This window comes from Poecilia reticulata, chromosome 6 (genome assembly GCF_904066995.2).
Source record: "Poecilia reticulata chromosome 6, P_reticulata-male-v2, whole genome shotgun sequence".
Lineage (NCBI taxonomy): Eukaryota > Metazoa > Chordata > Actinopteri > Cyprinodontiformes > Poeciliidae > Poecilia > Poecilia reticulata.
Genome location: NC_088835.1, coordinates 27,886,480 through 27,958,276, shown reverse-complemented (window position 1 = coordinate 27,958,276; position 71,797 = coordinate 27,886,480). Strand labels below are relative to the sequence as shown.

At 38.9% G+C, this 71,797-nt stretch overlaps 3 protein-coding genes across 10 annotated transcripts in view; 1 reads left to right on the top strand and 2 right to left on the bottom strand.

Annotated features, from left to right (window-relative positions):
- Positions 1-1,814, bottom strand: part of rbl2 (retinoblastoma-like 2 (p130)) — an 18,460-nt gene extending 16,646 nt beyond the window's left edge. Inside the window, exons 1-3 of one of the 2 annotated variants that reach the window (XM_008412622.3) lie at positions 1,437-1,814; positions 190-320; positions 1-113 (exon numbers count right to left, since the gene is read on the bottom strand). The exon at positions 1-113 is cut by the window's left edge and continues 88 nt beyond it. In XM_008412622.3, coding sequence (XP_008410844.2) covers positions 1-113; positions 190-320; positions 1,437-1,574 — 382 coding nt within the window. In that variant the 5' untranslated portion in view covers positions 1,575-1,814. The remainder of the gene's footprint in view (positions 114-189; positions 321-1,436) is intronic. The other variant, XM_008412624.3, reaches the window with a different exon arrangement.
- A 12,627-nt stretch (positions 1,815-14,441) lies between these two features.
- Positions 14,442-20,094, bottom strand: irx5b (iroquois homeobox 5b). The gene is made up of 3 exons (XM_008412638.3): positions 19,665-20,094; positions 18,397-18,802; positions 14,442-15,113 (listed from the first exon to the last, which is right to left on the bottom strand). The coding sequence occupies exons 1-3, from the start codon at positions 19,863-19,865 to the stop codon at positions 14,575-14,577; spliced, it is 1,146 nt and encodes a 381-aa protein (XP_008410860.1). The 5' UTR covers positions 19,866-20,094; the 3' UTR covers positions 14,442-14,574.
- Positions 20,095-21,277: 1,183 nt separating this feature from the next.
- On the top strand, positions 21,278-65,442 carry LOC103466788 (uncharacterized). 7 transcript variants are annotated; one of them, XR_014087965.1, is made up of 10 exons: positions 21,278-21,618; positions 25,277-25,592; positions 29,458-29,576; positions 34,306-34,488; positions 43,545-43,589; positions 46,647-46,769; positions 56,498-56,590; positions 60,990-61,062; positions 61,357-61,699; positions 63,860-64,543. XR_014087965.1 is itself a non-coding variant. In XM_017305438.2 (10 exons), the coding sequence occupies exons 2-10, from the start codon at positions 25,289-25,291 to the stop codon at positions 65,112-65,114; spliced, it is 1,185 nt and encodes a 394-aa protein (XP_017160927.1). In that variant the 5' UTR covers positions 21,305-21,618; positions 25,277-25,288; the 3' UTR covers positions 65,115-65,442. The 7 variants fall into 7 exon arrangements, 5 of the variants coding, with proteins under 5 accessions (XP_081464425.1, XP_017160927.1, XP_008410853.1 ...); XR_014087966.1 differs by having other exon boundaries at positions 21,282-21,618; positions 56,498-56,584; XM_017305438.2 differs by lacking the exons at positions 61,357-61,699; positions 63,860-64,543 and adding exons at positions 64,550-64,645; positions 64,966-65,442 and having other exon boundaries at positions 21,305-21,618.
- Positions 65,443-71,797: the final 6,355 nt, after the last annotated feature.

The following is a 71,797-nucleotide window of genomic DNA, read 5'->3' as shown; positions in this document are numbered from 1 at the left end:
TGACGGCCGACACGGTGAAGTTGCGCTCCAACTTGTCCGTGCTCTGACGGAAATCCTGCGGCAGGTTGGCCATGTCCTGCCACTTCTTCATCTTACTGAAGAACTCGATCAGACTGGAGGAGAATCATTTGTCAGACCCGAGCGGCTGCGGTTTGACTCAGACACAAAACTCAAGCAAACAAAACCAACCTCATTTCTGAGCAGCGGAGGATCCTGGTCAGAGAGACGTAGTTCCCCTCAGCGGTGCCTTTCCCCACCGTCGGCACTGAAGACCTGCAGGCCACGTACAGAGCGCAGGCCAACCAGTGCAGCTCGCTGCCCTGCATCCAGAGAACGTTTATTGATTAACCGATTATCACCAATATGAAAAGAAGCTTCTGCAGCTGGGAAGTGACACTGTCCACACTCAGGAACTCAACTGGTCCGGTTTCTGCTCAAAACTGATTTTAGAAGATGGCTTTGGGTTTTCCTGCGGTTTTTGGCACCCAATTCACATTACACAGGTTTTATACAATACATAGTGAATGGCTAAAAAAATTATAAATAAAATCTCTCAAACAAAACTAGGTGAGAGCATACCAACAGGGAAGATCTCTATAGTTACATGAATAATCAAAATATATAATTTGTATATGTGTTTTTTTATTATTATTTGTAATAAAAATTATATTCAGAGGATTCATCACTGTTGTAAATATCATTTTCAAAGAAAATTTGAGGTCATTTTATTGTTTGTAATTTATTGTGATACATTCTTATCATTCTAAAAATGTTGAATTTATCGCTGTAGTGATAAATTCTCTGTTTTGTTATTTGTGTTGTTGTGCAGCACTTTGGTTCAGTTTTATACCTGTTTTAAAGTGCTATATAAATAAATTTGACATTGACATTGACATTAATGATGTTTAAAGCACCCCAAAAACTGTCTGTATTGTTGGGTTTGTTAGTTCTACTAGTTTCTGAACTGCTTGTTCAAAAAGAATAACAACAAATATCAATACGTTTGAAAATATGATTAAATGCAGATCGTGTGTGCAGATGAATGATACAAAACCCTTTAATGACTGGTGTCCTAAAGAAGCGTGCTACACATAGGAACATTTATCCACTATTGCCATCCATTAACAATGGCACTACAAAATATTGTGATAAAACGTTCACACCATATCGTCCACACCTACACTGTGTACATGTAAATGATTTTTTCGTAAATATAAGCATTATTAAGAAAAAATATATTAGTATATATAAAACATTTAAACGTGTAGAACACAAACTTCAGAGCTTTTCAGGTTTGGAAAACTCAGATTTTAGTAAACTTGTCACTGGTTTCCTGCCACTCACAATATGGCGGACCTGGTGACAGCCCCTGCAGCCTGGTGCTAGTGATCTGCGGGCCGAAAAAATGTTCACCTGCTGTATCTGAGAGTGCTTACCTCCAGAGTAAAGTTCCTGCTCATGCTCTCGTAGCTCCTCCATGCCTCGGTACTCGCCTCTTCGTCCATGTTAAGGGCTCGGCACAGATCATCGAACCTGGTTCGGGCTTTCTGCATTAAGTCTTCTTCGTCGCTCATTTTTAAAGCTCTACGGACAAACTGAACGTTTTTTGCGCAGAGAGACAGTGCGGAGTGCAGACCGAGGCGCTGTTTGTGGAGCTGTTTGCCTTAATAAATGCGTTATTACGGAGCTCCGCGGCTTCACGGTGTGGCTATTTAAATGTCCTCTTACACAAACAGAAGCCCAAACGCTGCCGGCGTACCCGACTGCCGCACATAGAGGGAAACGTCACATCTGTGCGTATGTCAGTTGAAGAATAGCGTGAACAGCGTATCTCACCCCAGCCCACTAAAATTACGTAAAAAAGCCGACTACTACTACTTCCGGTTGTTTTTGTTGTCTCTTTCTGCTGTTTTTCCGGAAGTCCGTTAAAAAGTGTTGATTTTTTGTTCTTGAAGCATGAACTCATCAATTATTTGACTATTAGTGGTTTATTAACGATCAAATGGCAGCGCTGGCTTCAACTCTGATTACGGGTGAGGTTCAACACTAAAATACCCACTTTAGTTCATAAACTAAAACACCAGAAAAAGAAGGAAACTAAACATCGGTTATTCCCGTTATTCAATGTTTGACTAAAACTCTCGGATTAATTTTTAGTTACAATGTTTAGATTGACACAATTCTGGTTTCACAGTCGTACTTTCTCTCTTTTACCTTGAAAGACAAAATAAGGCGGAAAAACAGCATAATATGGGCTATTTTGTAAGCCGAACAAGAGTTGGTTTGTGGAAGTGATCCAGCATACTAACAGGTTTTTAAACTGAAAAACTGCTGAAAGTGAATAAAACAATTATACCGTAATGGCTGAACTATTAATGTCTTGGTTAAAATGAATGATCAAGCCTATAGAGCTTATTCAATATTACATGACTCTGTGTTTCTGTTTTTAATTATGTAAAGTACTTTGAAATGCCTTGCTGCTGAAATATGCTATACAAATAAAAATTTAATTGATTGATTGATATAGAGTACACAGTTTTATAAATGTTTATAATAGTATCAACACAACAATTGCATACATTCCTCATACATTCCATACAGAACAGATTACCTCTGATCATCAGTTGAAGTGACCTTAGATGTAAATAAAGCAATTTAGTCTTTAACTGTTTTTTAAAGGTGGAGGTGAATTTGAACCTTTTTAAGCTCTTGTCAAGCTTGTTCCAAATATGTAACCCCCTCCAAACAAAACTTCGACTAGTGATTTTCATAGATGATGTTAAGTATGCCGTGGACCACTGATTGGAACAGCTCAGTCAGTCTATCATTAGGTTTGTTTACAATTTGAAACATTATGACTCAGCTTTAATTATCTTCTTTTGAAGGTTTTTATGTTTTTTTTAGATAGCTAAGGTAAGTGTTGCACCATATTACAGAAATTAATGTGCGACTCAATGAGAGTTGTATGTGTTGTTAAAAGTGTGGATAACAATGCTTAATTTAAAAAACAGGCCAACATATTTAGATAATATGAAGTTTAAAATTTAAGGACTCATCTATAAGAACCAACAGGAACTTTGCACAACTTATTCTCATTAATTTCTCATTTTTAATTTAGAGATTAATATAATCAAATGTTGATTATATAAACAGAATAAAAATTGTTTAGCTGATGTTAAGAGATACCTTGTTACAGTTGAACAAGGTATTTATTTTATGTAATTCAGCATTTACTATTTCCTCCAGTTCCGAAGAATTTGTCTGTGGAAAAAACTGGTTTGTATCAGCAGCAAAAATAACTTTAAGAAATATTTTTAAAAGAGTTTAGAAAGTCATTAATACATTATGAAAAGTAATGGTCCCAAGATTGTTATTGTTAAGAGAACATTTCTTGTTATGAGATAACTTTCTGTCTTCCTGAGTCAGGAAATGATTCGGAATCTGAGCAGATACCTTATTTTAAAAAAAGATTAATTAATTTAAACTGCTTTCTGTGCCAAAAGAGACAAGTGCTTTGTAATAGAAATGTCTGAATGTTAAATATGAACCTAACTGAGATAATTCAGCAGGTTTTGGTTGTTTCGGTGGTGTTTTCTTCTCGGTGATGCAGAATCCAGCCTGCAGCTGGAAGGATGCTGCCCTTTAAAGGTGGAGCTTTAACCTGCAGAGGCGTCTACAGCGGTGAGGCTCCCTGGCCTGCAGGGGGCGTCGCTCCATGCACAGTTGGCAGCTAAAGCCCTGGATCCAGTTAATATGTGGGTGATGAACAGTTTTCAGGGGAACACAGCTCATATGCAGATCTTCTCAAAGAGGCCACATATGAAGATACACTATCAGCACCAACAAACTGCATCATTCAAAATTGAAACTCAGCAGATTCACTTAAAGATGAACAGTTTGCTTCCTAGAACAAGTTAGGATAGATTTATGGTCAATACAAAACACGTTCTTTACATTTTTTGCACAAAGTCATTCTTAGAAAATGAAATTGTGCCTATTTTGAGCTCCTTTTAGAATTAGCTATTTTAGGACCTCTTGTCACTTTAAATGCAAACAAACTGCTGCTGGCCACGGCCCCCCAACTCAACGTTTACACTGGCATATGAAAAACAATGTACAATTATACAGCCATGCACCTTTGAAAAGCAAAAGTGGAACCTCCTGCACTACCAACAAGAATCCAGCAAGTGGTTTCTGGATGGTAGGTCAACAACAAAGCACTTGTCTTTTCCAGCAGCCATTGTACGGCACAGACAACAGCAAAACCAGTTAACCAAACAAGCTTGAGCTCTGGTGGGGTTGCTAGGTAACAGGCTGGGCTTCCCTGATTTGTGACATGCAGATGGTTTTTAAAATGGCTCATTTTCCAGACACCAAAAACCATTAACCTATTGCCAAAAATGATAGCTGGGTGTTTCTATTAAGCGCTTGGGCTATTTTTAGAAGCATTGAACCCAAGTGGAAGTATAAAAACATGCAAACACACAATATAAAATTTGTGTGTGAACCAGTTTTCCACAGCATGGATTGTGTATCTGTACCTGAATGGATGTGGGATGATGTGCAGATATGATCACAAAGCATAACAACCCACAGAGCTGCTTCCTGCTGTTCAGTGTTCAGCAGTAAGTCACCATCTGTCAGCTGCCTGCAGGATGATCCGCCTTCATTCGCACCTTCAGGCTGACACCAGACAGTCGTTCTGAACCGGGAAACCAGAAAACGACTGAATTCTCTTTAGTTCCCATCGATCACTGCATGGGTTCACAAATCATTAAATGTATGAAGATCTCAGAGATTCTTCTGCATTGTTGCAGAAGAAAACTCTCTGAAGATGACATGAGATCAGATGTTGCACATATTGTCGGCCCTAAATTGCTTCCTAATCTTTTAAGAAAATGTGATCATTTTTAACTGACAAGTTTTATTTTTGCAAAAAATATTTCCTCCCTTTTCTAGTTGCTTCACTTTCATAAAATATTTCTGCCTGTGTCCTGATAATTATTAAAATTAAAACAAGAAGTTTGGAAAGTATATGTTCCAAATTGCTTAAAAAACAACAAACAATTCCTTCATTTTTTTTTTTTGCAATTTTTTGAAGATTAGGTATTTTCTCACATTTTTACAAATTGGTGTGTTTTGAAAAACATTCAAACATGTTTGACCACTTGTAAAAGAGCCTGAAAATAATAATAATAAAGAAACAAAACAAAGAAACAGTTTGAGCCAAATCAACAGTATTTTGGACTAAACTAAACTAAACTAAACTAAACTAAACTAAACTAAACTAAACTAAACTAAACTAAACTAAACTAAACTAAACTAAACTAAACTAATACTTAGGAAGTATTGAAAATAATAATAAAAAATCAGAATCTGTGATATAAATGTAGATGAAACTATATGTTTTGATGTTGAGATAGTTCAGAAATGAACAATCAGACAATCATATTCTTTGATATTGGTGTGGTGGATATTAAAAAACATTCTCCATGCTACAGAGCAAATACAAATCGAGGATGAAATAATTTCAGTGTTTAAAAAGCAGCAACGGGACATAGTTTTTTTTATATTGTTTTTATTAAATAATGACATAACAGCAACAAAAATTTAAATTTAGGAACATTAACCAGTTCATCTTTGGTAGTAATATCTAGTAAATATGTTGAAATTTGAAGTTTAATTGTAATTTTAGAGCCATTGCTGTATTATTTATTCATTCTGTCACACATGAAAGTCAAATAAGAGAAGTTTGAAGATTAACAGTGTTTGTAACTTAGCCACCAGCAGGGGGCGATCAAAGCAAAGCAGAAATCAAACCTGGCCTCCTTATTTAAATGTAAATATGAGATTAAAAAAGTTATATTCATCATCGGCTGTTATTTTCTTAAACTCAAGAATAAAAATGGTTTTGCTGTATTTACAGTTCCAGTTGGCTTGTTAGAAGAACATAGTTTTAAGTGTTTTGTTAGAGAAATATGATCAGCTTTTCTTTCTGCTACTCAGTAACTTTAACATGAAAAGAGAAAAAGGAGAATTTTATGCCATTGTTGGACATTATTAGCAATGAACGGAAAGAGACAGAATACAAATTTATCTCTTTCTTTGTTTTCATGTCAAAGAAAAACCTTCAGATCTGTAGTATTCACTCTGGATTTCAGCTCCAACTAATTCATATCGGTTGTGAAAAACAGGAATTTTTGATCTCCAAATCAGTTTATTTTGAAAATAATTCTAGTTTTTGCTTTTAAATTACTAAACAATCAAGGGCATTCCTACCTACCTGACCTCATCTTGTCCTGGTAAAAACAGAAGGTCCAGATCAAACTGATTCCCAGGTCTAAACTTAAAATCTCAAGGTGACAGCGTCTTCTCTGCTGAAGGTCCACAGATTCTGGAAGTGGTTTGTCTCTAAATATTAGATCTGCACAAACACTGGAACATTTTATATCTCTGGTGAAGATACATGACCCTGTTAGCACATGTCGACCGAAACATTTTTGTTTTTATTGTTTTGTTTTTCAATTGTCAATTACATTTTATTCCTTTCATGATCATAAATTTTATTTTTGTTGCATCTTAGTTTGTGAAGCACTTTGTGCACCATGAATTATTGGAAAAGTATGATATAAATAAACTTAAGCTTTACCAGAACTAGCAAATAAATTAACTAGAAGAACGTAAACAACAAAAAGGCCTGTAATGTTTCCTGTTGTGGTGAAGTCTACTGATTAATAAATGGTTTGCAAACAAATAATGAGTTTAGTTGATTTCTAAAGCAAAAATGATTTCACTATTTTGTATACTTGATTATAAACACTCAAGATGTCTCCTATAATAAACTTCAAAACTTAAATAGGCTTCCTACATGAGAGACTGCAAATTAAAATATTAATCTTTTAATAATTATTGATTTATAAATAATTGTAAAAGTGACACATTCATATATAGACACACAATTAAAGGAAAAAATAAAAATATAGCAGTGGCATATTTGTACATTTCTTTGGTGCAATGTGAAAGAACATTTTCACACAAAACTTCAAAAATTCACATTACTGCATGGCTTCTGACTTCAATTTCCATATTTATTTACATTCAGAGGCTCTGATCTGCGACCAGACTGCTGTGAACAGAGGGTCAAACAGTGGGGATGGGAAGCAGAGCAGACTGGTTTGCAGCAGTCACTGGGGACACTGGTGTATTTTTAGGGCCAGCATGTTGCAAGAAGCCGCCCGCTGGTCGGCGCGCCTGTCCAGCTGCCGGAGGAGCCGCATGGCGGGAGGGTTGAGTGGCATCACCACCAGACGTCTGTCGGTCCTGGGGGTTAGACGGCCCACGGCTGGGCCCCTTGCTGGCTCGCCAAGATGTTCGCTGTCGTCTGACGGCATTTAGGTCGCTGTAAACACGCAGCTGGAAGCAAGAAGAGGTAGGGAGGCAACATGGGGAGAGTCCCTCAGCCACTGAGGGAGAGTTAGACAAAGTTTGAGCCGCTTACACGAGTCCGCTGACGGGAAGTTGTCAAGTTTTATCAGCTGTAGTTGTCATGCCAGGCCACTATATGGCGCTGTGGTTTTAGAATGTCATTGAACACGCATGCGCTCTTGACCCCTAGTGTCCACCATACAAGCTTCCACTCAACAAAGTAGGTGCTGCTACGTAAGATTAGCACTACGTCATATTTTTATGACATATTTAATATTTAATAAAACATATTTTTACTCAAGAAAAGGTAAAAATTAGCCCTCCAAGAAATGACTCGAGTAAAAAAGTATTTGGTAAAAAGTCTACTCAAGTACTGAAATTACCAATCATTTAATATTTAAAAATTACAGGATCAGACAGACCAAAATTTAAAGGTAAGTGGAAATGTTGATATTTTAAGGACAAAAATGACAATAATTCATATAAATAACAAAAAAATAATAAATTTGTGAATTCTATTTTTTTTCCAAATCAGTTTCTTTCAATATAAAACTTATGAAACTTTAACAAAAACTGCAGGTGTGTCTGTATCTGGTAAATTTTTGATTACAACATGCTTGTTCTTCATTTGGTGTACGGTAGTCACTCACAGAGGGTAGAGCATACAGAAATTTTACTAAAGTAAGAATAGCGATACTTCATAATAAACTGACTCAATTAAAAGTAAGTACAGCAGAGTAAAAATACTCCTACTTAAGTAAATATAGCTGATTAAATGTAACTATTTACTACCCAACTCTGATAAATAGTAACCCATCTCTCATGAAAGAATTGCTCATGTTCGAATTAAATAGTCAATATTCAATATATATTGAGTATTCACTGATCTACGTTTCCGAACCGCGCAGCATTCTGGGAGATGTAGTCTTAAATTCTTTAACCTATCAAGTGGTTGGTGGAATCAACTAACTCACTCGCTCTTTGGTTACCTAGCAACAGCCCATTGAGTAACTTGCGCAGCAGCAGTTTTGCTGTCGTGCCTCTTAAGAATAAAAAACTGTATGGAGTAAAAACTTTGGATAAAGAGGAAAGGTCCTGCCACCAGTTTGGCAGTATTTCAGATATTTAAAAAAAAGAAAAGTTAATCAGTAATTATTGATATTGACTGATATGAAACGCTTATATTGTGTTAAGTTCTTCAGCTAACATTTTATAGCCCTATATATTTACATAATCTTATAACAGATGTTTATTATCAAGAATTATTAGTGTTCTTTTTACAATAATATCTGTGGCTGACTGTGAAGTTTTATTTACCTGGACTGAGGGAGAAAGGGAGAAAATGTCTCTGGATTGTAAAAACGCGCTTTAAAAGCCAAGCAGTCTGAAACAGTCTGGCTCTCGCTGTTTGTTGGTTGAGGAAGGGGGTATCCATGCCTATTTGTTTACATCTTGCTGTCAAAGTTGTAAGAAAAAACTGATAAAAAATTCAGCGTTTGTATTTTTTCTGAAGACAAAAGGCTGCGGATTCACTCTCAAACTTTACACTATGATAGACAGCACCTTGTTAAATATGTTTTCCATTCGCCAGGAAATTCTGGATCCTGTCAGTGAATGAAATCTAAAATAACAGACAAAATCTGATCAGAGGTTAAAATGTGAGTGGATCTCATCCACCTTGAAAAAGTAAATTAAAACTAAACTGTTTTATGGCAATCAGTCAAGTATTTATTCCACCTGCTCCAAGTTGAGCAGATTTATTTTCTGCGAAGCTTGTTTTGTTTGTGTTACTGAACAAATCATTTAACATGTATACCAGAGGAGATTTTCGCAAACGCAGCTCGACTGCTAAAGCTGCGTTCAAAGCTCCCGGGAGGATCTTCTCGACCTTCACGCCTCGGTTTGGTTTTATCGGATCGATACCTTCAGTTTCCTCTGATCAGTGTCTGCGTTGCTCATGGATTATTTACTGATGTTGGTCTTACCTGCAGCCAGTCAATAATTCAGACTGCAAACTTCAGTCCTGCTGAGGATTCCTGAATTATTATTGTTATTTACTGTAAAACTAAATACAGTAAATAACATCTTCTAGCATATTTAATGCTAGAAGATTAAATATGAAAACTTTGATTTGTAAAGCTGCATGAATCCAGAAGTGACACATGGGCTATAGAAAACAAATTGATTTCACAATTTGTTTGAAACCATTAAACATTAGATTAAAATTTGATTTGATCAATTTAACATCTGGACAATAACTGACTGAAAACAAGTGAATATCAAATTAGTTCAGGATTAGGTTTCTGCTGAGAATCTAGAAGTTTTTGAAATTAAGAACTTGTTGAGAATCAGGAACCTGTTCAGAGTCAGTAATATGGTCGACAACTCTCAGGAAAGAGTTCAAATTATGAAATATTTTCAGAATCAAGACTGAGTTTAAAACCAGAAATCAAGAATCTGAATTTAGATTCAGAGCCTGGTCTACATTGCAGGCAGTAAGTCGGGCTCGTTTCCGGTGAGAGTTGGACTCCGCCAAGGCTGCCCTTTGTCACCGATTCTGTTCATTACTATTATGGACAGAATTTCTAGGCGCAGCCGAGGTGTTGAGGGGATCCGTTTTGGTGGCCTTAGGATCGCATCTCTGCTTTTTGCGGATGATGTGGTCCTGTTGACTTCATCAGATCATGATCTGCAGCTCTCGCTGGAACGGTTCTTAGCCGAGTGTGAAGCGGCCGGGATGAGGCTCAGTGCCTCCAAATCCAAGGCCATGGTCTTGAGCCGGAAAAGGGTAGAGTGCCTTCTCTGGGTCAGGGGGGTCGTCCTGCCTCAAGTGGAGGAGTTTAAGTATTTGGGGATCTTGTTCACGAATGAGGGAAGAAGGGAGCAGGAGATCGACAGGCGGATTGGGGCAGCATCTGCCGTGAAGCGGGCGCTGTACCGGCCCGTCATGGTGAAGAGAGAGCTGAGCCAAAAAGCGAAGCTCTCAATTTACCGGTCGATCTACGTTCCCACCCTCATCTATGGTCATGAGCTTTGGGTCATGACCGAAAGAACGAGATCACGGATACAAGCGGCCGAAATGGGTTTCGGCCGCTTGTATCCGGCCGAAACCCGCAGGGCCGAAACCCGCAGGGTGGCTGGGCTCTCCCTTAGAGATAGGGTGAGAAGCTCGGTCATCCGGGAGGGACTCAGAGTAGAGCTGCTGCTCCTCCACGTCGAGAGGAGCCAGTTGAGGCTCGGGCATCTGGTCAGGATGCCTCCTGGACGCCTCCCTGGTGAGGTGTTCCGGGCACGTCCCACCGGGAGGAGGCCTCGGGGAAGACCCAGGACACGCTGGAGGGACTATGTCTCTCGGCTGGCCTGGGAACGCCTTGGGATTCCCCTGGAGGAGCTGGAAGAAGTGGCTGGGGAGAGGGAAGTCTGGGCCTCCTTTCTGAAGCTGCTGCCCCCGCGACCCGACCCCGGATAAGCGGAAGAAAATGGATGGATGGATGGATGGATGGATGGATGGATGGATGGATGGATGGATGGATGGATGGATGGATGGATGGATGGATGGATGGATGGATGGATGGATGGATGGATGGATGGATGGAATTTAGATTCAAGAATCTTTTGAGAATATCAAATTTGTTCAGTCAAATCAAGGAACTTGTTGAGAATCAGGAATCTATTCAGAATCTAGAAATTTGTCAGAACCAGGAACCTCTTCAGGGTTAAGACAAAAGGCCAAAAACACACAATATTACTGAGTATTTTTGTTCAATTTTTCATTCAAATACCTCAGTACACTTGAAATTAGACAAAACTAACAAGTAACATTTGAGCAAGATGTAGTCCCTTGTTTTAAGGCAATAATTTTGTAATATTGATGTAAAAGTTTTAGTTCCACTGATTATAACATGAGAAAAGTATCTTGTTATAAGTGAAATAATCTGTCAGTGGAACCAGAACTTTTTTTAAATCAATATTAAGGAACAACTGACTTAAAACAAGCTCCTATATCTTTCTGAAATGGTCCTTGTAAGTTAGTTTTGTCTTTTTTTCAAGTGTAATGAGATATTTTCACTAGAAACTAGACCAAAAATACTTGGTAAAATTTTGTGTTTTTGCAGTGTTTCTGGAATCTGTCCAGAATCTGATTAGAGTGATTGATCTGTTCATTCAGTCTTTTCAGAATCAAGAATCAGAGCTCAGCATCAATCTAGATCAGATTAAATCTAGATTAAAATTGGACCAAAAATTATAGGAAAATCTGTATCAAGGGAAGGAAAATTTGAGAAATCATGGTTTTATTTTAAATTACGGCCCATTTGGAGTTTACTGAACAGAGCTGCACAGTTAGACCTGCAGACATTTGTTAAACATCCGGTAACAGTTGAAGGTTACACTGCAAAAACAAAATCTTACTAAGTAAGATTTAGCACACCTGAAATAGGACAAAACTAACTTAAAAGTAACTTTTTAGCAAGATATAGAAACTTGTTTTAAGTAAATAAATAATATTGATGAAAAATACTTGTTCCATTGGCAGATAAATAAATTTATAACCATGGAAAAATGTCTTATTATAAGTGAAATAATCTGTCAACAGAACTAGTATTTTTTTTCATCAATATTAAGGAATTATTTACTTCTACATATTGCTAAAAGGTTACTTTTGTTAGTCTTATTTCAAGTGAACTAAGACATTTGCACTAGAAACTAGACGCAAAATTACTTGGTAAGATTTTCTGTTTTTGCAGTGAACTTATGCAAACACAGCAGCTCAATACAAACTCAAATTTGGATGGATGGATTTTTAGTCGTCAGCCGATGTCGCTGAGTGTGAACTGGCATTGAGTAACCCTCTCACTCGCTGTGAGCAACACCTTTCACCACACACAGAGACACCTTGGTGTTTCACATTTAAAACCGCTCTGCGCTAAGCCACAGCAATTTAACAATTTTCCATCCAGCGTGAAGCAAATGTTATTTTCCAGAAAACTGAAGTAGATAATTTTTTTCTTTGAGGTTTAAAACTCTTAAAAGGAAAAATTCAGTAAAAACCAATACATATTTAGTTTTGTGCTTTGTTTTGGGTCCAGTTGTGTGGTTTTAAATGTACACTCTGTTAGGAAAATTAAATTAGATTTTTTATTTCTTCTCATCCTCCATGAGTGAAATAGCTGCTCAATTTGTTAAAACATTATTGATTTTCTGTGTTTTTAAATTAAGTTTATATATTTGGAATAATATTCAGACTATAAAATCATCATCTGTCAGACAGAAAACTGAACTTTACTTTAAAACTTTAATGCAGCAGGGTCTCTCACCTTTGCTCGACTCTAGCAGATTAGCTGAAATGTCACATAAAAGATTCAGTTTTGAAGATTTTTTTTCTATTTTATCTATTAAGCTTTTATTTGGTTTTTGAAGACTTTGGAAAATCTGAATTTTTTTTTTACCAATACTTTGATTTCCATAATTCAGAGTGATGTCAGCGCGCCCAGAGCCGCCATCTTGTTTGACAATCGTGTTTTACAGCTTCTCTTTATTTGGACTTTGAATTCGGGTTAACTCCACCACAAAGTAGCAGGACCAGAGTAAGATTATTTTTAAATTATGAGAATGAAGTCAGAATATTAGGAGAATGAAGTAGTAATTTTACGAGAACTCCGGCACAAAAATGCCAAAAAATCAAAATGAGTAATGTTGAGCATCTTGTAAAGTTATACTTTAGTATCGATTTTACAAAAAAGAAAATACTTCATCTTTTAACAGATTAATCAGCAAAAGTCCTGCTACTGGTACCATCAAAATATTATCAATGTGACAGGACTTTGAAACGACTTCCACATTAGCTTTAAATAACTTTAGAGAAACACTTTTCTCATTAAAGCGACTTTTCTTCTTCTAATTTTCAGACTTTTTTATTTTTGCGTCTTTAATCTGCTATTATGACAATATTATAGTCATTAAACAATTTTTACAAATTTTGTTGCCTGATTGTAATACTCCATTGTACAAGTCACAGAAGGGATGACTGAAATAAAACTAACCTTTTGAGAATATTTTCCTGCATTTGTATCGTTTTAATTTTGCCAATACTTCTTTAATATTGATGAAAAAGTTCTAGTTCCACTGGCATATTATTTTACTTATAACATGGGAAAATATCTTGTTACAAGGGGAATAATCTGCCAGTGGAACTAGTACTACTTAATCAATATTAAGGAATTATTGGCTTAAAATAAGCTCCTTTATCTTGCTAAAAAGTTAGTTGTAAGTTAGTTTTGTCTTATTTCAAGTGTATTAAGATATTTGCCAAGAGTCTAGACACAAAGTACTTGGTGAGATTTTCTGTTTTTTAATTGTATTGTCTAGCCATACTTTATATTTAGTAATATTTATCTGTCTTTTATTTTTTAGTATTTCAGAAAACACAAACTCCAATAATGTCGCATTAGTAACCCACAGCACTGACGCGTCGTTTTGGCACTTTTGAAACTGATCTTCGCTTTAAAGAAGCAGCTTAATAAACCCGACTGATAAAAAAAAATTTTGATCTTCTGCGCACTGCAAAATCACTAAATATTTTCAAATATTTTTGGTTTAGTTTCTTGTGTAAATACCTCACTAAACATGAAACAAGACAAAAGTCGTGTACAAGTAATATTCAGCAAGCTAAAAGAGATTATTTTAAGTAAATAATGCTTTAATATTGATTAAAAAGTTCTAGTTCCACTGGCAGATTATTCAACTTATAACATGGGAAAATATCTTGTTACAAGTAGAATAATCTGCAAGAGGAGCTAGAACTTTTTCAGCAATATTAAGGAATTATTAACTTTAAAAACTTCAATATTTTGCTGAAAAGCTATTTGTAAGTTAGTTTTGTCTTATTTTAAGTGCGCTGGTTTCTATTTGCACTATAAACCAGATCAAAAAATATTTGATGTGGTTTTGTGTTTTTCTGTTTTTGCAGTGCGGCCGGAGGAACCTTCTGCCAACAAACGCAGGCGCTCACTTTCATCTTAATAAAACTATTTTTTAATCAATGACATATCATGTTGGGTGCAGAAACGCACTACAAAGATTACATCTGATCAACATAGAAAAGCTGTAGAACTGTCTCGGGGTCAAAGTTCAGCAGGATTCTCTGAGCAGCTACACGTTCGTCATGCCTCTCTTTAGCTCCTGCAGCTCTGTCTGGCTCTGTCTGCGCAGTCGGCAGTCCCTGGCTGCGGCATCGGCCCGCTGCAGCATCTTCTGCTGTAATCCGTTAATGTGTGAGCAGGGGCCTCCCTGCAGGGGCCCCAGCGGCCTGAAGCTGGAGTATCCAGGGATGAACGGGGAGGCGTAGTACAGGTGCCTCGGCAGGGCGGGGCCGTGGCTCAGAGAGCTCCGCCCCCTGCTCTGCGGCGAGTCGCTACTTCCTGTGTTTTTGTCCACAGACGTTGCGATTTCAGCCAGGGACCACAGTTTGGGCTTCGGGGCCGGGTTCGGCCCCTGGGTGGCGCCGCAAGAATCCAAGGAGCTCGGTGATGACGTACGCTCGGATCCAGAGGCTCTGAGGGCCTCCAGGGGCCCGGTGTGAGGAGCGGCCGCAACATGGGGCAACCTCTGGTCCAAAGGGGCCCGGTCGGTGCCAGGGTCCTCCCGGAATGCCAACCGGCTGGAATCTGAGGCGGAGGGGTGATGGATGCCTGTGGAGAGAAGAGAAGTGGATTAGAACAAGAGAACAAGAAAAAATAAAACAAACAAAACAGAATCAATGAGAAACAGAAAAATCTGGGTCTGAACCAGAACCAGGGAGAGAAACAATTAATCGACTTATTAACAAATGCTGTATGGATATCTTACAGGAGACTTTAGATAGTAAACATCTTAACAATGCATTAATTTAATAGATATAATTTGCAAAGAGCAGAAATTCTGACATGAGACGTGTAAATATGTATAAAATGTGACATATTTGGATGAGACAATTATGCCTATGATTGAATAAGTTTGCCTTTTTTGTTACTTTTTTTCTGTGATATTTTACTTTCTCTAAGTATATAATGATTTAATTTCATTTCAAAGTTAGTTCCAATGAATGAACTAATAACGTCCGCTTAGGCCTTCTTTTAGTGTCGTAGTTTGGCCGCCGTCCTGCAGAGGGCGCCGCTGGTTATTAAGCGGAGCCGTTGATACAGAAACAAAAATGGCGGCGGTTTCTCAGAACGGGAAAGAGAAACGATACAAACAAGAGTCCGGTTTGTTATGGAAAATGCAACTTATGAGGTTCTGCTAACACCCGACAAACTCCTTAAGTTTTACTTTAGTATCGCTCTTTCAGCCGAGCTGCATGACGATGCAAACCAAAAATTATTGATGTGCTACAAAGGCGATGATGTGATGGGGGAAAAAAAGCGAAAACCGAAAATGTGATTGATAATGAAAAAGAAACCATGATGTCAGTAAGCACTTCTGAGTTAAAGCACTTCACAGAGTTTTAGCTTTCTTTTGAGAGCAACCACAAATCGTACTTTGAATATCTCTCTCTTCTTTCAGGATTGATTGTCTTCTTTTATTTTTTTTAAATCAGCAACCTAAGAGGTTCCTGTTTTGTTTATAAATATGTCTCAGTGTAATAATTTGAGAAAACCACAATTATCTACTTATTCAATCAGTATTTAAGACAGCTGACAAAAAAGCTCAAATTTAATGTTGTTTTCTTTTTAATTCAGCATATTATGAAAACGTAGTCCTTAAGACTGATGTGAGAAAACTCAAGTTTTTTAAGAAAATGGCAACTTATCAGTCATGATCAGATTAATCAACTTCAGATAAACTCAATCAATAACTTGCATCCTGATCAGAACAGAACAGTCCAAGCTGTAACAAAACAAACTGGGCCCAAACTGACAAGTTTGTACAGTAACTAATTAGAGCAGGTCCGCACTAAGCAAAGTGGGTCAGTCGGTATCGGTGATACCAATACCGATATGATTCTTTTTTATTGACAAATCATCAAACTTATGATCTTCAGATGATTTTGTGGTTTTTCCTTTGAATTATTTTGTTAGAACTTGAATGAAGTTTACATGTATCTACAAAATATTTCAATAACATATTAATATGATACACAAAATAATAGGACAGAACAATTTTGTGTGGGATTTTTCAGAACTAAAGTGCAAAAAATTATTTTTTTATTTGAGAGCATATCAAAACAACTTTTTTGAGAAACTGCAGTACAAACGTTAGGATAAATTAAATAGAAATTCAATATGACATATTTTGAAGCTGAAGTATTAATCTCGCCACGCCAATTATCGATTCGATACTGATATGGTATCAATATTCTGGATTGATCTGCTCACCTCTAAGGAATAGAATAAAATGGTCCAGAACAATAAATGGGGATATTTTTTACTAATTTTAATACAGACCTAGACAAAAAAAACTAAATAAATCGGAAAACAGAATCCCGGTTGTCTGTTGGTCAGAACCAATCAATCTGTACACTTTTGAAAATTCTGAATATTTTTTTACTTTTGTAGATAAAGAAATTAATCAGAAATTTCTGCAGCAGAAAATTAAAAACCAACAAATAACACAAGATGAACTCAGGAAGTTAAAATCAGAAATTGTGATGATCAGATTTTTGGTTCCAGTCACGTTTAAATGACAGGAAAATCAGATTCTCCTCCAGGATTCAGTCTGATTGAAAATTAAACCTCAGAGCAGATTCACCTCATCTATTTATCTGAACCTGCAGGATTTTCTATGAACAGAGCAGATCGGAAAAATATGGGAATAAGAGATTATCTGTTAATTATCCTAATGTCAAAGTTTCTTTTGGCAGACTGAATAAAAAATCCTCTTAAAATATTAAAAATGATCAAGCTGTCAGATTTTAAAGACAAAAATGATTTAAACTCAGACAAATCTGATTATTTTAGTTTTTTTCTATTTATCTACACATTTTTTCCAGATTTTCTGGAAAATGCAGCACCTAATCTGTAGAAAATCAGATTTTTATACTGTTGGATATTTTGAGGAAATAAAAGCTTCAGATGAAATAAACGGTTCCTTCTCGTCGTCTCTGGGAATCTGCATCTGTTTTTGCATATGCAGCCTCCAGCTCCATCCTCTGCTTTCTCTCTTCCAGGTCTGAAAATCCTCCACCGTCCAATTCATCTTCATCTGTGCTTCGGTATCAATTTATTTAGTTATCGATTAAGCAATTATTCTGGCAATTAATCGCATACAAATAACTGCCACGTTCTGTATATTTTTTTATCTAAGCCTTTTTATGCAATTTTAGAAATACATTAAAAGATGCAAGTAAATAATACCCTTTTTAAATAAGGGGAAAAAAACAAAATTTTATTGCTTAAAGTCCAATAACATTGCTTCAGTGGATGCCAGATCTTTTGCATCAAAAGATGCATCTACAGCTAAAAATTAACTTCTTGTGGAAAAACTCATCACTTTTATCTGACTTAACATCAGTGTAGGATTAATCTGCTGACTATTTTTTAAATTAAAATAATTATATGGCAAAAGAAGCTTATTTGATTTATTTTTACCTCATTTAAACCACGTGAACTATGATACTTGAGGAGTTTTGGGTATTTACAAACAAGTTTTTTCTTATCTTAAAACAATGCATGTATTTTTGTACAGTTTTGGCTTAATTTCTGCTCTGAGTGTGTTCTTCTTTCAGCAAACGGCCTTTTATTGGAGTCTTTGTACTCCAGTTAATGATTAATCATTACTGAATTAGTTGACGATTATTTCACTAATCAATTAATCACGATTAATCAATTATTTTAGATAACTCTTTGAAGAGTTTTGAATGCATAAGAGTGGCAGCATTTATTTCTCTTTGGGATCAATAAAATATTTCTGAATTTGAATTTAAAACAGAAGTGATCAGTTAATTGATGATTGAGCAATCGATTAATCGGTGCAGCTGACCCTCCTGTAACCACTCACCGCTGTCGCTCCGCAGCTCCGTCTCCTCCTCGGTCAGCTTCAGTGGCTCGTCGTCTTCCTCGGTGCGCTCCAGGTCGATGGCGTCCTCCTCCTCCTCGTCCTCGCTCCGGTTCCGTGGCGTCCACGTCATCTTGTTCTCCTTCTTCAGCCGCCGCCGAGCGTTGGCGAACCAGGTGGAGACCTGCGTCAGCGTCATCTTGGTGATGATGGCCAGCATGATCTTCTCCCCCTTGGTGGGGTACGGGTTCTTTCGATGCTCGTTCAGCCAGGCCTTGAGCGTGGCCGTGGCGTCCCGCGTGGCGTTCTTCCTGTAGGTCGGGTCTCCGTACGGGTAGGCCCCCAGGGGCCCGAAGGCATGGTAGTCCAAGGATCCGGAGACGCCGGAGGATGGATCGTAGCCCGGGTTCTGCAACATTAAAATCTTACTTTAGTCTGGGGAGACGCTGAAGCAGATTCCTAATCTGGATGGGATTATTTTAGTGAGGAAAACAGAAGTAATTTAATCTGATTTGTGCCCAAGGCAGTGAAGATGCAGAAACAACCTAGAAGTGACCACAATATTATTGTCAATTTAAACAAACAAACAAACAAACAAACAAAAAAAAAGAAATATGGTTGCTGAGTCAAACAAAAACAATTAAAGGTAAAAATACAATGTGTGAGGAGCGATTAAAGATTACAGACTGGAATTATGGCTGGACATTCAAATTTATATAACTTCACCTTCCTAAAGTCAGGTTTTGCCAAATGTTATTTTCTTTTTGCCTAAAACATAAGAGGTGGTGATTTTTTTTTTAGCTTGGACCATTATTTTATAAAGGCAATGATAATGTATGGCTTTTATCTATGTCTGCTATAGTTTACAGTAATTTTTACAAGTTGAGCAATTTGGTACTGTGTTTTCTTGTCTGACATAATGATATCTATCTATCTATCTATCTATCTATCTATCTATCTATCTATCTATCTATCTATCTATCTATCTATCTATCTATCTATCTATCTATCTATCTATCTATCTATCTATCTATCTATCTATCTATCTATCGCTTTGATTAATCGAAATAGTTGATATAAAAGTTAGAGTAAATATTCCCGAGAAAGATTTATCTTTTACATTTCTTACTTAAAATCTTCAAAACATTCTCTAAAGTCAGTTTTTACGCACACATTTATAATTTTCCGCTCCTCTCAGACTTTTCTTTCACTTTCTGTCCCGCACCTGAACGCAGAAAGCAGAACCCCCGCAGCTCGGACCCGACACTCACCATGAAGGAGCTGATGGTGGCGGCGGCCCGCGGCTCTCCTCCGTACGGCGAGTGGGAGCTGAATCCGGGGGAGGAGGTCGCGGATGAGGAGTACGGAGCAAAGGCTGAGCCCTCGGTCCTCTGACCCAGGATGATCCCGGAGCTGAAGGGCAGAGCCAGGGACACGGAGGGCTGGAAGAGGAACCCCTGAGGATAGGCCATGACGGAGCCGGACACTTTTACGCACAAACGAGCTCACATCGGAGAGTTTCCCCACTCAGAAGGAGGAGAGCGCGGACAGGAGCATCCAGGAGCATCGCAGGTGCGTTCAGGTGCAGGCTGAGTTTCTGCAACCGCTTCTCCACTCCGGCTGCCGCGGAACCCACGGACACACTGAAGACACGCAGAGGGAGGAGAGGCTGAGCTCCTCCTCCTCCTCAGACACGCACCTCCTTCACTTTCTGACGCTCCCGCCTCAGCAGAGCCATGCAGGTGAACACTTAGAACACCTGAGTTCCGGACAAAGCTTTGTGGTTCCCAACCTGAGGTTCGGGGACTCTGGGTTCAGCTCCTAACAGGGAAGGAGGTCAATTTATTTCACCTCCTAAACTTTCTTTTGAAAATAAAAATCTGTTTCATAATTAAAAAGTGTTATGAGTTAAACCCTCAGCTATTGCTCAGCTAATTTAACAGATGAACAATTCAATAAAAAAATATTATTTTACTTATAAATGCTGAAAAAGTTAATTTATAATGTTATTAAACACAGAATATGGAAAGAGTGACAAAACAGAGTGATGCAGATAAAGAAAAAAGTTACTATCACGTTTCTGTGACGCAAATGTTGCATTCAGTGAACACGGAAAAAGAATGCTGCATTCACTGTCCCAATGGAACAAAATGTTGCATTCACTGACATTATGTGACAAAATCCTTAACTTTTTGTCAATACTGGACTAAATGCTGCATTTTATGTCATTATGGAACAAAATGCTCCACTCACTTTTCTTATTTAATTTGCTGAACTCACTGTAGTTGCTGGTAAGAAAGATGCTGCATTCACTGTCTTTATTGGACAAAATGCTGATTAGTGTCATCATTGAGCATAATTATGTTTTCACTGTCTTTGCCAAACAAAATGCAACATTTACTGTCATCAGGGAAAAAAATACTACAGCCATTACCAGGAAAAAAAACAGGATTTGATGTAATTTTAGAACATCTCTAGTTGTTAATGTGGAAGAAAATGCTGTAGTTAATGTAATTTTTAACAAAATAATGTGTTTTTGACAAATGAATGCATTCAACCAAACAACATGTTCCCTGTCACTGACAAATTACAGTTAATTATTAGATTTCTTTGTTTTAGTGTTGTCTTTTTGACCATTCTGTCTTGTTAGAAGTTATGCAATAAGGTAAATATTTTTTTTAAAGGACAATTTATAAACAAAATAGATTATCTGTGACTTATTAGTTAGTAAAATACAGTAAAAAAATAATCCATGCTGAACTTTTCAAAGTTGTAATCAGCTTTTTGTAAAGACGTGTTGAATTAATTCTTTGCAAAACAATAAAACCAGGAATAGTGATCAGAGTGACGGTTATACTGTATGTCTGTCAGTTGCATTTTAATCTAGAATATTTGATTGTTAATGTCACCAGCTGAAATGTTCAGAGTGATACCAAGTCTGACTCCCTGCGGGGTGTGTTCAAATGAATGTGACTCTTTGTGCTCATTGAAGTCGTAGAGTAAAAGATCTGAGTGTTAATCTGATTTGTAGGCTCTATAATTAGCAGAGCAGAAGCCTTTTCTCTCAGCAGGAAGAGAGTGAAAGGTCCATCACTGCTCTTCAGTGGTGTGTTCGTCAGGAAGAGAAGTGGGTTTCCTCTGTTTGGATGAGCAGAATCAGGCCGGACTCTTCACATTTACAGGCAAGAGTTCAGTTGGAGGACCAAGCTCTAAATTTATCACCTGGTGAGTCTGATTACACCTCAGCAAATCCCTAACTGTCTGCTCTATGTTCAGTCCATACAGGCTGATAAATAATCTTTGGAGTAACTATGGGAAGATGGATCATTTATGAGAGTTTTTTAATAGATGGAAACCACATTTCCCTGTCTTTGCTACAGTAGAGATCAACAACGGAGCTTTTGTCTTTGTTTCTGTATGAAGAAGATCCCAAAAAGGTTCAGTTCATTCATTGTTAGGAATGGAGAAAAGTTCAACCTGATGCTGATGTGGATAAATTTCAGGGGCATATTGAAAAGACTTTAATAGTTGACACAAGATTTAACTGGAAGCAAGAGTTGGAGGTTTGGTGTGTTCAGGGCCTTGGACATTTTGGAGCCTTTCAAGCGCTTTAGTGAATTACCCAAACAAGACATTGTAGCAGTTATTCAGAAAAGGGATTATGAAAGTAGATTTAATGAAAGTTTTTTTGTTTTTATTGTGTTTGGGGTTGAATAAGGACTCCAAAACTAAAGATCTCAGAGGACAGGCAGAACAGCCTTTCCATGAAGTTCCTATAGGGAACATCAGTTTCCTGTTGATCTGCAGACATACAGGCTTTGATATCCTACAACATAGTTTTGCAAAGAGTGCAAAGGTTTTGGTTCTGATATAGATTTATGTTTAGTCATTTTATCAATGAAACTGCAGAGCATTGTGGAAAATAATTTGAAAAAGGTGAATCATGAAAATCATAGAAACGTAGTGGACTGAGTACACAGCTCTGAGGCGCTCCATGTTTGACTGACAGGCTTTTAAACAACTGGGAAGGTGAGTGAGTGACAAGAAAACCAGGTGTGATTAATTAGTGGAATCCAGTGCAATTGAGGAAGAATGTCATCAGGGAAGGTACCACTAAAAAACAAATACGGAGGGAACAAAACAGGTCATAAACAACTAAAAATATCAACACAAACGAATGAAAAATTACAAAAGCACCAATGGAACAAAAACCAGAAACTCAAAAATAACCAATTTGTTTTTAACAAACAACAAAACTTTTCCAGCATCCATTGTACAGCACATACAGCAGAAAAAACAGCTGACCAAATGTGCCAGAGCTCAGCTTAGGTTGCTAGGTAACCAGCTGAACCTAGCTGGGGTTGCTAGGTAACGGGTTGGGCTTCGTTGTGGTTCTGAAGGTTTTTTAATCGGCTCATTTTTCAGACACCAAAACACATTAACTTACTGCCAAAAACTGGCTGGGCGGAGTTTTTAAGCGCTTGAATTATTTTTAGAAGCAGTAGAGATACAAATGGGAATTTTGTATTCTAAATCCCCTTTAATTAATTTTGGTTAATATATATTGTCATTACATCACATATTATTTGCACTGATTTAAAACATGAAAAAAAAAACTAAAATAGTAGTGGACATCTGTTATTTTGAAGGTAAATTAAATCAATACGTTTTTACCAGAAAAATATTAGCTCCAAACCAAATATGAGAAGATGCAGTTCAAGTCGAGCAGAAGTCAGTGTCCTGACTGAGACTATAATCTCTTCACCAGCAGGAACGCCCGGCTCAGTTTTCCTGCTGAATCAGCTGAAAGTTTCTCTGTTTAAAGCATGAAAACATCTACGCATCTCTTGCCTTGGCGCCGAACGAAGGTTGATTCGACTCAATGAAGCCAGAGTAATGCGCGGAGCTCCTCACCAGCCTGGCTGCATTGATTGGTGAAATGATGCGAGCTGCTCCTCTGCAGCAGCAGATTGAATGGTATTTTCACGCTTCTTTAAGCACCTTTCATTAGAGCCCTCAGTGGCAGGACAGGTGAACAATCTTCTTCTACTTCTGCTTCTCCTGCAGGAGGAAGCAGTGGCTCAGAAAAAGGTCTAATTACTCTTTCATCATTGCAGAGTGGAGACCCCAGCAGACCTGAAATGACTCTGTGGTGCAGCTTTATCATATCAAAAAGTTATGTCCACAATTTGCATGAACAAAGTTGAATATTCAGGGAAATGTGCAGCTATTCTCAGAGGTACTTTGTGAGGGTTTTCACATGAAAGGAGCTTGGTTTGTTTTCCTGCAGCAGCTCATAAATGAGCTCAGCCCGCGGGGCAAATGTCCAGAGGTTACATAAAGACAGTGTGTTTAATTAATTGGAAAACACTCTCCTTTAATAGTTATTATTCAAGTCTGAAATGTGCTCCTTGTTATCTGAGCTCAGACATAATTACCACCCCTGGGACTCCTCTGCTAAGTGTTAGCAGCAAGATTCTTCACAGAGCACATAATAATTCCAGTGATGTAAAGGTCTCCTGTTAGTTTACACGCTGCAGATCTCAGAATTTTATCTGTCATTGAGCAAACAGGAAAACTTCTGAGAAACAGGAACCACGAGATCTATTAATGTGTGCTTCTGATTACATCATCCATCATGTCTCTCCATTTTAAGTTTTTCTCTCTCAATTGTTTGGCTTAGTTAACAAAAGAAAGCCAGAGGCCCATAGACTCATAAATTTAGTTACCTTCTTGCTCAGGTGATCTGCTCTTGATGTGTCCAGGTGTTTGTAGCTTTCTTAGAATAAGTTTAGTTACTCTGCGCAATCGCTTTGTAGCTGCATTTTTACATTTATTTTATTTTTTTACACAAATCTTTGTGTACATTCCGCTGTTAGAAAACTCCCCACACAATTGACGTCACACTTCCGTTAACTTTGTAACCGACAGCCACCTTAGCAGGCAGTTGCTATGGAGTTTCTATGACAACAATAAACAAGCTAAAGCCTCGAACTCGCTCTGGCCTCGTTCCAATCTAACTTATGAACAATATAAGTACATTACAACTATTACTCGATTACAGTTTTTTCAGTACTCTACCCACCTCTGTGTAAAACTAAGATAAATATCTCTGATATTTACTGCGGAAGTAGCAAAATTAGCATATAGCTTTTATCTACAAGCTAAGACATGCAGTCTGTCTTAGCTTGTAGACATGTACTTACTCTGCCAGTCACCATAACCTTATTCACGTAACTATTTCGTACGTCCTTTTCAAATCCGTTTAAAGATTGATTGTATGCCTCCATAGATTGCAGGCCGTGAAGCTCCTCCATGTTGTACGCATTTATTAGGTAGTGAACCATATGAGATCGAAGGCAGCTTGTCCACATCTGACATGTTTTTCTTCTCCGACTCTTACGGGTCGATCCCGCCAGCAACCATTTTGTTCTCTTTTTCTCTCGCACATTGGTTAAGACTGTCCACTTATTTTTTGTTGGCCTGGAAGTCATGGGTCTGATATGCATTGCGCATGCGCTGGTCTACTAAGACCAGCGTATCACTTCCCGTTCAGACTTGTGGGGACTATATTGCTTTAAGGAACTGAATTAAAATCACATAAGTTTGTTCACGAGATAAATCATTAGAAAACATGGCACGTCATCATCCCTCGTCCTCCTACCTCTTCCTCTTGTGTTTCTTTTCCGCCAGTAGTAAGGTCTGCTATATTCCTGCAGTGAGTGTTTTAATCCCGTTCAGTTTTTACACTTTTAGGAGTACAGGTTCCACCTTCCTTATCTGTGCTGGGTGAATAATGCAACTTTGTGAAGTTTTATTAGCCATTTTGCTCAGTGAATTTCTGTGTGTGTGTGTGTGTGTGTGTGTGTGTGTCTCCCCTCAGAGTTAAAATAAAATGGAAGATGTCTCTAAGCCTCTGTCACCTTCAGCTGCAGAGTCTCAAGATGACCAAGAACTGATGCCAGACCAGAATCCAAAGAGTCTTGGAGATGATCAGGACCAGAAATGTTGGCTGGTAAATCCAGATGAAGATGACATTTCTGGCAAAGTGCTTGAAGACCAGGATCCTCATCTGGATCATGAACCAGAGGTTCAGACAGAAGACAGATTTCCAACACAGACTTATGAAGAAGACTCATCAGGACAGTCAGAGTTCAGTCCAGTTGCAGAGGAGAAGATCCAGGACTGTATGGATGAAGGTGAGCAGAAACTGTAAAGCTTCTGCAGGGTTTCTTTATTATTACTTATCTGGGTAAATGACATTGGTTTGCAGGAGAGTTGGGTCAAACTTTCTGGCCCAGTTCAAATCTTACCTAAAGAACAGTGACAATAGGTAACTTCTCATTGGACAGAAATCGTGTGTGGGGTACCCCAAGGTTCAATCCGGGGACGCCTCCTATTCGATATGCTCCCTCTAGCTCAGGTTATCATAGGAAGTAAGATTAGCCATCATAACTATGCAGATGATACACGACTCTACATTATGATGTCACCAGATTGAAATGCTTTGAACAAATCAATGTGTGGATGTCCCATAACCTTTTCCAGCTGAACAGAAACAAAACTGAAGTTATCTTTGTACCTCAAGAGATACAAAGATAGTGTGCTGACTCTAGATCTAGAAATGATCTAGAGTCAGCACACAACTTCAGTTATTGTAGCTAGAAACTAGTGATCAGGCCCAAAATCCGGGTGTAGTGATGGACTTAGACCTGAACATTCAGAAACACATAAAGACAGTTACAAAGTTGGCCTTCTATTACCTGAAGAACATCTGCAGGAGTAAAGGACTAATGTCCCAACAATCATAATTGGTTACAGTGTCATGTTTTTAAAGTGTAAAGCTATTTGACCTACCTTGTTGCCGAAAAGGTGTATAAAAATAACCTTGAAATAAGCTTGATTTTTTTGGCTCAAGACCCTACAGAGTAAAGCTAAAATGCATGATTTGTTTGTTAGGATTAAAAGAGAAAACATCTTCTTCCTTCCTAAAATGCATCAAAGTTTCATACTTACTTTACACCAACTGTTAAGCATGGGGTTGGGGGATAATGGTCTGTGCTTCACCTCCTCCATATGATCTGGAATCAAATGTGAGAGCGAAGCTTGACCAAAACTAGATTATTAATAAACAGATGGTCCTGAAAACAACAGCAAATCTGTAATGGTCAAAAGGGTCAAAAGCAAAGAATAAAGACCTAGTCAAAGTCCAAACCATTCCTGGACTGAAATGCTGCACTGGGACCTTCAGAAAGCTGTGCAGAAACATGTGTAAGCTTCAATAAACTCACATGGTGTCCGCGCATCCTTAAAAAGTCTGACATTTGTTTCCCTAAAATTAAGGCCTCAAAATATTTAAAATTTAAAAACATTCACAGCAGCTTGTCTACAAACTTCAGTTTGTTTGGGGAGGTGTGAATGTGTAATTGAACTCTGATGCAGAGCAAAAAAGTGAACTCTGGCTTGCCAAAAAACCTAGGTTTCTGTTTGATTGAAGTGAACTCTGATGTGGTTCAAAAGCAAATGTGAACGCCAAGTGGACCAGAGACCGCTCCACAAGCAGGAAGTGGACTACAGTGTAGGGCATTCTGGGTAAAAACAACCAAAACAAATGCTAGAGTCTAGAGTTATATGGAGAAATTGCTTGTGGTCTTTTGCCAAAGACAAAATCCTACAACTGCTAAATTCTGTTGCTATTCCAAATTTAATTTACATTTTGTGAAGAAAAAAGTTCCAGTCAGAATTTTCTCCAGAGGTCTTTGTGTCGATTTGTTCAGTGGTTCTTGGTGCAGCACCCCTACAGGCGAGGGGGAAAACAATTTTTTAAAGGTTTCGGTTTGTTTCACACAGTACAGTATGAAAGTGAACCACAGCAGCTGAAAATGTAACAAATATCACAATTTTGTTACCAGACTACAAAGTGTGAAAACAGTCTGTAGAGACCACTGCAAAATATGCAATCTTTCTCTGTATATTTCTATTGTTATAGAAGTCTTAAATTTCACTCTTTATGGTTTTTAAAAAGCCTTTGAAAGTCTTAGATTTGAGTTGGTGTGGCCCTGCTCAATCAACACTTTAAAAAGAGTGGGATAAAATTCCTGCTGTGAGAGACGGGTGAATTCAGACAGAATCCCACCAGTTGTTGCACAAAGTTTTGATTTTCTCTACTCTGGTGATGGGGAATCTGATGTGTGTTTTTTATACACCTGAGGTTAAACTATATTAATTTAAGAACCTTCAGTTGAGTTTACATCTTATAAACCCCAATCCAACATATTAAAACTTTCCCCGTGCCGGAGACGAACCTGCCTTCTCAAATTGAATGAGAAGTTGAAGGTTTTAGATAGATCCTGTGAAAATAAAGCGTCAATCCACAGTTTAGACTGTTTCTGCAGAGAGTTGAGCATTGAGAGCCTGGGAGGTGTGAGTCTGCAGTCGGCCAAAGTGCACCAGGAGAACCACAGCAGGAAGCTGGTTGAAGCGCGATAACACCTTTATTCTGGGAGGCATGTGCTCTTCTGCATTGTGAGCGCTGCGGCTTTAACATGAAGACCTGAGAGCCGAGACAAACAGCGAAGAGGCCTCAGAAACAAACAGAAACAGCTCAGAAAGTCGCAGCTTCACCGCAGTCACTGCTGCTGTGTTTGATGTGACAATACCTTGCTTCAGGATCGAACATTACAAAGCTGCTGATTCAGGAACAAAAAATGAGAATCTGTGAGTCTGCCGTCAACCTGAAAGAGAAGTGACACAAACAAAGGCTCTGAATCCGCAACAAACATTTCTAAAAGATGCGGCCCGACCTTTGTCTCCATTCGTAGGATTCTTTAAACCCAATAACATGAAGAAGTGACATAAAGTACTGTGAGGATCTTTAACGGTTTCTGCTGCCTAGTATTTTTTCCTAATAAAAACATTTTGTGCATCAGTTTGGTTCCAACTGTGAAAACTACTTATATGATAACAAATTTGTGTGCATTGTTTTCTAAATAAATTGCAAAAAATATATAATTTGAGAGCAAATCAGAGTAAAAGTTTATATTATGGTAGAGTTGAGAACTGAAATTACAAAAATAAAATAAAACTTCTAGGCTGGGAATCTGAAACTTAAGTATCATTCTGATACTGATAAAGACCTGGTACTAATATTATCAATATTTTGGATTGATTCGCCCACCTCTATCAAAGACAGCAAGAAGAAATGTTTTATACTGGTCGCCATGATGTCTGTAGTTTTAGTTTTCACTGGTTCAGGTATCTCTGCTGGTGACCTTTTCTTTAAACAAGAATATTATGCTTACTTAAATAGGTTAGGATAGGCCTAAACATGAAACATGTTAGTCACATTTTTTGCACATTTTTAGATAATCAGATTTCAGTCTGCTCAGTTCTGTCTATTTTGAGCTCCTTAAGGGCCTCTTGCCACTTTAGATCTGAATAAGCTGCTGTTGGACACACCCTCAACTCTATGTTTACTCTCAAACGTGAAGATGCCTGAAAACTGATGGGCAATTGTATAACCATACATCTTTGAAAAGCAAAAGTAGAGAATCCTGCACAACCTACAAGAATGCAGCATGTGATTTCTGCTAGCAGCCATTGTACAGCAGTAAAACCATCTGTCAAGGCTGAAGCGCTGCTTTGGTTGCTAGGTTATTGCTTTGTTCTGTCCATTGTAATTCAACATTCAGGAAGGTTTTTAAACGACTCATTTTTCAAACACCATCAACAAATGAATGGGTGTTTTTTATTTATTTATTTTTTTGTGTTTGTACTGTTTTTAGGAGCAGTAGAAACCTGAATGGAAGAAAAAAAAAATTGCAATATGTAAATTTTGCCTAAGAGGTCCACTTTAAACTTTGTTTCTGTTGATATGAAATTATTGCTTCTCATTTTTATTCTAAAATTGGATATATTTCTTTTTTTTAATGTGAAGCAGTTTGTAGTTTGTTTTTTATGATGCTTAAAACAGCGCCTCCTAGATGTTCTTTGCACTTTGCATGAGCTTATGAAAACTAAATCACACAATACTTCTCTAAAAGTGTCTTTTTCCCCACCAATCAGCCTCCGGTGAGTATCAGAACCGATCAGGACCGGACCTGACGTCTGCTCCGACCAATCAGGATGAAGCTGGGGAGTCAGGTGGCGGCGTGCCGGCGCTGGTGGTCACTGAGGCGGATCAGGTGAGTCCAGAGACAGAAACGGTCTTTATTCATGAGCTGAGCGCCTCTGTTTGATCTCAGCTCCACGTTGAGCTTTTCTTCTGCCTTTAAACGCCGTCTCTGATCAAAGCCCAGCCCTCCTGACAGCCTTTCACTTTCTTCTTCAAAAACACTTTTCTGCTCACTTTTTATTACCTCTCCGCAGAGTCTGTGGGTTTAGGATGTAATTATACCTGTGTGCTTGTCACACAGTAGATTTAAGAGATGTTGAATGTTTTCAAAACTCTTTTTTTTTTCCTATGAACTCTTTATCGTATTTTTTTTACTTCATTCTGAGTCGCGCATCCTTTCATCACCAACCCGAAGCTCGGTTCATCCTGACACTTTTATTCCTGTTTTCATCATCGTCTGTGTTAACTGCTCATCATCTGCAAACACTCACATTCAGAGCTTTATTGCAGATGACAGCAGCCATGAAGTCCAGATCAGCACTTCATTCACTGAGACACACTTCCCCTTGAACATATGGGTACATAAAACAATAATAATAAAAAAAATCACAGTTTGAGAGATTCTCAGTTCTTTGTTGGTTCTGAAATCGGACGGTTTTAACCCAGATGTTTAACAGTTTAACGATTTCGGTTTAAGAGATGAAAAATTACATTTTAATATATAAATTAGCTGATTTTTTTGTTGTTTTAGGACAGATGCAATTTCTGATGTCAGATTATTTTTTTTGACATTTATGTCACTCCTATTTCTGCTTAAACTAGTCTTCCAGTTTAACCCAGTGCTGTTCTGGATTAAACCAGATTCCCTCCCGATTAAACCAGTGCTGTTCCATCTTAAACCACTGCTTTAATATGCGTTTAGCAAGCATTTTAAATTTATATTGATATAAATATAAAACAGTCTGGCAATAAAACCAGGCCGATATTAACAATCGATATTTATTTTCATCTTCTTGTCATTTGTCTCATTTTCTTTCCAAATGTATTGAAACAGCAGAGCAATATATATAATATTGGTAAATATTGATATCGGCCATATGTTTTATATCGGTGCATCCCCAGTTAGTTATATTATTTACTGCCATTTATATCCTTAAAATACCAACATTTCCACTTAACTTTATATTTTGGTTCGTCTGATGATATAATTTCTAAATATTAAATGGTTGATCATTTCATCAGTTACTCAGTACTTCCAGTAGACTTCTTACCGAATACTTTTTTACTCAATATTTCTTTAACAAAGTAGTGACACTCTGACTTGAGTTCAATGTTTATGAACACCTCTGGCCTTATTTCAAGTCAACTAAGATAGTTGGACCCACACTGCAAATACTTGGTATTTGCAGTGTGGCGTCCTGGATGGTTTCCTGCAGAGGGAGTAAAAGTTTGCTTTGGTGACTCGGCGGAGGCCCAGACGCAGGTTTATCCCTCTGTGGACCTGATGGGGACAGACCTGCAGCATTTCCTCCGCTGCTGAATCGCTGCGCTGAGTGGAAGGAAGTGGTCGGCACCGCCTCTGATGGAGGAGGGAAGGAAGACGTGTGAGAGAGTTTCTAATATACTTCCACGCTTCCTCGCTGAAGTGAAGCACCTCCAAATAAGTTTCCTCTGCAGCTCGGTGGCACACGGCGCAGGAGCACTTCAACCAAATTGACTTTACTGATGTGAATTATGAAGATACTGATATCATGCATAAAGTTATTTCGCCCTCAGTAGAATTCAAATAAGTCCTCCCTGAGATGGTGATATGGGAACTAATATGAATGCAAATAGGATTAGGCTCCTGCATTAGTGTCTGATAAACAATTTACAGGCTTGAATGTTCACTGGGGGTTCGCTTTCTCTGCTGTTTGGGGGAAGAGGGAAGGAGAGGGGGGGCCTCATCACCTTATCAGGGTTAACCCTCCATCATCTGCTGCTGTTAGCCTTCACCATGCTGCCGCTGCTGCAGCTGCAGGCGCAGGAAAATAATGAAGACAAATCTAAATGCAGCCAATTATTGGAGAGGTCTTCACAGGCCGCATGGAGCTGGATTCTTCCCGTTTAAATCAGTTTTAATCTGTCCTGAAGGGGGGGAACGCTGACAGAGGACGAGTTGAAAAATGAAATAAAAACATCACTGCGAGGAAACAGACGCTATAACAAAGGACTGCAGGTAGGGTTTGGACAACATGTGAATCTGCAGCAGGTCTCTTTCTGATCAAACAGCGACAGGAAGCGAACAGAATGACATCAAGGATGGCTCACCAGCTGCAGACAAACTGAAGGGGCTGTGGTCGTATTAAACCCCTTTTTATCGTCACCTCCGCTTCCTGTTTGTCTGCAGAGTCTTCAAGAAGAAAGATGTCGTGCCACACCATGCTTTCTTCCTACTTCTGTGATTTTATGTATGAAGACAAACAAAAGGATCAGTCAAGCAGCAACAGGAAATTACAACCATTACTGCAAAAACAAAATCTTACAAAGTATTTTTGGTCTAGTTTTTAGTGCAAATATCTTAGTATACGTGAAGTAAGACAAAACTAACTTAGAAGTAATTTTTCAGCAAGATATAGGAGCTTGCTGTAAGTGAATAATTCCACAATATTGATGAAAAAGTACTAGCTATATGGGAAATAATCCATCAGTTCAAAAGTGGAATAATTACGACAGAGGTGCATTGTAGATAGAAAAAAGCAGCAAATTTCGGTCAAAAAATGCTCATGAGTTATGAGACTAATCTCAGAAATTTTCTAGAAAAAAAGGTCCAAAAATCTTTTACTTTGAAACTCAGAAATGTTGACGTTTTTTCTAGAAAATTTCTGAGATTAACCACAAATGTGATTTTTAGCAAATTTTTGACTTTTGAAAATTCAGAAATTTTCTTTTTTTTAATATAGATTTTCTTAAATTAATGAGAAAATTTCTGAGATTGTTTCCAACCAGTTTTTGATTTCTCAAACCCAGAGATTTCCTTGTTTTTTTGAAACATTTCTGAGATTAATTGAAAAGGTTTTATGGCGGAAATTTACTCCTCCCTTTTTTCATCTATGACCAATATGCTGTAAATAATATTGCATTAAAAAGGGTAACATGACAAATCTGCATTATGTACCATTTTTAAAATCAAAATCGATTACTAAAATAATTGTTAGTTGAAGCAACTGAATGGCAAATTGGTTTCTCCTCATTTCTGGTTCAAACCAACTCAAGTTAAGGTTCAGTTTATTAAGCACACAGAGATAAACTTGTTTTTCTCATGGATGTCCGACGTTAATAGTAGCCCCACTGTTAAGTAGTTTCCTTACATACCAGAACGTCGTTTCGGAAGCGGCAGAAGCTGCTCCGAGTCCGGATTAAAAGTCTTATTTGAAATGCAAAGTAGTGTCATTACTGTTTACAGTAGCCGCCATGTAAACCTGGAAGTAATTAGCTGGAATCAGAATGATAGGTGCGATGTTGCTTTTCTCGGGCCTTCCCGGTGAGGCTCTGTGGACCTGAGTGGGAGTTTGTGTGATAATTAGCCCCCGTGGGACTGCCGTCCTCCCCAGTTAAAGGACAATCACAGCTTTGTGAGATGTTAAACAGCAGCTGCGGGCGTTTGCTGCCGACTGAGGCCTAATTGGACCGAACAGGCCCCGGCCTCGTGTGATGGTGAGCGCCGCGTTCTTTGACAGGCACGCGGACATTTTGTGGAGCAGAAAACACGCTAATATGCTAATATGCTAATGTTAAAGCTATTTGAGAACAGACTATGAAGGTTCTGTGTCTCCGACGTTCAATACCTAAAATGTTATGTTTTTGTAAATAATGCACTCTGTCATTCCTCCAGATGACTGTATTCAGACATTAGTGATTCAAAACCTGTTCTAGTTAAATTTAAAGGAAAAATAAATAACTGTTTAAAACTGATTATGAAGCTAGCAATGCCAAAGCTGCACAATATTTTGTGGAGTTGGATAGTAACTAGTTACATTTATTTGAGTAACTTTGAGAAAATTACGTTTAGTAGTATTTCTACTACACCGTACTTTTTACTTTTACTTGAGTAATAGTATTACAAAGTAATAATAATAAGTAATACTATTACTCAAGTAATAGTAATAGTATCTGGAAATTTTATTCTTGAGTAAAATTTTCAGATACTTTTCCCACTGAACAACTTGATTTAATCAAAATTTTACTAGACCTGCAGGTTTTGTTAGTTCCTTAAATTTTATATAAAAATTAAATAGATTTTGAATTATTATATATATTTTTTACAATTATGTTATTTATATGAACTATGGTCTTTAAAATACAAACATTTCCACATAATTTTGTATTTTGGTATTTTTTAAATATTAAATGATTGGTGTTTTGATCTGTTACTCAGTACTTCAGTCCCCTTTTTACCGAATACTTTTCTTCACTCTTTATTGAGTAATTTCTTGGATGACTATTCTTTACTTGTAGCTGAAGAAATATATGTTGACGTAGTGCTACTCTTTCTTGAGTAAAATTTTTGGGTACTCTGCCCATCTCTGATTATTAACATGTTTGTCTGACTGAGCCTGAGTTTGGGTTAGGTCGGTCCACCTTACACATGCCAGAAAAAACTCCAGCTTTGGGTTTAAAACTGCATCAGAAAATTCCACTGGTTCCTTCAAAAGACGCCTTTAGTGGAAACAAACTCTCATTCTACACATTGATGTTAATCAGAACCAGTTAATCATTTTACAGTGTAGCTCTGACATGAATCTGCCTCATTTCTCCAGGCCCGTCGGTCAGCAGCGGTTCCTCAGAGAGCAGTGAGGCCTCTGGACCTGGTGATCCCTGCAGCCATGAGTGTAAGCAATCTGAGCTCCAGTGGCGATGGAGGAGACGCAAACTTCTGTGACCTCCCGTCTCCAAGGAGCGACTCCTGCTCTGTGACCAGCGAGGTGACCATCTCCAGGAGGGTGAGTGGAATAAAACGGCATCAGACACATGTTTAGATCAGAGTGTGTGTCTAACATTGCCCTGATATGTCCAGCTGTAACTTCCAAATCGAGATGGAAAACCTTGTAAATCGATTAGATCCCCTGGCTAGTGGGTTCGCGCCATTTTCAAGATAGCTGAAAACTATGTTGTTTATCCAGGTCATCGAACGCAGCTTTTTACGTGTGACAGCGCTCAAAGCAGCATTCGATGACTCGGATAAACGGCATGATTTTCAGTGTTCAGAATGTATTCTTATAAAGGCATAAAAAGCGCCATTTTGACAGAATTTTTGCCATATTTTGTGGAGTCCTGAGCCATAAACCAGTGTTTTTTGTGTGACTTTTTATCTAGATGCATGGTAAAAATGGTGATTCATTGATGCTGCGTGAAATCCTGCTTGGACACAGATTTGAAGTTGTCTTCTTCTTCTTCTTGATTTTATTGGCCGTTGGCAATCAGCAATTTGATGAACATTACCACCACCTACTGGTGAGATATGTGGGTCAGAATAGCAATATTGTGTGAATATACTTAGAAATTATGCAAAAATTATGCATATTATCTGTTTTTCACAAGAAAAAGAGTATTACTGATATACACTTTCATCAGTTTTAATACAATACTATCATGTTTTAAGTTTGTACTCCATAAGTGTTATCGTGCTTTTATTTTCTGATATTTTGCTGATCAAAATATGAACGCATACCACCATGGCTGTTCATATGGGTAGGAAAAGTAAAAAAAAATGTTATACATAAAATTATTAATAGGTTTCCCAATGAATTATGTACCTACTACTTATTACTGGATCAGTATGAAAGTATTTAAGTCAACATTGAATCAAATATTGCACCACCATTTACAATTAGTAACTCCACCTTATGAACCAATGAGAAGGAAGCAGAATCCCACTGTTAGCTTTTAGACGATATGTGATGCTGGAAAATATGCCATTAATGTACAAAACAGCTTTCCATAGAACTATCCATTTACGATATGTAGTTGTGTTCATAAATGTTCTTGTGCAGGGAGATGCAACCTTATTCATGTCTGAACAGACGCCTCAGATGTTAACGGGTCAAACTTACGGATCAAGGCCAAATAAAATAAAAAAGTAATCTCCATTATAATCCTGTAATTTTCCCCTCAGTTTCATTTATTGGTTTGTGAACGACCCTCTCTGTTGGTGTCAGCAAACACGTGTTGAGTTCAGGCTGAGTTTGAATCTCCAGCTGATTTACATGTGAATCTCATCCTGCCGGGTATCAGAGACCTAAACGGGCCCCGCCGTGTCGAGACGAACCTCTGAACTGAACAACGGCTGCCGTCCCTCTTAACAAAACGCTCATGTTCCACTTTCATCACCGTCTCCGCGGAGGGGTCACCGGGGCAACGACGAGCCCGCCGAACGACGCTGTATCATAATCATAATTCCTTTGACCCCCTTGACCCCCCGAAGTCTCCGACAACGAGGGCCACGCTGCAGAACAGAAGGCGGCGGCAGCTCCAAAATGGCTTTTTCATCAGAAACAATCAAGCGGTGGTGGCGGCGAATGAGAGGGCAGATTACATAAGGCCGGGCTCCCCATCGACAGATAAGACGCTGCAGCGCTGCGGGTATCAGTCTCATTAAAACTGCCTCACTCACACTCGCCGCCTCTCAATCCGTCCATTAGCAAAACACGATTGTTGGGAAATCTCAATTAATATGATAATGAGGGGAGAGATTTCATCACTGGTAGGGAGCTGCTGGTTTTACTGGTTCCAGCTTCGTGTGATGCTCAGAGTCCTGCTGGAGGACCGAAGTTTGAGCTTTTCCAGATCTTCAGGAGTTCATAGAGCCACATGGACAGGAATTATCCTGGGAAGCAATAGTTATTATTTACGATATGTAGTTGTGTTCATAAATGTTCTTGTGCAGAATTATAAGCGGCATTAAAGCTGCAGGATGTAACTTTTATAAAACATTTTTGTCACCATGTCATGATACTATGGTATGAGACAGATAATCTGGGAAAACATTTGAACTCCTTTGCCTTCTCCCAGTGTTCCCAGTGCTAAATAGAAACAACCAATCAGAGCCCAGAGACGGTTCTTTGCGCTGTCAATCACAATTTTGCTAATCCCTGTCCTCCTCTCCCTTCCTTGCTTCCTGCTACACTACAGCTTTTCCCAGTTAGCAGATCATGTTGTGAATGCTAAGCTAGTTAGCATAGCCACCGATGATGGCAGATAAACGATTTCTCTTGTAATGGTAACTTATTTTTACACCATTAGCACATTTAATAACAAGTACATGAGGTTAATTGACAGTGCTAAGACCTGCCTTCTGTCTCTGATTGGTTGTTTTCGGTTGGGAGCGATGCATCTCTTCATACGGCTCAGGTGGAAGGTGGAGGACATCGATCTTTTCACACATTATTTGTCTCATGCTGTCATGACATGGTGACAGTTTTAGCAAATATGTAAAAAAAACATTTTATATAAAAGTTGCGTACTGCAGCTTTAATACATAAAGGTAAAGTAGAAAGCTTAGAGCAGTTCTGCAACTAACACTTATTTTAGTAATGATTAATCTATCAATTATTCTGACAATTAATTGATTAATCAAATAAAAAATTGTTTCTGCTTCTGCAGCTTTATCGCTTTGGTCTGAATATCCTTGAATTCATTTTCATGTGTGCTTCAGTGATTATTTTAGCTATTGATTAATCAATTATTCTGGCGATTAATCGTATAAAATAACTGCTACATTCTGCAGATTTTTCATTTAGATGTGGCTGTCAGGTGAGTTACTGCTTTTAAAGCTGACAGCTGAATCCTGCGGATGTGACTTCTCCAAGTTTAAAGCACATGAGCATTTCTTTGCTGCGCCAACAGCTTGATCATGCTCTGTGGCCTCCGACTCTTTTGGCGCCTTCACTTCCCAGCATGCCTCAGTCTCAGGTTAAAACTCCACACATGCCGCTGTTTTTTCCCTCGCTCGAAGACGCTGACATGTGAGGAGTTGTCTTCTCTGATCACTGAGGAAACAGACTTGAACGGAGACAGCTGCGTTCCTGCTGCTCTCTGTGAAGTACAGAAGCAGAGTTAAAGATCCTGCAGAGGTCATGGAGGAGATCAGCAGCTCAAACTGTCAGCAGGGACTCAGCTACAATGAAAGAGAGGCAGAGACAGAGGAAGACAAGCCTGCAAGAGAAATAAAGGCACAAACCTTGGAAATGAGTCGCTTCTCATTTCTTTATACTCCAAATTAAATGGAATGACGTCTTCACACCATAAAGCAGCAGTGTCCAAACATGGGTTAAAAGGATCAAGTCAAAAGGAATTGCGGCCCTGTATATTTTAGACAAGCATTAGCAGACAATTCTAATTGAACAAGAGGAAACGGACTTAAAGAAGTCTGGTTTTCTGTTATGAAAGGGAAATTTAAATCACTGTAGATCCAAAACTTAAAATGAGTTTCATGTTATTAAAAGATAGACATCCAGTTTGCAAAATAAAGAGAAAAAATGCAGCTTATTCCCAGAAATATGACGTGGGTCACTCTCTTGTGAAAAATGCTTGCTGTATTAACCGATCATAGGTCATAGCTATGCTTCCTTGAACAGGTTAGAATATGTCTATGGAATACACAAAACAAGTTCATTACATATTATTTTTGCACAAAGTCATTTTTAGATAATGAGATTTTAATCTAGTTAGTTCTACGTATTGTGAGATCCATTCAGAATGAGCTGTTTTAGGGCGTCTTATCACCTTAAATCCAAATAAACTGCTGCTGGCCAAACCCCCTCACCTCAATGTTTACGCTGCCATGTGAAAATGGCTGCAAACGGAGGTGCAATTATACAACTGAATATCTTTGAAAAGCAGAAGTAGAGCCTCCTGCATAACCAACAAGAATGCAGCAAGTGATTTCTGGATGGAAAGTCAACACCAAAACACTTGTCTTTTCTAGTAGCCATTGTACAGCGCATAGAGCAGTAAAATCATCTGACCAAATGGGCTGGATTCGAATGGGGTTGCTAGGTAACGGCGCAGTGTGACTCAACTATCGGGAGGTTTTTGAAACAGCTCTTTTCTAGACACCAAAAAACATAAACTTATTGTAAAAAACCAGCTAGGCGTTTTGTTTTTAAGTGCTGCGGTTGTTTTTAGAAGCAGTAAAAACCTAAATAGAAGTATATATTATTCAAAAAGTGAATTTTGCATAATAGATTCCCCTTTAAAAGTCAGAATTTGATACATACCGTAGTTTCTCCACTCATATATATATATATATATTTTTTTATCAGTTTTCCATTCTTTACTCATTCTTTACAATAATCAGAGACCAGAAATCTGCATCTCATTTCTCTGTGCATCATAAGAAGAGCCTGGAGATCCTCAGATGATACAATCACTACTAATATACCTTCAGATGTCTGCGCCAACATCTGTGTTTCAGAAGTTTGATTTAACCTCCTCAAACTTCATTTTCACTAAACGATGGGTGAAACTCCACCTTCCCCGCTCCTAACGACCTTCTGTGGGATTATGGAGCCTCTCCAGTCATAAAGCTTAGTCCTGTGTCAGTGGACTTCATCGGAGGCTTTAATACGTTTTGATCCGGCTTTCTGGACTGTGGAGGAACGTCTCAGTTCCAGACCCGCCAAGTTGTGAAAAAACGTGAATTAATGACGAAGGTCCGGCAGCGAGCTTCTCCTCGTCGTCAGGATGAGTCTGCCTCTGGTGGTGGTGCAGGATCGAATACCATCTGGGGATTTAATGAGCGGACTCACAGGCTGTTGGATGATTCTAACAGGAAGGATCTACGAGTTCAGCGCTAATTATTAGATATTTAGGTTAATTATGAGTGTTTACATTTAGATCTATGGAAGTTTTCATAGAAAGCATCAAAACAAACAAACAAACTAGCAAATAAGCTCAAATATTTAAAAGAAATGAAAGGTTTATTAAATATTAATCTAAAATGTTTAATAATAATAATAAATTTTATTTGTAATGTCCTTTTAATCTTGAGATTTAAAAGGGCTAAAAATAAAACAAGCAATTACATTTAATAAAAAATGAGAGGTTAAAATAAACATCTAAGAAGGTGGAACATATTTGCTAAAAAAATTTTGTTTCATAAAGCCCAACTTAAAAAAGTCTTAGTACACCTGAAATAAGACATTTATATTTTATACATTATCGTAATTCAACAATAAAAAAAAAAATTGTACCCTGGTCGTGGTTGTAATAGTTCAATCGTACAACTCAGAAGGAGAGAGAAATAAAAGCCTCTTTTTGAAAATATTTCCCGACATTTTTAACGTCTGTTTTAGGAAAGAAAGCGAGAAAAAAAAAAACTGATTGAAAATGGAAATCTGAAATTTTATTTTTAAGCCATACACTGCAAAAACAGTATTTTTTGTCTAGTTTTGTCTACACTTAAAATAAGACAAATCGAACTTGCATCTAACTTTCCAGCAGGATATAGGAGCTTTTTTAAAGTCAGTTTAGTGATTATAGCATTAAAAGGTTTGAGTTTAATGGGGAAAATGTCTGCAGGTGGAAATAGTACTTCCTACCAATATTTAAGAATTATTGACTCAAAACAAGTTACTACTTCTTGTTGAAAAGTTACTTGTAAATTAAATTTGTCTAATTTCTAGTCTGAGATATTTGCACTAGAAACTAGACCAAAATACTTGGTAACATTTTTTGTTTTTGCAGTGTAGTCAGGTGTCTTTATTCAGTGAGAACAAGAAAAAAAATAAACTTTAAAGGTCATGTCAGCCTAAAATGGAAACATCGTCAGATAAAACTCTCCCTTCTAAATGTTGCGTCTCCTCCTCCGTCGTTTTGCACCTCGACCCCTCAGGTTTTACCCCCCTTTGCTCTCTGCCTCTTTCACCCGCTCTGCAGGGCTTCCGCGCCCGGCAGCACCTTGTAAACGCCAGCAATTAGGACAGGCAATTGGCATACAAGAGAGCCACTCCTGGATGGTGATGAAGAGGAGGCAGCGGGGGGGTCTGACAGAAGATCTGAGGAGGGGGGAGGAGAAACCAGCCGACTGTGTTTTGACAGGATGAATAGACGGAGGAGTGGAAGTGGCTGGGAAAAGCTTTTGTTATGCAAAACGGAGGAAAAACTGGAAATGATTCCTGTCTCCTCCGAACTGACGGAGCTGAATTTAACATGGAGTCAGATCTGCGGGAGCTGCCATGTCTCGTGAGGGGACTCTCACCAACCACAGCAGCTGTCAGCACACGGTTTACTCTACTGAGTGTGAAGAAGCACATTTAGGGTGTGTTCACACCAGCCCTGTTTAGTCCGCTTTAATCGAACTCTACTTGGTTTTTCTAGAAAGTCTGGTTTGTTCGGGGAGGTCTGAATCCGCAATCAAACTCTGATGCGGACCAAAAACGAAAGTGAACGAAAAAAGGTGTGAAAACACCCTTAGGACACCCTAAAGCCTCGGTTCGATTGAACCGAGCCTTGCAACATTTGTTACATTTTCAGCTGCTATAGTTCACTTTCACACTGCTCTGTGTCAAACAATCCCAATCCTTTGATAAACCTGTTCCCCTCCTCGCCTGTGGGGGCGCCGCACCAAGAACCACTGAAGGAAATGACTCAAAAACTTCAGGAGACGACACTGAGCGCAGCTTCCTTCTTTTCAAAATGTAACAAAAATGGGACGCCGTCATGTTTTAGCGGTTGTAGAATTTGTTTTTTGTTTTTAGTAAAAGACCACGAATCATTTCTCCTGCAGCGCTAGACATGCACATTTGTTTTGTTGTATTTACCCAGAATGCCATGCACTATAATTCGCTTCCTGCTTTTGAAACGACCTCAGGTCTACTTGGCGTTCACATGCTTTCAAACTGAGCTAGAGTTCACTTTAATCAAACCAAAGCTGAGTATTGCAGGCCAGAGTTCACTTTTTTGGTCAGCAGTAGAGTTGAATTGCATATTCACACCAACTCAAACAAACTGGAGTTCGATTTAGGCTAGGGCTAAATCGATTTTATCAATTAATTGAATTATTAGTTTTTGATGATTTAATTTCTACTTCTGTGAACATTTCCCTAAATAAAACCACAGAAATAATCTCTTTCTTCAGATAAAAACTATCAAATTGAAACATTCTCAGCAAGCATTAAATCAGCAACTGTGGACGTCCAAATTCTTGTTTTCTTACCTTTAGTTCACCTCTGAAATGAGCCACAATCATTTAGTGAGACACCTCACTGAGACTGTGTTGGATTACTAATGAGGTAGAAGAAGAGCTTCTTCCTCCTCCTCCTCGTCTCCTGGGACTCCCTCCTCAGCAACACACCAACACAGTTAACGTCCATCATAACACCGGGACGCTGCAGGAAAGAGGCGATTGTTTCCTCCGTTCCCCCCCCCCCAACAATCCTCTTAGGGATTCTGTTCCAGATATTCAGGTTTCACATCATCATCATCAACACCAAAAATAAGAGGCTTCAGCTCATATCTTAAAACAAACCCAAGCAACGAGAAGAACAGCGAGTATGAGTCTGGATTGCTGCATCATCGAGTTATTCTGGATCAAATCAACAACTGAAAATAACAAAAGAACAGTTAAACCAATAAAACTGACAAAATCATTAAAACTACACATTCTAGACCCTGCCTAAAATGTGTAACTAAATTTATAACTGAAACCAATTCTAATCTAGACTGGAAACTAGTCTAGATCCAGATGTTAAAAAAACTGTTGCCATGGTGAACTCAAGATGACATAGACCAAATATTAAAACCGGTCCAAACAAATCCTGGTTCAAAATGAAAACCAAAAACATCAGCACTCATGTTACAAACCAGTACCAAACATCCATAAACTTTTAAAATTTGCCTCAATCAGAAATATAAAATTGACCAAAATTACTCACATTTCCCAAAATCAGCACGGAGGTAAATTTGAGTTCAAAACGGTTTCAATTATGTCCAAAAGTTTACTCCCAATACCACAAATTGGTAGTAAACTCCATAAAACAAACACAACAACAAACCAAACCATAAACTGCTTCAAAACCAGTTAACACCCGAAATTTTAAACATGTACAAAAAACAGTTAAAAAATGAAAGACTTGTTCAGAATGTGTACAAATATGTACAGCAGTACTAAACATCGGTAAGTTTCACTCCCAAAGCAATCTGAGTTAAAACCTAAAAAAGATCCAAAACTTAAACCAGTGAAATAAAAACAAAATACCATATTAAGCCCAAAACTAGTTAACAAACTCCTGAAAGCAGTCAAGTTTTTAAGAAGATATTTTTTTAAATAATAATTTGTGATAACCGAAACAAAACCATTGTACAAGAATATATACTTATTTGTTTTTGAACCAAAATATTTTATTGAATGATGAGAAATTTTAGCATTATGGAAAAACTTCTAAATTTGAAAAGCAGAGGAACTTATTCAATTTCTGTTGGTTTTATTTTGTCGTCAATGTTTCGCTAATGCTTTGGAGAAAATCAGAAAAATAATTTTAAGAAAAATGCATAACATTGAAAAACATTTTTAACATTTAAATTTTATTCTGGTATTCTGCATTGTTGTCATCTCAAAGGCCTCTGCACCAGCAGGGGGCGCCCAAGCACACGAGTAATCACAAAATTCTGGTTTATCGACGTTTGATTAGGAGGTCAGTGTCACTCAAAGGACAAATGAATCTTGTTTGACATTTTTATCCTAATCTAAAAACTTATTTTTAAATGAGTTTGTTATTCCAAGTGTTGTACATCATCAACACCGTCTGATGTTTTATGTTATGTTGTAATCTTTCCCATTATTATAATAATCTCAGATGTGTAATGCACATACGTTGATTCATGGATGAAATAAAGCCGATATTAACTGAGCTGTGTTGATCAATCATAGGTCATATAATGTAGAGTCGGCTCTGGTTTAATGTATTTCACAGTAAAATGTCCAAAACCAAACTGTCAACGTGTTTTAAAAAAAGCCATGAATCAGATTAAATGTTTTGGTGGGGTTGATGTTTTGCAGAGTGAAGAGGACGATACGAGGAGCGTCACTGCTTCGTCTGTCTTGGTGAGTTTAAGAGAAACGGTGTGTTTGTGTGTCTTTACACTCATTTTAATTATCTATTTAGGGTCTTTTCTGGTACATTCAACAATCTCCTGAAGACAAAAACCGCACGTAAAAACAATCGGTTTTCTGTGTTTCTAAGGTGATACTTTATCTCTGTATTTGTATAGTAAGATGCAAATATCTTGGCATACACGAAAGTCTGTTTTTGAGTGAAAACATGTTTGTGTCACAATTAATTATGAAATGAAAGTAAAAGACAAAAAAAGAGAAAGCTAACTAAAGAAAAATTCTTGGTGTTATTAACATCATTTTCCATTTAAAATGATGGAAACTTGCCACGTAAAAGCTCATCCTAAGAAATTTACAGAAAGTGTTTGGGGGGGTCCAAGTTAGTACCACTCTAACTGTGGTTTGGGGCCAAACAAAATAAATTCCAGGACCACAAATCGCCCCTGCGCCTCACTTTGGATAGCCTTTGGTTAAGTTTAGGACTAAGACATAAAGTGAGTTTAGGTTTATGGTGACGCATGTTAATGTTAATTGTTAGGTATAGAGTAAAGTAAAGGTTATTGTAATGAATGAATGAATGGAAGTCAATGCAGAGTCCTTGTAAAGATAGAAAGATGTAATGTGTGTGTGTGTGTGCGTGTGTGTGTATGCGTGTGTGTGTGCGTGTGTGTGTGTGTGTGTGTGTGTGTGTGTGTGTGAACCCTGCAGTGTAAATGTTTGCTGAGCATCTTTAGCCGCCAGCTTCCAAACAAGCTGCCCCCAAACCGTTCCCATGACGATACCCCATAATCACCGGCGTCTGGGACGCAGAGCCGGCTGCTCATTGGTTGTGACGGCCTCCCACTGCTGTCAGAGTGGAACCAGCAGGGTAACTGGAGATGAGCGGAGGTCGGCTCTGGAACCTGCTGCTGTTCAGTCAGAGAGCCGACTGCTTCTGTTACCTCACCGCAAAAACACAAAGTACTACCAAGTACTTTTATGTAGCTTCAAATAGTTTTGTCTTATTTCAAGTATTCTACCTTACTTTCATCAAGAATAGCTTTTTAAGTCAATAATTCATGAATACTGGTGAAAAGTATTAGTTCCACTGGCAGAGCTAAATAGCTAAACAATCTGCCAATGGAACAAGACTTTTACATAAAACAAGCCTCTATATCTTACTGAAAAGGTTCTTGTAAGTTAGTTTTTTTATTTATTTCAACTACTAAGATATTTGCTCTAGAAATACTTGAAACCAAAGAGAGATCCTTACCTTCACAGATATATTCTGATGTTATTTAGCTTTGTAAAATCAGTTTCAGTGTTTTTGTAAAAGTGAGCCAGCAGCGAGCGTTTGGCCCGGAGCCGCGCTGCGCTGTCGGGTTGAAGGACGGCCTCCCTCTGAGCTGCTCAGCCGCTCTAATTAACACGGAGGTATCAGGTAAACAGTGCCGCCGGCCCCACAGGCCGCTGATTAAACATCGCTAATGACATCGTGACCCTTCCTCGGTCCGAGGCCCCCGCCGGGGCTAAAGGGCAACCAGGACGAGTTTTTCTTTTCTACTCTACAGAGAAACAAATCTGCTGAAGAAGCTGCTGCAAAACCACAAACGTGTCTTAATTCACGACCTGCTTCCTTTGAATGTTGTGAATGAATCACAGCAGAAAAACAAAGGCTCCCCCATACGATGATTGCAAGCTTCCTTAATCATTGAGGAAATTACGTCACACTAGTGGAGCATGCTAATGCTAATGCTGCGTTCCAGTTTTACTGACTGAGAACTGGGAAATTCCGACTTCCCATTTAGAAAATCAACTGGAACGCCCTCGGAAGTCAGATTTCCCACTGGGAAATTGGGAGCAACTCATGTGGGATGTAATAAAGCTAGCAATGTAAAAACATAACACATTTTGGAGAGAAAAATTAATGTTGCTATAAAAATTTCTACCAAAACAGACTAGCCCAGGGCTGGGCAATCCAGGTCCTGGAGGGCCGGCGTCCTGCGTCTCTTAGATGTCTCCCTGGTCCAACACACTTGAATCCAACAGCTGAATCACCTCCTAGGTGCAGTCAGGTTCTCCAGAGTCCTGCTAATGACCTCATTATTTGACTTCGGTGTGTTGAAGTAGAGACACATCTAAAAGTTGCAGGAGACCGGCACTCGGGGCCTGGGGTTGCCCACCCCTTGACTAAACTGTTAAGTTAAAGGAGACCTATTATGCTTCTTGGAACAGGTTTGTATAGGTTTATGGGCGATACACAACGTATGCATTACATTTTTGCAAAAAATTATTCTTATATAATGAGATTTAGTCTGTTCTGTTCCTAATGTTTTGAACTGTTTTAGGGAGTCTTGGCACTTTGAATCAAAATAAGAAGCTGCTGGCCACGCCCCCAACTCAATGTTTACACTGCCATGTTACCATGGCTGCAAACAGATGCAGGGGTACATCTTTGAAAAGCAGAAGTAGAGAAGTGGTTTCTGGATGGTAAGTCAAAACCAGCTCACTAGAAGTGCTGGAACTCTGCTGGGTTTGCTAGGTGACGGGCAGAATTCTGCTGGGGTTGCTAGGTGACAGGCGGAACTCTGCTGGGGTTGCTAGGTGACGGGCAGAATTCTGCTGGGGTTGCTAGGTGACGGGCAGAATTCTCCTGGGTTTGCTAGGTGACAGGCGGAACTCTGCTGGGGTTGCTAGGTGATGGGCAGAATTCTCCTGGGGTTGCTAGGTGACGGACAGAATTCTGCTGGGGTTGCTAGGTATCGGGTTGAGCTCGGCAGGGGTCAGCAGGTCAGGGGCAGTGCCTTCTGATTTGTGACTTTACATTCTGAAGGTTTTTAAAATGACGCACCAAAAAACATGAACTTGTTGCCTAAAAACGGCTGGATCGCCTTTTTAGGTGTTTGGTCTGTTTATAGGAGCCGTAGAAGCCCCAAATGGAAGTATAAAAACTTGCAAAATGTGAATTTTCCATTTTCACGTCCCCTTTTTAAATTTGCTCTCTGAACTGAACCCTCAGCATCTCCGGGTTCATCCTCCAGGTGAGCTGAAGAACATCTTCTCTCCCAGTCTCTGTTCCACAGGGTGCAGCTGGATCCGCTGGAGAAGGACTGGCTGAGGAGTTCAGCTGTGGGGAACATGGCCGCTCAGCGCCTGCTGCTCGCTCAGGACCCTGGCCTCGTGTTGAAGAAGGTCAGCTTCTGAAACTGAACATGAACTCAGTAATTGAGTAACATTTTTACCAAACACTTTTTTATTTTAGTAATTTCTTGGAGTGCTACGTTTTACTTGAGTAAAAATATGTCAAAGTAGTGCTACTTTTACTGAAGTACAATTTTTAGGTTCTCTACGTTCCTCTGGCCAAATCTAGTTCTTATAATTTGAAAGTATATTTGTTCAATCGAGATTAAAAGAATTTAAAATCTAGATGCCTTTCTTTTGTCTAGATACTGTAACTTTCTTCAAAATCCATCTAAAGTTTTGGATCTACAGTCAATAACATCCATTTTGTACAACAAAAACCCAGATCTGACATTATTTGCTTGATTTTAGCATTTTTTCTTTTCACTCAACAAATTTGGCCCATGTGACAAAACGTTTGGACAGCCCTGCTCATCTTCGAAAATGTACACTGCTCAAAAAAATAAAGGGAACACTTAAACACTTAAGTGAACACTTAGGTGTTCCCTTTATTTTTTTAGCAGTATATTTAATGTGGAAAAAGTATTTTTCCATCCCCAATTTAACCCACATCATGTTTGTTTCCTCTCTGCTTCCCTAAGGACTTCATCACTGTGAGTAACACATAAACACTAAAATCAGTTTGTTTTAAAATAATGACAGCTGGTGTTTTAAACTTATGTAACTTTTATAAAAAATTTTTTTACATATTTGCTAAAACTATCACTACTTAATGAGACGGATAATCTGAAAAGACAGATCTCTTCTACTTCCTCCCTGAGCTATTAGTGCCGTCTGAAGAAATGCATTGTTCCCAACCAAAAACAACCAAAACAGCCAGGAGGAGGGTATTAGTGCTGTCAATCATCCCCGTGTATGTGCTGCTAAATATACTAATGGTGGAGAAAGAGCTAGATTTTTTTTTTCACAGATTATCTGTCTCTCTTTCTACTGTAGTGATATAGTTACAGCTTCAACAAATATGTAAAAAAACATATTTTTACTAAGAGTAGCATACTGCAGCTTTAAGTAGAAATTCACCAACTGACTGCGGTAAACATGTGAAAAATCCCTTATAGTGGATCAGCTTCCTGTTACCGTGCAACCAGGCAGTGAAACTGGAAAGCTGAGCGCTTTGAGAGAATAATTGGCTTAAAGGAAATGAAATGTTCAAAGACCCGTAAACACGTCAGTAATCTGCTTATTGGAGTGAATGGAGGAGAATGCGGCGCTGCAGAGTGACGATCCTGTTAGTGTGGATAAGACGCTGCTGAGAGTCAGACAGGAGGTGAGGATGAGGAGGAGATGAGGAGGAATCTCATCAGGAAGTCAGGACGTTATTCCAACACCAGAGAGCTTAAATGAAACCAGTTTTATTCAAACGGATCAGCGTTTAGGTGGTTAACAAAACCGATTCGTATCCAGCTCATCTTGTCTTCCTCCTGGGATCCAGACTGTTCTCCAAGTCTTTTTACTGTTTTTACTGTGAACAGTTCTTCAGGATTTCTAGATGCTTTTCAGAGTTTTACTTTGTTCTCAGGTTGTGTAGTTGCTAGTTACATTTACTTGGGTAACTTTGTTTTAAATGTATTTTTAGGAGTATTTTTACTACGCTGCGCTTTTTGCTTTACTTCAGTCGTTTTATTTTGAAGTATCTCTTACTTGAGTAAAATTTCTGGATTTTCTACCCTCTGAATTAAAAACATGTTTTAACCAGAAATCCACCAGACACACGTTAAAGTTTCATAAGTTTTATATTTAAAAAAAAAAACTGATTTGTAAATTTTTTCCTTTGTCTGATTTAGCTATTTTTTGTTACTTGTATGAATTATTGTCATTTTGGACCTTAAATGCCAAAATTTTCACTTAACTTTATATTTTGTTTAATTATTAAATGATTGATGATTTAATCAGTCACTCCATATTTCTGTAGTCTTTTTACCAAATACTTTTTTACTCTTCTTTGAGTAATTTCTTGAACGGCTACTTTTTACCTTTTTTACTTACTTGTACTTGAGTAAAAATATGTTGAAGTATAATTTTCGGATACTCTTCCCACCTCTGCTTGCACCTTTTTTTCACCCAGTTTGTCGGTTTAGCATTTTTCAGATCCTGAGCAGATTTATGATTTTGGAAAGTTTTCCAGCTTTGAAATTGAACAGATTATATGATTCTGAACTCATTCCTGATTCCTGACTCTATTCAAAGTGATCTGGATCAGTAGTTCTCCAGGCTTTCTGACTGTCTTTCACAGTTTGACACTGAACAGTTTTCCAACTCTTACCCAGATTTCTAAGTTGGAACAAGTTTCTAAATTTAAACAAATTCCTGAATCTGAACAGATGAGGCTAAATTTCCTGTTTCTGACTTTCTCTGTTGACCTCATCTGATGGGAACCTGGATCTTCATGAAGGGGGTGAGTTGATTTTTATTGGCTGCTTTCAGACAAATCGTCTGCTGGAAATGACTGAACTTAGATTTCTGTTGTGCTGCAGGCAAAATATTGACTGCTCAAGCATCTCCACATAACCTCACCTTCAGGGTGTTTTCACACCTGATAGACTCAGTTTAATTGGTGGAGAAAGATTGCAGCCTTTGTTACATTTCAGCTGCTGTTCATACTGCACTGTGTCAAACAATCCAAACTAATAGAAAGTCCTGTTCCCCTCCTCGCCTGTGGTGGCGCTGCACCAAGAACCACTGAAAGAAAGAAGACGAAAACCTCCAAGACACTGAGCACAACTTCCTTCTTCATGAAATAGAAACAAAAGCGGAGTAGCTTCAGATTTTAGTGATTGTAGGATTTCTCTTTTGTCTTGGATAAAACACCACAAGTCATTTCTCCTGTTAGCGCTAATCTCTCACGTTTGTTTTGGTTGTATTTACCCAGAATGCCCTGCTTTTGCTTTTGGAGCAGTCTCCAGTTCACTTGGCATTCACATACGTATTAAAACCAGTTCACTTCAACCAAACCAAGATCGAGGTTTGTAGGCGGAGCAAAGTTTGCTTTTTTGGTTTAATTTTAGAGGGAGCTACTTCTCAGCGTTGGACTCAGAGGAGCTGAGAGGGGGAATCACTGGGGATTGGGCTCTGTGAGGCAGACACTTACATTGAAACAAGAAAAAAACTTTTAAATATTGAGTTAATTTCTTACTAGTTATCAAATTAAGTTTATCCAAGTAAATATATAAAGTTTAATAAGTCTTAATTCAATAACATGTAACAAATTATCTTTTTTTTTTTTAAGTTGGAGCTCCATTCTCTTTTTTTCAGTGTAGAAAGTTCAGCTCTGAGGTGGAGCTTCGTCCTTGAAGGCGGGGCTAGGCCCACCCAGGCATTTTGGTTGTCATGGAGATTAAAGGGTTTCTCAAACATGAATGAATGAATTAAGGCAACACTCCAGGTATGATTTTGATGAGAGAATAAAATGACAACACGATCTAAAGCTCAATAAAGTCGATTTTACATAACACTGCTCCTTCAAAATCCGAGGTTTTATTCTTAAGTCGTATTGCCGAGCCCTAGTTTAGACAAAACAAGGCTGGTGTGAAGGGCCCCTAAAAAACGAACTACGTCTCAGGGGAAAAGTGTGACGCCACGCCCAGTCAGGGCCCCTAAAAAACGAACTCCGTCTCAGGGGAAAAATGTGACGCCACGCCCAGTCAGGAAGTGATGCTCACACGGAGCATTTCGATGCTCTGGAGCAGAAATTACAGCATCGGTGGCGTAAACCTTGCACCACTTGAGAGCATTAGGCTCCTTTTCACGCCTGGCTGGATCAAGACGGAGGGAGTGAAATTTTCTCCTTTTTGATGGTCTCCTTCCTGCTGCGCCTCATCCTGCCCGTCACTCTGGATCCAACAGATGCTGCTGCTGGCAGGCAGTTGGCAGCTTGTGCCGGGTCACCGCCGGCAGTCCTCCCTCCTCAGAGAGGCTGATGGTGGGCCGGACCTCCTGCCGAGCCTGATGGGTGTCTGTCATGTTTCACAAACGTGTGAATGTTTGACACAGAGCGTCTTTACCTTTTACGCAAAAGCTGCAACTGACTGATGGGTCTAACGTGAATTACTGTTAAAAAATACAGGTAATGCACTGCAAAAACAGAATCTTCTTTTTTTTGTCTAGTTTCTAGTGGTAATACCTTAGTACACTTATTAGTTTTCAGCAAGATACAGGAGCTTGTTTTAATCAATAATTCCTTAATATTGATGAAAAAGTTCAAGTTCCACTAGCTGATTGTTTCATTTATAACCAGAAAAGTGAGATAATCTAAAAATTGAACTCTGAACTTTTTCATCAATATTAAGGAATTATTGACTAAAACAAGCTCCTGTATCTTTCTGAAAACTTTTTGTTATTTGAATATTAAAAAAATATACAAAATACCAGTTCTACTGGCAGATTATTTTGCTTATAACAGAAAAATGTCTTGTTAAAAGTGAAATAATCTGCCAGTTGAACTAGTACTTTTTTTAAAAATAGTGACAAAAGAAGCTCTTAATTCTTGCTGAAAAGTTACTTGTAAGATCATTTTGCCTTGTTTCAAGTGTACTAAGATATTACCACTAGAAACTAGATTAAAAATAATTTGTGTTTTTGCAGTGTAACTTTTCAGCACTTTTCAGGAGCATATTTTAGTCAATAATTCCTTAATATTGATAAAAAAAAGTTCTAGATTTATAAGCAGATGTTTCACTTACGATGACTTCTGGCAAAATATGACTTCAGCCATTGTTTTATGAAGGCAAAGATATAGTAAAGATATAGTGGATTGACATTGTACAAGTGAAATAATCTTCCAAATGAAATGGTACTTTTTCATCAATATTAAGGAATTATTTACTTAAAACAAGCTCCTATTTCTTGCTGAAAGTTACTTGTAAATTTGTTGTTGTTTTTTTACTTTAAATGCACCAGAAGCTAAATCAAAAATACTTGATAAGATTTTGTGTTTTTGCAGTGACTCCTGTGTGTAAAAACCATAAAACCCGTAAGACCGATCCAGAATACGTCTGGTGGTTTGGAAGGAAAACTTGCTGAATCAGGAGGTTTATCAGCCTAACGTGTCGCCATCGGTAACGATTACAGCAAACAGAAATGCCCACTTTAAGGCAAGATAGCCTGTGCGGTTGTGATTTAGGTGCGTAGAGGGTTTCGTGTTTGGGTCTCAGGTGGAGACACAGACTAGCCCAGCGTGTGATGCCGGGTTCGGTTAGCACCTGCTAATGAAATCTCCACCCGCTGCCCCGCCTGGCCTGTCCAGCCTCAGCAGTCGCTCTGCGTCGGGCTGCCATCACAGGACAAAACAAACCTCAATTAACCTTCCTGCAGACAACCGCAGGCTGCACCCATTTTAGCCGAACATCAGCACGGAGGAAATAAATGGATAAAAATATCAGCAGACTGCAGTGTTTGGATTGTTTGATTCGCTGCAGCAACATGAAAAGAAGGAAGTAACAAACTGTCAGAGATTGTAATTAAATTAGGAATAAAGGGTTTTTGGATTTTCCAGAAAATTAACCCTGTACCATCCAGTGTTTTATCCTGAAAACACTGGATGGGTAAGGATTAGATATTTAAGCTCCAAACTAAATATTTAGCTGGCTCACTGCTAAATATTTAGTTTGGAGCTAAATATTTAGCTAGCTAGCTCAAAGCTAACTAAATATGTAGCTTAAACTACATATTTAGCAACTTTAAAGCTAACTAAATATTTAGCTAGCTCTGAGCTAAATGCTTAGTTTGGATATACATATTTAGCTCCAAACTAAATACTCATTTAGTTTGAAGCTAAATATTTAGTTAGCTTAATTTAGTTAGAACTAACTAAATTTTTAGATAACTCAGAACTAAATATTTTTGTAGTTTGGAGCTAAATATTTTGCTTGTTCACTAAATATTTAGTTCAGCGCTGAATATTTCATTTGAAACTAAATACTTAGCTAGCTAAATTTACTTTGGAGATAAATATTTATTTAGTTAATTCAAACTGAACATTTAGTTTATAAGCTAAATATTTATTATGGAGCTGAACGTTTAGTTTGTAAACTAAACATTTCAGTTAACTAAATATTTAGCTTGCTAACTAAACATTTAGTTTGGAGATGAATATTTAGTGTGTTAATTAAAATTTAGCTTGCTAACTAAACTTTCTGTTTGCCAAAGAAACTTGCCAAACAGAAGTTTGATTTGATTAAACTTCTGTCAAGAATAAATTTATAGTTAAACTGTTTTTTTTTCCTACTTTCCTTTGGATTCATCCAGTTTGTAAGTTTAAGATTCTGAATTAGTTTTTTATCCTATTATTTAGTGTCATGTTGTGGATTTAGTTTGTAGAAATTGCTGGGATTTAAATTTAATAGAACATCTTTAAAAACTATCAGCAAGTTTAATCCTGAACTTTTCTGACATCTTAACAACAAAAATCAGTTTATCTTGAGTTTTCTAACTTCTGGATGTACTGAGCAGAAAACGATAACTTAGCATTTTAATTGAAGGTGTTTTTATTATAAAGGAGTTTGTGGTTTATCATTAGGGTCAGCTTTATTTTACTTTGTAATTAAATGTAAGTATATTTAGTATAACCAAACTGTGCAGTTCATTTGGTAAAAGTCGACCAGAATCCAAAACACACAAATTAATTACATCCTAATTTCTGCTTTTAAGTGTTTTAATAAAATGTATGTGGATTTTTAGGAAATTAAAAGAAAACTGCATGTTGTTTGTTGATGTTTACCAAAACACGCAGCAGTTTTCAGGTTTATTAACTAATCAGTGCTGATGAAGGAAGATTATTTGACAGATTGATCTGCGATCAGAAACTTTTCTGTTTTATAAACCTTGTTTCAAACGTTTTTGTTGTTCATTCGCCTTCGTATGGGACATTAAATTAACTTAATTTCTCCGTTTATTGCAGCCGTCTTGCAGTTTCAGTTATTCCTCTGGAAGTTTGCCTGAGCTTGAAATGCACAGTAGATCTTTCGGTGCTTCTGCTGACACAGGAAAAGCTTTCGGACAGACTATTTTTTATCATTTTCTGCTCCTTTCCGCTCGTCTCACAGATTCTAAAAATCGTTTCCTTCTTTCTAATGTGTTTCACATGTAGGTAATTTCTTTGTGTCCTTCACAGTCGTGCTCACACAGATTGATTAGGGGACATTAACAAACACGATTAGCAACACATTTCCATTCAGCACAATGGTGATGGGATAACCGTCCTTGAATGTGGCTCTTTAGTCGAGAATTAAATCCCACTGGGCTGAATTAAAGCTCACATTACTGCGAAGCAGTTTGTCTGTCTGCAGCTCGCAGCCAAAGCTGTTTAAACTAATTAACCATGAATTCACTTCAAAGCGGGACTTTATTGAACGAGCCGCGCTTCTCTGTCTGTCTGACACAAAGGCTGAAGCTGGAAAACGTCTTAACGGAGAAGATCGGTTCAAAGCCGAATGCAGCGGAGAGAAAAAGGCAACATTCCTGCAGCGCAGAGACGAATATTCCCATGAAGATCTGAGGAATACGAAAACTAATCATCTTTCAGGCAGTTTATTTACTGGTTTATTGATTTAAAAATCATTTCAGTAACTGTTAGCGCAATTAAAACCATTTCATTTGATTGACTTAATTGCTTTAACTACCATAAGAAGATACACATCTGCGGTTTATCGTTCTCAAAGCTGCATCTGTAGTTTTATTTTGAAGGGCATATATTATAATTTTTTACTCTTCATTCTATTCTGTTTAATCTCATAGCTCAGTTTAATTATATTTACCTTCTTGACAAAATAATTTCATAACGTAAAAAAAAAGAGAGAAATCAGCTGAACACGTGAAAGTGAAGCTAATAGCAATCATAAAGTGTACAGCTTGAATTTGGTTAAATAAAGTAACGATTTTACCAGGGAAGAGTGTCAGGAGACCTAACCACCCGGCATCTAGCTCAGTGATTTAAAAGCTCTGTGTGGTGAGATCAGTCTGTGTGTAATTTACCACGGTGCTTATAATGACAAAAATGAAACTTATTGCAGCATTCATGTAGGTGTTATGATTTCTGCTCCAGTTCTGAGCAGAAATCATTTTTACCTTGATGTGCCTTTCAAGAGCCAACATTCACTGCTTGGCAATAATAATAGATTATGCAGATCAATCTTATCGACAAGTAGTGATAAGAGAGAGGATTACACTTGTCAAACAGGATGCCTTTCTGTTTTTTACGTGCCTTCATGCCTTCTTGATTGTGAATCTGTAGACCCAACTCCTGCTGCTGGGCGCCCCCTGCTGCCCTGGAGGCCATCAGCAGCTTCTTAATTTGTGTTTGTACTCAGTTTAACTTAAAAACAGATTCACCAATTATGCTGCCATTTTACTCTCTGTACGTCTGTCAGGCGTATAGGGTTACAGGTGTGTGTTTTAGCTGACGTTCAGGTGTGTGGTTGTGTTAGAGGTGTGTGTTTTAGCTGACGTTCAGGTGTGTGGTTGTGTTACAGGTGTGTGTTTTAGCTGACATCCAGGTGTGTGGTTGTGTTACAGGTGTGTGTTTTAGCTGACGTTCAGGTGTGTGGTTGTGTTACAGGTGTGTGTTTTAGCTGACGTTCAGGTGTGTGTGGTTGTGTTACAGGTGTGTGTTTTAGCTGACGTTCAGGTGTGTGTGGTTGTGTTACAGGTGTGTGTTTTAGCTGACGTTCAGGTGTGTGTGGTTGTGTTACAGGTGTGTGTTTTAGCTGACGTCCAGGTGTGTGGTTGTGTTAGAGGTGTGTGTTTTAGCTGACGTCCAGGTGTGTGGTTGTGTTACAGGTGTGTGTTTTGGCTGACGTTCAGGTGTGTGTGGTTGTGTTACAGGTGTGTGTTTTAGCTGACGTTCAGGTGTGTGGTTGTGTTACAGGTGTGTGTTTTAGCTGACGTTCAGGTGTGTGTGGTTGTGTTACAGGTGTGTGTTTTGGCTGACGTTCAGGTGTGTGGTTGTGTTACAGGTGTGTGTTTTAGCTGACGTTCAGGTGTGTGGTTGTGTTACAGGTGTGTGTTTTAGCTGACGTTCAGGTGTGTGTGGTTGTGTTACAGGTGTGTGTTTTGGCTGACGTTCAGGTGTGTGGTTGTGTTACAGGTGTGTGTTTTAGCTGACGTTCAGGTGTGTGTGGTTGTGTTACAGGTGTGTGTTTTAGCTGACGTTCAGGTGTGTGTTTTAGCTGTCATTCAGGTGTGTGTGGTTGTGTTACAGGTGTGTGTTTTAGCTGTCATTCAGGTGTGTGTGGTTGTGTTACAGGTGTGTGTGTTTTAGCTGTCATTCAGGTGTGTGTGGTTGTGTTACAGGTGTGTGTTTTAGCTGTCATTCAGGTGTGTGTGGTTGTGTTACAGTTGTGTGTTTTAGCTGACGTTCAGGTGTGTGTGGTTGTGTTACAGGTGTGTGTTTTAGCTGACGTTCAGGTGTGTGTGGTTTTAGCTGACGTTCAGGTGTGTGTGGTTGTGTTACAGGTGTGTGTGTTTTAGCTGTCATTCAGGTGTGTGTGGTTGTGTTACAGGTGTGTGTTTTAGCTGTCATTCAGGTGTGTGTGGTTGTGTTACAGTTGTGTGTTTTAGCTGACGTTCAGGTGTGTGTGGTTGTGTTACAGGTGTGTGTTTTAGCTGTCATTCAGGTGTGTGTGGTTGTGTTACAGTTGTGTGTTTTAGCTGACGTTCAGGTGTGTGTGGTTGTGTTACAGGTGTGTGTTTTAGCTGTCATTCAGGTGTGTGTGGTTGTGTTTCAGACGGCACTCCACTGGGCAGCAAAGCAAGGCCGTCAGGAGGCCGTGGACATGATGATTCACTCTGGAGCCGACGTCAACGTCCGATCGGTGAGGGTGTGTGAACTGGATGGATGGATGGATGGATTAAATCCTGACGGATTTAATACAGGATCTGCTGGATCTCACTCCTCTTCCTCCTCCGCTCCTCTTCCTCTGCTGATGAAGATGTGCCTGTAGGAGATAATGTTTTCGGCCGGCAGATTAAACCATAGCAGACAAGTCACTTATTGGCTCCATAACTACATAATTAACTTTCTGTCTCCGATCGTTAAGGCCGTAATGGCTCTGATAGAAATGGCCTCTGTTGGAGTCACAGATAAATCAAAAATCAATAATCCATAAAACAGCAAGAAGTCGAGAAAAACGTTTGGGATTCACTGGAGGGTTTCAACAGGATGGATTTTCCTGGTCTGTATCCGTCTGAAGAGACGCCTGAATGTGGGGGAAAAAAGGAAAACAAATCGGGAAAAATTTACGGATTTAATTTAAAATGATAAAGAAAAACTCTGAGATTTGATTCATTACTGGGAAGAATTAACAATAGATGATGGATGAATGGTTAATGGATAAACGGATGGATGCATGGACAGACGGACGGACGGATGGATGGATTAATGGATAAACGGACGGATGCATGGAAGGATGGAAGTAAATGAAAGTTTTATATATTTTATTTCAATGATCTTTTCTTTCTCCCCTTTGCTGATCCGACAGCATGTGAGTTTCTGATCTTTTTCTTTTCTTAAATCTCAGATCCGTGTTGATAATGAAACATATTTTAAATGATCCGAGCCAAAACATTTCCTGATGTTTTCTAATTCTCCGTTTCTCTCCGCTCCTCGCTGAAGGGGGTGAGTCATCCTCCAGTGTCTCCTTACTCTTATAAAAAATAAATTTGTGTTTTAGCTGTCAGCAGGTATACACTGTTCATTTGAATCTAATAAGACACAATAAATTGACATGTGGGTATTTGGACTGCAAATCAGTAGCTGCATTTCTATTGATCGTATAACAGCGAAAACTGGAATTATGGAAATAAATTTGCTCAGTGGAAGCACTTCAATTTCGTCTCTCGTTTTTCAATAGGGATAAGGTGGGGTTTTTTTTGGCTTTGTCAAAATTACTGTATTTGACAAAACTGCAATGGAAACGCTTTTGCATCGCATGAGTCATGTGATCAACAATCGGATGTTGCTACTGGTGGAAACAACGAAGAGGACAACAGGAAGTGGTCGGATGATGGTGGCACACCGTGTTTTTTAATGACTTATCACGTGAACCAACTTTTTCACGTGTGTTTCTTATTTAATGGAAGCAAAATTGTGGGGGTTTTACATTTTTTGGGCAAATTTGTAATGGAGACGCAGCTACTGACATTTTGTGCGGCCAAAGTCTAAAGCTGATTTCTACTCAACAAATTCACCAAATTTCTTTTATTTAAAAGCCTGAAACAAAGTCTCATGATCTGCCAGTATTTGTGCTCTAGCTCTCTTTATTGTTTCTTTTCTGATTCTTTCTTGGGTTCATTATTACTATTTAGGTTAGCCATATTTAGTTTTTCACCTGAATCCATTATTGTTTAAAATGTGTTGCCATATTAGTCCATTCCTTTGTGTTTCGTTTCTTAGATTATTCTTGTCTGTTTCTTCTGCAGTTGAATTTAGTTTCTTTAGATCAGTATTGGCCGCCTTCTCTTGATTGACATAAAAACAAATATCTCTGCCACATCATTTAAAATATATAATATTGTTCTCATGGGATTGGTTTCAAAAAATTTCATCCGTTTTCATCCAACACAGACTGAACGGCTTTGTTCATTCCTCTGCTGCTGTTACTGAAACTACAATTTTAAAACAGAAAATCGGCGTCATCATTCACAACTTCTTCTTTTCACCGATTCAAATTCAACCGGAGAAATCCAGCTCAATGGGAGAAATCCCAGAGATGGGAGATGAGAATCAACTGGAGGGCTTTGGCCAGGCTAGCCTCTCAGCTCTACTGTTGATCAGCCGCAGAATCCAACAAATTTCTGATTGTTTTTGCAAAAACATAAGAGATTTACTGTTGTTGAACGGAGCACAGATCAGACCGGTTTGTGCTCCAGGTGGATGTTTCCTTTTCGGATCGCCGTCTGGCCTTGATGTGGCTCCCAGAACCCCCTGCTGCTGTGGCCTTTAGAGCTGATATTAGACTCAAAGAGCGTCTGAAAACATGAAAGCAGCTCGGCGTTTGAGGAAAATGTCAGATATTTACGTCTTCATGCTGCCTGTCTTCCTTTGACATCCAGACCCTTGAAAGTGGCAGCTAACAGTCGGCCTTCTGTAGCAGCTGTTCGTCCGGAAAAACAAAATCCGTGTTTTAAAAGGCGAAAATGACTCGGTTTCCTCTGATCCAGAGTCGGCTGGTTGTCTCGCTGCTGCTGGGACAGCAGGAAGAGTGTGACGGTGAGGAGGAGTCTTTGTGTTTCCACATCAAACGTCCTCCAGGGCCAAGGCTGTGATGAGAGTTTACCGTGTAATCTACAGACTCGTCTTCCTAATGAACGCAGACTTCCACCTCTGCTTTGAGTCTTCTGTCACCGGAGTCGGGTTTAAACGGCTTTCTGACAGTGAGGAGAGCGTCTGCTCGTCTCTGGCGCTGACAGCAGCTCCGGGTGATGAGCAGCAGGTCGTCAAAAACTACAAACAACCCACGTTTAACACGATACCGGCTCTGAGACGACGAGTTTCTGACAGCGGCGAAGGAAACAAATGGACACAAAGAACAGGAAGTGATCAAATCTGAATCCTGCTGAGTAAAATAACCTCCAGTTGTTTACACTTTATTTAAATATATTGGTTTATTCATACTTTATTTAAATCAGCCAATCAGATTATTCCTGTCCATTTATTTAGTTTCTTTATTTTGCATGTCTTTGCAGTTAGGGCTGGAAAAAACGATTATTTTAGTTATCGATAAATCTGTCAAATATACGATTAATCAGATTCAAAATTTTGGCACATCCTGCAGATTGTTTCAGAAACACATGAAAAGATGTAAACAAACAAATAATTCCTTTTGAAAGTAAGACAAACATTCAAACAATCGTTCTGCAAAAACAATATTGTAAAGCTCGGCTGCTTCTGCTCGACTTCGCATCAATACAGAGTAGAGCTGATCTGGTGATTTATTTATTGGGATAACCAGTTTATAATTGGGTAACAAAATCTGCTTCCTTGGATAATTTCTTCTTTTTGTTGTTTTGTTTTGTTTATCGTGAAATGAGATCATACACCCATTGATATTACATACATTTTGCTCTGATTTTTTCCCCCTCCCATCCTCGTCATTGGATAATTTTTTTAAGAATTTGAACGAGGTGAAGCTAAAATTATACCACTTCAGCAGATTTATTTATGTTTTTCTTTATCTTCAGTAATTACTTCTTTCAAAATTATGTTTTTTCAGCAAATGGCCTTTGCTCCAATTAATTAATCAAATACTAAATTAATATTAGTGATTATTTCATTCATCGATTAATCCAATTGATCGCTTCAGCCCTTTATGAGATAATTTCCAGTATTTGCTGACATTTTTCTCTCCCTAATTCATTAAAAGGATATTAAGACATCGATCCATCCATTTTCTTTCATCCTTGTCCCTCAGTGGGGTCGGGAGGGTTGCTGGTGTCCATCTCCAGCTAGCGTTCCGGGCGAGAGGCGGGGTCACCCTGGGCAGGTCGCCAGTCTGTCGCAGGGCAACACAGAGACACACAGGACACACAACCATGCACACACACACTCACACCTAGGGGCAATTTGTAGAGGCCAATTAACCTGACAGTCATGTTTTTGGACTGTGGGAGGAAACCGGAGTACCTGGAGAAAACCCACCATGCACAGGGAGAACATGCAAACTCCATGCAGAAAGACCGGGGCCGAGAATTGAACCTTCTTGCTGCAAGGCAACAGCTCTACCAACTGCGCCACTGTGCAGCCCGATATTAAGACGTATTTTCATTAACTTCCACTTCTGCAGAAAAAGGTTAACCGGCGTGTTTGTCCCTGAAAGGAAATGATTTGCTATAAAACTTACATGAGAATCATCTTCCTTCAGGCAGTTTTCTGCTCACTTCTGCACCGTTTAAGGTCATGAGCTGAGGTGAAAATCCTGGCTTGGTTAACAAAATGTTTTCCAGAGTCTGCAGGTACTTTTTCTGCAGGAAGCATCTAGTTTGCATATTAATAACTACATTTGAAAGTTATATTTCCATTACTGCTGCAAATATGGAGCTTTGTGTAAAAAATAAATAGAAAAAAGGAAACTGACTTATTTTATCCTGCAGTAAAGGAAGAGTGATTTATTTTACTTGGTACAGTTTTGATTCACTTTAAAATACATTTTTTAGTTTGGTTTTGTAATTGTTGATGTAAATAGAAGAGGTTGGGAGCTTGTCTTGTGTCATTGTTTTCAGGGTTACACCGCTCTTCATCTCGCCTCTATTCACGGACATCAGGAGGTGGTTCAGACCCTCATCAGCACATACAGTGAGTCACACCCAAAAGAAACACATGTTGTATTATTTATCCAAGTTCAAATCAGTTTTAACCTGAAAAAGGCCCTTTGGATGGGAAAACTGATATTTTCTGCTCCACATGTGCTGCTTCTGCAGACTAGACATTCAGAAACATTTTAAGAAACAATCACAGCGTCAGGAGAATATTTTTTCCTCTGCTGTCAGTCTGTTTTCCAGGCAGGTTTTCTTTATATGCACATTTCGAATTGATATTCAGACAGCGAGCGTCAGTCAGCGAGGGATTCTTCATCTTTACGCCTCACAGACTCACCGGCCAGAAGAAAGCACTGATGCAAAGCGCTGCTGCCAACAAAGAGCTCAGATTGACAGTGGAACCTCCTCCACCTCCATTCCTCTGTGCTCCGGTCTCCAGCTGCCTCCATCACGGACCTGGACCATTTACGACACAACCCTGGGATACACATGGATTTATGTGGATACATTGGTTCAAAATTTAAATATCTGGACATCAGAAGAGAGGTTATGTTCAACCAAACCAAATGTAGCAATGCTGGAAGAGCCGAATGCCAGCTGTGAAGCCTGGAGGTAGAAGTGTCGTGGTTTCAGACGCTTTGCTGCAGCAGAACCAAAAGGAAATTGAGGAATAAGTGAGACCATCTGTATGCAATCTAAAGGTGCTCTATTAGGCTTCCGTGAACAGGTCAGGATAAATCTGTGTTACTTACTTATGTTTTTTTTTTTTTTAACAAAATCATTCTTAGATCACGAGATTCTATTTTGAGATGTTTTAGGGCGTCTTGTCTCTTTAAATCTAAATAAGCAGCTGCTGACCACGCCCCCCCCCAACTCAACGTTTACACTCACAGGTGAAAATGGTTGCTAACAGATATGGAATTATGCGACCATACATCTTTGAAAAGCATTAGTAGAGCCTCCTGCACAATCAACAAGAATGCAGTAAGGGGTTTCTGGATGGCAAGTCAACAAAACACGTCTTTTCCAGCAGCCATTATACTGCGGTAAAACCAGCTGACCAAGCATGCTGGTGCTCTGCTGGGGTTGCTAGGCGACGTGGCTTGGCTTTGCTAGAGTGCCTACTGATTTGTGACGTTACATTCTGAAGGTGTTTGAAACGGCTTATTTTCCAGACACCAAATAAAATTATAAGAATAATGCATTTTATATATAAAGCGACACTCAAAGTCCAGTTATAAAGATTTAAAACAGCAACAGTAACAACGAGCACTCAACAGTATCTTTTTGCCAGAAAGTGGCATTTGGGCTACTTTAGAAGCAGTAGAAACCCAAATTGAAGTATAAAAATATGCAAAATGTAAATTTTCGCCTTTAACACATTCAGTGTTTTACAATAATGAAAACAAAGCCAATGGAATTGTCAAGTCAAATTAGGTTTTAAAATGCCAATAAATCCTAGACTATTGTTCACAAAGTCTGTAGGATACCTGATCACAGGAATATTTTTGGAAACACAGATTATTGATACTGTATTCAGATGGAAAACCAGCTTTTCAGTCTTGACTGCAAAGCTCTGACTGTTGCATTATTTCGTCGTGTTTCCACCTCAGCTGTAGGCGGATCTGTTGTTTAACTTTGAGAGTTTTGTGAAGTTAAACTGGGACGCATGCGGCTCGTGTTGATGTCCCACCTGAGGAGGCTGGAGGCTGAGCGGAGCGGCTAATGGTTACCAACGGTAACCGACCCTCGTCATTACCGACACTTTAACTCCCACCCTCATCCTCCCACCAGCGTTAAACACAGTCTCTGCTGCGACTTCAGAGAAATCCAAGCTGCTCTCCGCAGCAGAGAGAGAAGGACGCGCGTCGCTTGAACACACTTTACATGAAACGGGATCTTTAAACTCCAGCTGAGGGAAACTAAACTCTCCACTCCAGCAGTTTCTGTTTTATTTCAGGAAAATTACACCCACCGCTAAAAAGTTAGGAGGAACTCCTCACTTTCAGCTGTGAGATGTTTCAGGGGTTTCATGCTTTCACAGCCAGTTTCAAGTCACCCCACAGCATCTCAATGACGTCAGTAGAGTTGACTTTCTTAATCATCATGCAGCTTTGGTATGTTTTCTTTCATTATAGCTCAGCTTTAGTCTTAAAAGAGACCTATTATGTATAATTCAGATTTTGTATTTTTTTTTATGCTTTTATGCTTCCATCTGATGCTTCTAAAAAAAAAACCCAAGCACTTAAAAAAACTCACGAAGCCGTTTTTTGTCACTAAGTTAATCTTTTTTAGTGTCTGGAAAATGAGCCGTTTCAAAAACCTTCAGAATGTAACGTCACAAATCAGCAGGGACCGGAGCAACCCTAACAAAGCCAAGCCCGTTACCTAGCAACCTCCAGCTGGTTTCAACACTGTATCCTATGTACAATGGCTGCTGGAAAAGACAAGTGTTTTGTTGTTGACTCTCCATTCAGAAACCAGCTGCTGCACTCTTGTTGGTTGTGCTGGAGGCTCCACTTCTGCTTTTCAAAGATGTACGGTTGTGTAATTGCTAATATGTTTGCAGCCATTTTCACGTGCGAGTGTAGACGTTGAGTTGGGGGTTGTGGAACTCATTTGCATTTAAAGTGACAAGAGTCTTTTAAACAGCTCAATATGAAAGGATCAGACTAAAATCTGGTTATTGAAGAATGATGAAAGGTAATGAAAATGATTGTATAGCCCATAGATCTGTCTTAACCTGTTCCAGAAAGCATAATTGGTCACCTTAAAAACTGACCTGGTGCTCGCTCTTCAGTCTATTCACAGACACAATCTGTGTTTATTTCCAGTTTGAAGTTTCCTGGAAGTTTGGAGCTTCAGATAAGCGGACCAGCAGGATCTGGCTCTGCTGGAGTGAACCTGGATGTTGATGCTGTTTTATTCTTCCTGAGAAGCTGCCGCCTCTCCTCCGTCAGAGGAAGGTGTTGACCTGCTCAGCTTCGCGTTTTATCTCTAATTACTCACCGTGTCTGCGTGGTCTCTGAGCTCTTCTCTGAGCCTGTTTGTGGAGGTTGAAGAGGTTTAAAGTGGTTCCTCAGGCAGGCTAACCGTTTGTTAATGAAGGTCAGCTGCAGGCTTCATTATTTGATTGGTTTCAGCTTTTATGACCGCAAAGGCCTGTCTGCACATCATGTAGTGACATGAAGATGGACTTTAGGATCGTTACGTCACTACACTAATCCAAACAGAGCATCCCGCTGTTTCCTGCTCCTCTGTAAAAGCAGGAATAAATTCTTGTTATTTTGTGCTAAATTCCTAATTCAGTCCTAACTTGTTTTCCTTTATGTCAGCCAGACTTCCATGTAATCTGTTACTGCTTCACCTGTTTGCTTTCCAGTCCTTGTTCACTGGCCAAAAAATCTGGGTAAAGTGGACAAATGGAGGATAAGAGATCAAAAAGTCTAAAAACAATAAAGTCAACAGTGTAACTAAAAATCTACATAATCAGACACTTTGATGTGTATTTTTCTCTTCACCAGATGCTAAAACGAACATCAGAGATTACCATGGGAAGACAGCGGTTCAGTACTGGAGCGGCTGCACGGACATCTTCAGCACAGCAGATCCTCACAGAAGTGAGCGAATGATGCTAACCGCTAAGCAAAATTTATGTTTTGGTGTTAATTTGAATTTACTTTTGATCCAAAAATGTATGTGAAAATTCACTTTTTAGTTGATTTGTCTGAAGAAATATTTTGATTTATTTTTATCTTTTTACTTTTTGGATGGATGGGAAGTCACTGGCCCAGTTGGTGTGTTTTTGAAATGATGCCTGTTGTGTTGTGTCAGTGTGTTGTGTTGTTTCTGTGATAGTGCGATGTTGATGTGTTGCTGTTGCGTTGTCTCTCTGTGATACCCGTGTGATTCTGATGTTGTCTGTCGGCCATGTTTGCAGGCAGGACGTTTTTTCCCGGTCGCTGTACGCAGCGCTTTGCTCTTCCATCACTGCGTCTTTCTCGGTCTCGCAGTCAAGGACATCTCCACCTGGAGTTTGGGGCGGTGCACCAGTCAGCGTCCTATGAAGCATTGGACCTTCATGTTTGACTTCCTGCCTGCTGGGTTTTGTTAGTCACCAGAGAACGGTGTGCAGCTTCTGTACATGTAATGATTAATTCTCAACTAGAAAGATATGGAACCTAAATGCAATGCAGATTTTTTTATTTTAAAATCTTAATTTTACATTTAGTTGCACCTTTCATTCTCCGTTTGAACTTAATTATTTTAAATACTTAAATGTTATTACCCTCATTAAGCTCCACAGAAAATTTAACAACCTGTTGTACACAACAGTTTGAAAATAAAGAATTAGACAATTATAAGGCAGTATTTCAAGTGACTATGCCAAGTTTGAATAAAAACTTGTTAAAAAACATGTTTTTCTTTCACCCTCACAAATATTTTCATTAACTTCCTCATCGTCCAGTGGAATAAAATTGGTTATCTGCTTTAATAAGACAGATCGGTGCCATTTGAGGAAATGGTACCAAAAGAAAGAGTGAGCTGAGAATGAAGAGGAGGGAAAAAAATCCAGTCAAAACGACAAATATCTGAGAAGATCAATATGATGAGAACCCAGAAATGTTACACTTTATTTTGCTCAGTGCCCTTTAATCTCTAATATCATGAATTAAAATTACTCTGATTTAGCTGATTTGGGTTAAACTCTTTATAAACCAAGAGCAGAGAAAACCCGACAGCCTCCCAGAGTTCCTGCAGCCGATGTTTGCTCCTCCTTGTCTTCTACTGGTTAAAACCAAATAAACTTCCAGATCCTCTTTGTTTTCTGCGGACTCTGAACGCCGCTCAACGGAGCATGTTATTGCAGAGCATGCCAACCCTGCTGATAAATGTCCCCGTCCAATTACAAGATGTAATAATTCTGCACTCGGCCTGGTAATGAGGTCTAATGCCGGGCCCCTGTGATAATTCCCGGCCGGATGCCAGCCTGATCAGATGTTGAGCTTTGTAATTAGACTGGCAGAAAATCATTATTTGGTGTTCAAATCGAAAATGAGGTTGGTGAAAGTCAATTTGGCTCGGCTCTGTGAAGCGTAGACAAGAATTTAATGATTTAATTACGGCTCTAAGCTGCTTGGATGAGAGTCGAGCTGAGACTTTAGCCGGTCGGCTGCATCCTGGCGGCCGGAGCTGAACCGACGGATTTCTTCAGGTTCAGGGATGTCACCGAGGTCAGACTGCGGACCCATCTGCCATGCAGTTTTAACATCTGTTTCCCGACTGGCTAAAAATAAAGCATTTTTGCTTATTTGTGTTGTCTCTTCTGCTGGTGGCCATAAAAAACACTAAAATATTTGAGTGAATTGAGGCCTGTTCCATCTAACACAGAAAAGATTTGGGTGTCATGTGAATTATGACCACTGACAGGAAACCTGCTAATTAATCATCATTAGATTCAGGTGTTGAACCAGAAATACCTGAAACTTTTGACACTAACAGTAAGTTGTTGACATAGGCTCCAGATTTCCACCCAGTTAATCATCGACTGGATGTTCATCTTCAGCTGACCCAGATGCCACAGCAGACACTCAGAGGTCCACAGGAGATTATGAAGATTTAATTTGCTAAAGGAATACACAATTAATTATAACAACAACAAAAAAAGTAATTCAGATGTAAAAGCAATTCAATAAAAACACAGTAAGGCTGTTTAGTTTAGATAAATAAAAAACTGCTACCCGGAAGTCACCATGTTTACGCTGCAATGCAACAACATGGCGACGTTCGTGTTTCGGATGCTAGGTGCTAACAGCGATAGCTCCGACCAGCCAGAACAGTAACTTTTGCGCAATAAGTAACGATCAGTTGTGTCAATTTAAACTGAAGCGTGTTGAAATATGAAGGAATGAAGAAACGAAAAGAGGAAATAATCAATGGAGAGGAAGATTTGGTCGAAAAATCTATTTATGCCTCTGGTGCTTGGAAATGCTAACCTGACTGTAGCAAAACATTCCAGTTTTTAACTCAAGCTGTTTACGGTAAGCTTCCGGATCAAAACTTTTTCTCAAATATATTAGAACAGTGTGCTATGAAGACTTAAAGATGCTTCAATGCCACTTTAAACATCCATTACCTATTTCTCAATTTGTTTTGATTTAGCATTAGCTCCTGCTAATTGTGTTAGCGCTAGTTAATATTGTAAACATCAGATCACAATCTGATTATTGTTTCTTTCAACAGATAAATTGTGCAGAACAGCATATAAACATTTTTTTCACTTGCAAATGTTTTCTTGGTGAAAAATATAAAGAAATACAATTTCTGAAGTAATGAGTTTTTACATATCACAATGCTTTTGGGTTAATAGGACTGGGTCATAATTTGAACATGAAGTGCAGAACTAATGTTGTTTCAAGCCAGCTTCATGCTTCAATCAGAGTGTAATTAGTGAAATGAGAAGAATGGTCTTCTAATTTTTCTACTGATGAATCAGTTTATGTGCACATTTGTTTGACTTTATGAGATGTAAAGATGTAATTTAGTGCCAGTTTTCCCATTAACCTATTAAACTCTCCCTTTCTAGTTATCATAAGCAAATAAATACAAATTCACAAATTACAGGTGTTTGTGTATTGGTAAAAATCAGTTTCTGTCTCTTTCAACAAAATCTTTGTTGTTCAAAGAAGCATTTTTATTTTAGTTATTTTTAGAACTCACCTTTTTGTTCAAAGAAGTCAGCTATTAGGCATTGCTAAATGTATTTGATAGTTTGATAAAACTCAAATTTCATCATAACCATAACCATTTTTTCTGGTTCCAGGCAGGACAACCATCATCCCGATGAAGAGTAGATAACAGTGAATTCATAAAGCGCTCTCTGTAGATCCTGACTGTTACACCTTCAGTTAAAACAAGCTGTCGGGATTCCCACACCTCCTATCCATCCAAACTTCTTAGGCCTTCCAAGGCCAATTATGGATTTACCTGCTGAGGAAAACAGCTGTTGTTGCCTCAGCTTTCTTATTCATGTGGAAGTTGAGCAGCAGCGAACAACCTGGGAAGGAGAGGAGAAGGCCATGAAATATTCACCCTGACAATAAACAGTCCCAGGACAGACATGAACAGGAGACAATGAAAGAAGATGGATTTTGTTTTCCATGGAAGAACAAAGAAAAACCATATTGGAGTTCACTGTAAAATCAGTTGGTAAACAGAAGTTTATTGACTGCAGGACGAGTCCAGAAGAACAACAGCCGCTGATGAAATGTTGGATGGTGTAGAAAATGCTTCACCCTGACTGATTTCCAGTAAGAGAACAAAGCTTAAGATGTTCAGGTAGGATGATTTAATACCATGTTCCAGCTCTGAAAACTGATTTATGTCCCATAATATAAATAATCAACAAGTTTTCCAGCCTCATGTAGCTGCAACCACTGTTAGAGGAGTTCAGTGCCGGCCTGGCTGTCGTCCTTCGTGCCCATTGCAGCTTCTCTGAGTTGACCTTCCAAACTTTGTTCCTGGATCCAGCAGTTATCATGCTGTCCATCACCAGTTTATCTGGCTTTATGACCTCCAGATGTTCTTCAGTGGAGCTGGCATCCACAGGGTCACCCTCCTAATGATCCTTGCCAGATTCTGCAGCCACCACATCACTCTTCAGTCCTCATTGAATTCTCCTAGTCACCCTCCAGAAACTCTTCTTTGGCTCCGATATCCTCCTGTTTGCTAGCCAGAATATTGTAATTGGGTCTGACCTTTTCTTGATCCACTTCCAGAGATTCTCTGTTGGATCAGACCAACTTCTGGTTAGCCGTTAGGGACTAGACTCTTCTGACCCCCCAGACGCTCCCTGTTGAGGCTGGTACCATTCTGATCTTTTTCCATAAATTGTTGTTTGAGTCCAGCCTCCTCTGATGGGTAAAGTATCTGTCCCATTGTTCTCCAGAAATATTGGCCCTGGCCTTCTCCGTGTCATCCTTGAGAAACTTCCCATTGGAAGTTTCTCAGAAACTTCCCATTGGAAGCTTCTGAATCATTTTGCAGAAACTTTCCTTCAAGGTCACCTGAGGAATGTCCTTCGGCTTTCCTGATCTCTTTTCGGAAATCATTTATTGGATCTGGTCTCCTTTGGTCACCATGCAGAGACTCACCATTGGCCAAGGTGCTCTTTATTGGGTTGAGCCTCTTCTGTGTCCAGCCTATGGGTCACCCACTTTAGATGCTGTTGGGTATGGTCCACTTCTGATTGCACCCCAGAAGCTCTTCATTGGACCGGCCACTTCTGTGTCGCCATTGAAAGACTTGCTACTGACTCCCATTAAGAAGCAGTTGGAAAAATCATGGTACCAAGAGAAAGTACACAGAAGAATACTGTGCAAACTCCATACAGAAGGTCCTGCCTTGACCTATAAGGCCGAAACATCAGTCTGAGATCAAATTTAAACCAAACATCAGAGTTCTGCTGCAGTGCATCGAGGAAACATGATTGACAGATCCTATCCAAAGTTAAAAGTGGGGGGGAAAAAAGAGGTGCAGCTTCTTGACTTTCATTGTAAGAAAGCCTTGCTCTGAAATACTTCTCCTTTTCATCAGAGAATGATTGTACAACAGACTGATTGTGAAGATAAAGGCAAACAGAGAAGATTAAGAGCGATCTCTGAGGATCTTGTTTTCAGAGACTGATTCAGTGATATGATGATGAGCCTCAGGCTGCCGCTGCATGTTTACATTTAAACCACTCGTATTGTTAAACTACAGTCACCTGAGGACTGGCAGCTTCAGGCGTCTTGCTCCTTCGCTGCTATAAATGTAATGAAATTCACTCAGCATTTTGTTTAAAATGATGAAAAATGTGCACATCAGAGTTGACTAGTCTGCAGTGTTACTGTTTCTAAAAGGTGCTGTGTTCACACTTGCAGCATATTTGCATCAGTGTACATTCAGAGACCCACTGAGCCTCCTCTCCACTGCTGCAGCTAATTAATCAAAGAAAACAACGAAGACAGTGTGAAACGTGGCTGTCAAACGGCTCTCCAGCACAAATGCCAAACACAAAAAGAGTCTTCAGCCGCCTGTCACCTCTTCTCTCTCTATCACAGCCAAACGCTCGTCAGGGGCCATTTACTTCTTTATCTAATAGAAATAAAGCCCCAGCCTGCGTCTCATTCCTGTGCTGGCAGCATGTGAAGGTCTCAGGGGCTTCCCAAGAGGAACCAAAGGCATGATGGTCCCGGTGTTTGTCTCAGAATGATGGCCGGCTTGCTGCTTATCGGAGCTCTGTTAAATGAATGAGGTCGTTATCACTGAAAGGCAGAGCTGAGAGCCACAGTCTGACAAAGCCCAGCATCTCCAGCTCCGATTTGCTGATGGAGGAGAATAAGAGGGGAAGTTATTCATTATGGTAATGAGTTCAAAGAACTGTATTCATGCTGCTTCGCCGTCTTTCCTCATTCTAGAAACGGCTTCCATGAAAAACCACAAATATTTGCAACCAAAGTCCCCAGGTTGAGTTGTTGATCTGCACAAACATTTCTTGGAAAGATGTGTAGCAAAAGTGTCATGAATGTAGTAGGCATAGCTTAGATTATTTTTTATTTATCTAAACAAATTTACATCTTAAAGCAGCATCAGCCAAAAAAATTGCCAAAAAAGAGGCAAAGAAACATATTTTCAACAGTAATGTCATCCTAGAGGGCTGTAACCCAAAACCTGGAGCACACACCTCCAAATTGTAGCTAGTCTCACAGCAATTTGCATCACAAAGCCTGGATGAAATCTAAAGAGGAACGCACTCCTCCAAATTGTACCTAGGTCTTGTGATACAAACTTTTGTGAGATAGACAAGTGATTTGCAATTGCAGTCCTCGAGGGCCGGTATCCTGCAACTTTTAGATGTTTCTCTGCTTAAATACACCTGAGTCAAATAATCTGGTGATTAACAGAACTCTGGAGAGCTGAGTGGTGATTCAGACATCTTAAAGTTTGAGGATGCTGGTCTTTGAGACATGGAGTTTTAGAGTCCTGAATTAGAAAGGAAAACCTTGGCACTGGATTCAATAAGGAGGACTGAGACATTGCATTTAAAATGGCAGGCTTGTTGTTTTGAGCTTTGCACAGAAAGCGACACCTTCACCTGTTTCTTCTCCTGCTGTCTAAAGCTGATTAAAATACTGATGCTGTCTTCTTGTTCCAGCAAGACTGAAACTGATGGTGGAGGTGCAGAAACATTAAAATTCAAAGAAACAAATTAGAAGTGAAACCAGCAGTTCAGTTTTTCCTGCATGTCATGTTCTGATACAGGGATTTCCACAATGTGGTCATATGAGACTTTCAGAATGATTTTGTGCTTTTCACCACTGAGGTTTATGGATACAGATTTGGCCTGTGAACATTGGAGCACCTCAGGGGAGTGTACTCGTCACCTTTCCTTTGTCCTCCATGCATCTCAGACGTCCAGTACCAGAGAGCTGGTGGACTACTTTACACCTTTCCTGCCAACACCCATTATTATTTACAACAACTTTTAGAAGCAACATCTAAAATATTTTTGTGTCATCGAGGAAAGTTCAGCTCACACATGGTGTGCAGGAAAACATCTAACCATTGTAAGAGTAATTGTACTTGGCGATTAACAAAAGGAGTACAGTGTCGTTTCAACCTTCACTCTGATGGGACACTTTTTAAGAGCCGATCTGTCTTCTGTCAGAAATGTTTTATGCATCACGAAGAGCAGAATCGAAGAACGACGACCACAGATGAAGTACGTGGGA

Bases quoted from the DNA above. Each gene is read 5' to 3' on its own strand.
- irx5b (XM_008412638.3), bottom strand. From the start codon at position 19,865: ATGGCCTATCCTCAGGGGTTCCTCTTCCAGCCCTCCGTGTCCCTGGCT. The intron at 18,803-19,664 runs GTGAGTGTCGGG...TTAATGTTGCAG, and splicing joins CCACCATCAGCTCCTTCATG to AACCCGGGCTACGATCCATC. The intron at 15,114-18,396 runs GTGAGTGGTTAC...TTCTCTCCACAG, and splicing joins GGAGCTGCGGAGCGACAGCG to GCATCCATCACCCCTCCGCC.
- LOC103466788 (XM_017305438.2), top strand. From the start codon at position 25,289: ATGGAAGATGTCTCTAAGCCTCTGTCACCTTCAGCTGCAGAGTCTCAA. The intron at 61,063-64,549 runs GTGAGTCACACC...TCTCTTCACCAG, and splicing joins GACCCTCATCAGCACATACA to ATGCTAAAACGAACATCAGA. The intron at 64,646-64,965 runs GTGAGCGAATGA...CCATGTTTGCAG, and splicing joins CACAGCAGATCCTCACAGAA to GCAGGACGTTTTTTCCCGGT.